The sequence below is a fragment of the Gobio gobio genome (assembly GCF_949357685.1).
Source record: "Gobio gobio genome assembly, chromosome: 22".
Classification (NCBI taxonomy): Eukaryota; Metazoa; Chordata; class Actinopteri; order Cypriniformes; family Gobionidae; genus Gobio; species Gobio gobio.
In genome coordinates this window covers 20,938,503-21,010,591 of record NC_137118.1, presented here as the reverse complement: position 1 = coordinate 21,010,591, position 72,089 = coordinate 20,938,503, and the positions used below count along the sequence as shown (strand labels likewise).

The 72,089-nt window shown below is 40.5% G+C and overlaps 1 protein-coding gene across 1 annotated transcript; it reads right to left on the bottom strand.

Annotated features, from left to right (window-relative positions):
* Positions 1-33,680: 33,680 nt before the first annotated feature.
* On the bottom strand, positions 33,681-39,425 carry spp1 (secreted phosphoprotein 1). The gene is made up of 7 exons (XM_079803980.1): positions 39,255-39,425; positions 38,089-38,158; positions 37,948-38,004; positions 37,790-37,846; positions 36,575-36,625; positions 35,604-35,891; positions 33,681-34,568 (listed from the first exon to the last, which is right to left on the bottom strand). The coding sequence occupies exons 2-7, from the start codon at positions 38,140-38,142 to the stop codon at positions 34,203-34,205; spliced, it is 873 nt and encodes a 290-aa protein (XP_079660106.1). The 5' UTR covers positions 38,143-38,158; positions 39,255-39,425; the 3' UTR covers positions 33,681-34,202.
* Positions 39,426-72,089: the final 32,664 nt, after the last annotated feature.

Below are 72,089 nucleotides of genomic sequence, written 5' to 3'. Positions count from 1 at the left end.
TGCCCCCATCCAGTGCCCTGTGTGAGCCACCTGAGCTCTCTTACCTGATGAGACGGGGCTCACACCGGGAAGTCCATCACTGCTGTTCCGCATGACCCGCTCAGTGATTATTGGATAACACTGGGAAAGCGTGCCCTAGAGAAGGGAACGCTGCGGAGCCCACATCGTACCCCGAAGGAGTTATGTGGAGTACAATGCTGAGCCGTAGCCCGCAAGGAGAAGGGGGCTCAGTCCCACTGCAGGGAAGGCTCTCCCAAGGGAAAGACACGGGCTTCCCGTAGGAGCGACCGTGGAAGAAAATATGGGATCCCCGCAGGGTCACTCATATGGCCCAAGCCCAATACCGGTTCTCAAGGATTCAGCGGCAAGGGGCCTGATGCCAGACGTTCCGCCACGTCCGGCACCGAGGGCGGTGGAGGACTCCCAGAGTTTGCTTCTGGAGAATATAAGCGCCGTAGCGCAGCAAGCCGACAAGAGCCGGGGCCTCTCAGTGCTTCTACCCGTTTGAGGTGAGAACACAGGAGGAGACCGGCTCTACACGTAGGCTATAGAATCTAGCGAACGTGTTGGGTGTCGCCCAGCCCGCAGCTCTACAGATGTCTGACAGCGAGGCGCCACGTGCCAGCGCCCAGGAGGATGCAACACTTCTAGTAGAGTGTGCTCGCACCCTGAGCGGACAGGGCACACCTTGTGCTTGGTAAGCCAAGGTGATGGCATCCACTATCCAGTGGGCCATCCTCTGCTTGGAGACAGCCTTTCCCTTCTGCTGGCCTCCGTGACAGACAAAGAGCTGATCTGAGGTTCTGAAGCTTTGAGTTCTATCCACGTAAACCCGCAGAGCGCGGACGGGACAGAGCAAAGCTAGGGCTGGGTCTGCCTCCTCCGGGGGCAGCGCTTGCAGGTTCACCACCTGGTCCCTGAAGGGAGTGGTAGGAACCTTGGGCACATAGCCAGGCCGGGGTCTCAACACCACGTGGGTATCACCCGGCCCGAACTCTAGGCACGATTCGTCGACCGAAAATGCCTGCAGGTCCCCTACCCTCTTGATGGAGGCCAATGCAGCCAACAGCAAAGTCTTCATTGACAGAATCTTTAGCTCTGCTGACTGCAAAGGCTCAAATGGGGCATTCTGAAGTGCTCGGAGCACCAGAGCAAGATCCCAAGAGGGTATGGAGGGGGGGCGAGGAGGATTTAACCGTCTCGCCCCCCTAAGGAACCTGACGACCAGGTCGTGCTTCCCAACTGTCTTACCTTCTACATGGTCGTGATAGGCGGATATTGCAGCAACATAAACCTTGAGGGTGGAGGGCGACAGCCTACGCTCCAACCCCTGTTGCAGGAAGGAAAGCACAGACGCGATCGAACATCTTCGGGGGTCTTCTCGGCGAGAAGAACACCACTCGACGAACAGGTTCCACTTCAAGGCGTAAGCCTGTCTTGTAGACGGTGCTCGTGCCGAAGTGATGGTGTTAACTACCTCTTGGGGTAAGTCACCTAGAACCTCCGCGTCCCGTCCAGGGGCCAGACATGAAGCTTCCACAGGTCTGGACGCGGGTGCCAAAGGGTGCCCCGTCTCTGAGTCAGAAGGTCTTTCCTCAGAGGAATCGGCCAAGGAGGGGCTGTCGCGAGGAGCATAAGTTCTGGAAACCAGGTCCGGTTGGGCCAGTACGGCGCCACCAGTAGGACCTGCTCCTCGTCCTCCCTGACCTTGCACAGAGTCTGTGCAAGTAGGCTCACTGGGGGAAACGCATATTTGCTCGGCCCCTGGGGCCAGCTGTGTGCCAGGGCATCCGTGCCGAGTGTACCCTCGGTCAGCGAATAGAACCACTGGCAGTGGGACGTTTCTGGGGAGGCAAACAGGTCGACCTGTGCCACCCCGAACTGTCTCCAAATCAGCTGAACCACCTGGGGGTGGAGTCGCGACTCGCCTGGGAGCGCAGCTCGTGAAAGCTCGTCGGCCACACGGTTGTGCACACCAGGGACATGAACGGCCCGAAGCGACCTCAGACACTTCTGACTCCAGAGGAGGAGATGGCGGGCGAGTTGCGACATGCGACGGGAGCGCAGACCACCTTGTCGGTTGATATACGCAACAGTCGCAGTGTTGTCCGTGCGGACCAGTACATCTTTGCCCCGTAACCGCGCTTTGAGGCGGCTCAGAGCAAGATGCACTGCTAGCAACTCGAGGCAATTGATATGCCAATGCAGGTGCGGGCCCGTCCAAACCCCTGACACTGCATGCCCGTTGTACGTGGCTCCCCAGCCCATGGCAGAGGCATCTGTGAAAACCACAGCGTGCCTGGACACCTGTTCCAGGGGCACTCCGGCCCGAAGGAACGAGGGGTCTGACCATGGACTGAAGGACTGGCGGCAGGCCGGTGTGATGCTCACCCGGTGAGTGCCGCGTTGCCACGCCCATCTCGGGACTCGGCCGTGTAGCCAATGCTGAAGCGGTCTCATATGAAGCAGGCCGAGCGGTGTTACTGCCGCAGCGGCCGCCATATGCCCCAGGAGCCTCTGAAATTGTTTCAGTGGAACCGCCATCCTGCCTTGAAACGTGTTCAGGCAGCTCAGCATCGACTGGACACGCTCCTCCGTGAGGCGCGCTGTCTGTTCGACCGAATCCAACTCCATACCGAGAAAAGAGATCCTCTGCACGGGGGCGAGTTTGCTCTTTTCCCAGTTGACCCGAAGACCCAACTGGCTGAGGTGTCTGAGCACCAGGTCCCTGTGTTCGCACAACTGATCCTTGGACTGTGCTAGAATGAGCCAGTCGTCGAGATAGTTGAGGATGCGAACGCCCTGTTCTCTCATGGGCACAAGGGCCCCCTCCGTGACTTTCGTGAAGACACGGGGGGACAGGGACAGCCCGAAGGGCAGGACTCTGTACTGATATGCTCGACCCTCGAACGCAAAGCGCAGAAACGGCCTGTGTCGAGGAAGAATCGAGACATGAAAGTACGCGTCCTTCAGGTCGATCGCTGCAAACCAATCTTGGGGACGGATGCATTCGAAAATGCGTTTCTGCGTGAGCATCTTGAACGGTAGCTTGTGGAGGCTCCGATTCAGGACTCGCAGGTCCAAGATTGGCCGTAACCCACCGGTTTTCTTGGGTACAATGAAGTACGGGCTGTAGAAGCCGGTCTTCATATCGGCTGGAGGGACCGGCTCTATCGCGTCCTTCGCCAGTAGGACAGCGATTTCCGCACGCAGGACATGGGCATCTGCAGCATTCACCGAGGTGAAGCGGACGCCCTTGAACCTGGGGGGGCGCCGGGCGAACTGAATCGCATAGCCGAGCCTGATGGTCCGAATGAGCCAGCGAGACGGACTGGGGAGCTCTAGCCAGGCTCGCAGAGACCGTGCAAGCGGGACCATAGGGACCACCGGCGTACCCACGGTGGGGCAGCGAGGTGGAATGCAGGTACCGGGCTGGGGCGGCTGTCTCGTGGAGGCGGCCCGCAGCGAGGTGAGAGTGTGCTGTGCAACACTTACCTGATTCCACAGGTGGGCAGGAGGAACGTGAGGAGGTCGTCCACTGCTGCCCGCTGGCGAAGGGGGAGGATGAGTGTGGTCCGGCGTTTGACCGGCCACAACTCTCCGAGCCCCCTGAGGACCCAGAGATGGAGGAAATTGCTCTTTTATTGAAAATTTGGGTACCGCTGGGGCTGAGCCCAGCGGCGGAACAGAAACAAAACGGAACACAAAATTCTCCTCCCGGCCCTCCTCCGGGGGATGGAGCGGTGCGGTCACCGTCTCCAGAAGAGCAGTCCTCCCCATCTCCGGGTCGCCCGTCTCAGGGCCGCTTGCCCTTGCCCCTGCCTTTGCCACCTCTCTTGGCAGGAGCCTGGACGGGCTGGGCGGCCTGCTTGCGCCCGGCTCCACGACGTCGCTTGGGTGGAGGCTGCTGCTGCGACGCGGGAGCGGAGGCAGACGCAGGTGGCCGCCCTCGGCGACGAGCAGACTGAGGTGCTGCCGGCGGCGGGGTGGAGACAGCAGCTGACCGCCGTGGCAGGATGTGACTGATGGCCTCAGTCTGCTTCTGTGCGGCCGAGAACTGCTGGGCGAAGTTCTGGACCGTGTCGCCGAAGAGGCCGGTCTGGGAGACGGGGGAGTTAAGGAACCTGATCTTGTCGGTCTCCCTCATGTCTGCCAGACACAGCCAGAGATGGCGTTCCTGGACCACCATAGTGGACATCGCACGACCCACGGCCCGCGCCGTAACCTTCGTCGCACGAAGCGCGAGGTCCGTTGCGGTTCTCAGTTCTTGGAGAACTGCGGGATCGTGACCACCCTCGTGCAGGTTCTTCAGTGCCTGGGCCTGATGAACCTGCAACAACGCCATAGCGTGTAAGGCGGAGCCTGCCTCTCCACAAGCCTGGTAGGCCTTTCCGATCAGATCGGACGAGTACCCACAGGCTCGAGAGGGGAGACACGGGTTCCCCCTGGATGTGGAGTTAGGGCACAGTTGCATAGCAACGGCCCGTTCCACGGGAGGAACCTGCGTGTAACCCTTTGCAGGTCCGCCATCGAGGGTGGTGAGGGAGGAGGATCCACTGGGCCGGTTTCGGGCAGTAAAAGGTGCCGTCCACGACCTAGTGAGCTCCTCGTGCACCTCCGGGAAGAAAGGAACCGGGGTGGGGCGCTGAGAACCAGCACGGGCCACCCCGAGAAACCAATCATCCAACCTTGAAGGTTCGGGACACGGTGGAGGGTTCCACACGAGCCCGATCTTCTCGGCGGCCCGGGAAAGCATGGCCATCATCTCCGGATCCGTATCGGGCACAGCGGATCTTCCCGAAGGAGCCCCCTGCGCCGACACGTCATCTCCAGAGAAGTCTGACCCTCCCTCCGATGCAGCGATGGACATCTGATCATCAAGGGGAGCCCCGAAGGATACGGATGGTGCACATCTCGAGGACGGCCCACCACGTTCCGACGGCAGCTCTACTGGCTGCGGAGTGCGTGAGGGATGAGGGTTCCCCGGGGGTTGGTTCCCTGGGGGAAGCGCGCTCACCGTAACCCTCAAATCACCCGCGCTACTGCCTGAAGTAACCCTCTGTGGAGGGTTAGATCGAGGCAGAGGCACGGGGACTCCACCCCTTGCGAGATGGAGTCTAGACCGCAACTCCGAGATGGTCATGTTCCCGCAGTGAGAACATGAGTCATCCACCAACGCTGCCTCAGCGTGCTGAACGCCCAAACACGAGATACAGCGCTGGTGACCATCCCTTGGTGACAGGTAACCACCGCATCCAGAAACACACAGATAGAATGTCATCTTGAAAAAGACGCAAGCTCTATCTGTGTTTGCTCTTTCAGAAGGACGCTCTCCTTGGTGCTGAAGCACGCAGGGGGCGGGGTCGCGGCGACACAGTCAGGGGGTGGGTGCAGCCTGACGTGCGCGCTCTCTCACACGAAGGCGCTCTCTTACCAGCCGTAAGAACGGCTTTTCAGCGCTCTCCACCTAGCGCACCGAACCAGCTGTGAGAACAGCCTTTGTGATTGCTCTAGACAAACAACACAGAGAGATGATCCGAAAACCACGCGACCGCTGCTGTGCCGTCACACCAACACCGACTGAAGAGATCGCTTCCGAAAGGCGGCTTCCGTCTTCAGTCAGGACTGCGAAGTAGTGAGTGATATCTGGCGTTACCATCTACCACCCGGCTCCGAAGCAAAAGGTTGATTTGATGCAATCACCTGTGTCTCATTTATACCCGCGCGGCGTGGCATGAGCACCTGGTGCAATCATTGCATGCCAATGTGCATTGGCTCGTTTAGTTACACTCGAAGTAGATTGGCTCTCGCGAGCGAGATTCCTATTCGTCGGTACTCCTCGTTTTTTCCAAAGATGGCGCCGCCGTGCTCGGTCGCCGTTCAGGTCGCTCCGCTAAGACTTTGCTTTTATTTATTATTCTACTCTCTTTTACTCTCTATTTTTTCCAACGGATCATCTGCTTTGATCTGTTACGACAGCAAAACACTTCTGGAAATTGGTTACCGCTACACTGACCTGTTTCAGGACACTTTCTCCAATCTTCCATCTGAGATTCGCCGGGACGCCGAGTTGAACAATGGCCACTCGAGTCGACGGCGAAGATTCAAAAAACACCGCGGGAAACGCGCTGGGATCCGCAACAGACTGAGAAAAAGAGCATTCAGTCCTCCTCTCCCGAGCATTTTGCTCGCAAATGTCCAATCCTTGGAGAATAAGATGGACGATCTTAGAGCCAGGATAAGTTTTCAACGGGACATGAGAGACTGCAACATCTATTGTCTGTCCGAAACATGGCTCACGCCAGCGGTCCCGGATACAGCCGTGACGCCGTCCGAGAACTTCTCTGTTTTTCGGATGGACAGAACAGCCGAGGCCGGGAAATCTAAAGGCGGTGGAGTGTGTTTCATGATAAACAAGAAATGGTGCGATCCTAGGAACATCTCCATTCTTTCGCGATCCTGCTCGCCTCACTTGGAACATTTAACTCTCATGTGCCGGCCTTTCTACCTGCCGAGGGAGTTTTCCTCGGTCATCACCACTGCCGTTTATATTCCACCACAAGCAGACACGGGGCTGGCTTTATCTGCCCTCCATGATGTGACCAGCGGCTTCATAAACAAACACCCCGACGCTGCTTTCATCGTCGCGGGTGATTTTAACAAAGCAAACCTAAAGAAAGTATTGCCAAACTTTCACCAGCATGTCTCCTGTCCCACACGAGGAGCAAACACACTGGATCATTGCTACTCTCCGTTTAAGAACGCCTACAAAGCTCGTTCACAGCCAGCTTTTGGAAAATCGGACCATGCCGCCATTTTCCTCACACCGGAATATAAACAAAGGCTCGTTCAAGAGCCCCCGGTGAGGAGGGAAGTCAAACGCTGGTCATCCCATTCAGAGATCACGCTACAGGCAGCTCTTGATGACGTCGACTGGGACATGTTCCGCGCGAGTTCTGAAGACGTCAGCGAGTTCACAGAAGTGGCGCTCTGCTTTATTAACACACTGACAGAGCAAGCCACACAAACATTAACTATAACGTCCTTCCCTAATCAGAAACCGTGGGTGGACAGTTCAATTCGCACTGCAGTAAACTCGCGCACCACCGCTTACAATGCCGGTCTCCTAACGGGGGATATGAGGGAGTACAAAGCTTCATGTTACGCTCTCCGGCGCGCCGTTAAAGCCGCAAAACTCCGCTATAAAGACCGAGTGGAATCTCATTTCCAACTCAACGACTCCCGGCGGATGTGGCAGGGACTGAGAACCATCTGTGCTTTTGGAACTAAATCCTCTGCAGAGGTGAGAGCTGATCCGTTGCTGGTGAACGAGTTAAACTCTTTCTACGCTCGCTTTGATGGTAATCGCGGCAGCGCGACTCCGGCGAGTGACGCGTCAGAGAGAGTCCCTCAGAGCAGCAACGGTCACGTGATCTCTGTCTCGGAGGACGAGGTTCGGAGGGCACTCAAACGTGTGGATGTCAGGAAAGCTGCTGGGCCGGATGGTATTTCAGGTCGTGTTCTGCGGTCCTGTGCTGATCAGCTCGCAGGGCTCTTTACATCCATATTCAACGAGTCCCTTGCTACATCTGTTGTCCCCACCTCCTTCAAACGATCCTCCATCATCCCTGTACCTAAGATCAGTAAACCCTCTTGCCTAAATGACTATCGTCCAGTGGCTCTCACATCTTTAGTCATGAAGGTCTTTGAGAGACTCATTAAAAACAACATTTGCTCCTCCATTCCTGACACTTTGGACCCTCTTCAGTTTGCCTATCGTCCCAATAGATCGACTGAAGATGCCATTTCTCACGTCCTTCACTCCTGCCTCACTCACATCGACAGCAAAAGTGGGAACTATGTCAGGCTGCTATTTATTGACTATAGCTCAGCCTTTAACACCATAGTTCCCATTAAGCTAACACACAAACTCCTGGATCTAGGCCTGAATTCTTCTCTCTGCCTCTGGATTGAAGATTTCCTCACTGGCAGACCCCAGGCGGTGAGAGTAGGCCAGTTCACCTCCACCTCCATCACCCTGAGTGTTGGAGCTCCACAGGGCTGTGTGCTGAGTCCCCTGCTCTACTCTCTCTACACCCATGACTGTTTGTCCACACACAGCTCCACCTCGATCATCAAGTTTGCTGATGATACTGTTGTCCTGGGTCTCATCTCCAACAACAATGAGACGGCATACTTGGACGAAGTGGAGCAACTGACATCATGGTGCCAGGACAACTGTCTCTCTCTGAATGTTAACAAGACCAAAGAACTGATTGTGGACTTCAGGAAGAGACAGCATCGGTCATACTCCCCTCTCATGATCAGCGGGACACCGGTAGAGAGAGTGAGCAGCTTCAAATACCTGGGTGTGAACATCTCCGAGGATCTGACCTGGACTACACACATCCAGACACAGGTGAAAAAAGCCAGGCAAAGACTGTACCACCTGCGCCAGCTGAGGAAATTCAGGGTTTCACCAGCCATCCTGAAAACTTTCTATCGAGGGGCGATAGAAAGTGTCCTGACTCAGTGCATCACAGCGTGGTACGGGAACAGCACCAGTCACGACTGCAAAGCCCTGCAAAGAGTGGTGCGCTTATCCGAGCGCATCTCAGGCTCAGCTCTCCCGTCTCTGCAGGACATCTTCACCAAACGCTGCAGAGGTAGAGCTACTAAAATCATCAGAGACATTAATCACCCTGCAAACTCTCACTTCACCCTGCTGCCATCTGGTAAGCGCTTCCGTAGCCTGATGGCAAAGACTGAAAGACTCAGGAGGAGTTTCTTCCCCCAGGCCATCAGACTCCTGAACTCAGTCACGTGACTCACTTCACCCCGCACACGCATAAACATCCAGTCTTTCAACATTAACATCCACATACTGCAATTGCACTGCACTTTACTTTACGTCCCTATTGTTACTGCGTAACAACCTGTAATAAACCTTGCACATTATACTTCTTTATATATACATATTATATATTTTATGTTAACCACTTATTTTTAAGTCTACAGTTTATCTCACTTATCATCCACATATTTTTTATATTTTTATTTTTATCTTATTTCCTATTTTTATCTTTTACTTGATTTATTTATAATTCTACTTATGTTAATACTTTTTATTCTAACTTTATTCTATTTCTATTTAATTTCTTGTAACTGTTATTTGCACTGTCCATGGAGCGGACCTGTTTACATTTCACTGCCAGTTGTATATTGTGTATATAACTGTGTATGTGACAAATAAAACTCTTGAATCTTGAATCTTGAAAAAACGTGGCGTCGAGAGTGACCGACTGAATGGGAACCGAACGGTTTCCGAAAGCAATCTTTAAGCGCGGAACACACTTCGGCATGACAAGTGTGTTCCCACACCAACATCGATCAACATGTATCACGAAATTCAAACGATAAATGCCGTTTTGACGCTCTTTAATGTGGCATCACTGATCACATCACAGTTCAAGCGGTGGCGTGCGCGCGTGAACGCGATCATCTGTGAGCGTGATCGATCATCTCTTCCTTAAAGCTACACTATGTAACTTTTCCGTCCACTAGAGGTCGCCTGTTCAAAACAAAGGCGTAGTTTGATGACGCCACGTTTGAGCGCAGAATCTCGGGACATGTGGTCTTCACCTCACAGCCGGTGGAAAACAGTCAGGATAGGACTCGGGCAGAAATCATGTTCATGGATGCGATTATTAACATTACTGTAGTATGAAGCAGAGCAGGACCGAGTGTTGTGGAGCTGAGCAAGGCCGCAGGAGCGATTGAAGAGCGGGACTGTTATTATGGCATAGTCGCTGGCAGGACTTTTATTATGACACAGTTGCCGGCGGCACTTCCTCTTCTCCAGTGCTGATGTGAGGTAACGCAGCTCTGTTTATCCTATTAAATATATCTGAGTGTGTTGAAAAGGAAGTTATGACGTTCGCTCGGCGGCTGCTATGACACTTGTTCACAATGCAGTGAGAGTAAAGTGTTTCACTGAATAAAACCGGAGACCGAGGGTGACGCAGATATGACGCAATCGACAGGCGACTCCCTCAAGCGCATAGCTCACACGTCCCGGCTCCTTGGTTAAAATAGCAATTTTCTCACGATTTACAAATTGTTGAAAACATTTGGGATATTCTAAGTACTCTACTGAACAAAATATATAACACTGGCCTAGTGATTTCTGGATGTTTTACTGCAAAAATCCTACATAGTTCACCTTTAAGAATAAACATGAATGAACATGTAAGGTATGTTGAGGATACATTACAACTTACTGTCACGTATCATATGTGGTGTGATCGCTCAATCAGTGTTTCAACGGCGAAAAGACGTCAATATAACTGCTGTAAACTAACTTTAGCATCAAATTTACCTCAGGCAGTCATTCAGTGTCAACAGAATTTTATTCACTAGAGTAAATCAACTCTGTCACTAAATATATGACCTATATTAGCCGTTATATTCATTATATTCTACTGGACCTGTTAATGATATCTTGATTATTTAATCTATGTTAAATAAACCCGTCATGAAAATGTATAAATGATTATATTTCAACAACGAGTTGGATAGAAAACTATTTTATAATTAGATTTAGAAGTTATTTAAAAAACTGCCTTATGTGAAGTTTACATGTTTGCGTACTATGTTATTTAAGTGTTGATTATTATACCTAAAAATAAATAGCAACTGAATTTAGGCTCATAGTTTGGGCTCTGTTGTTAACCTTTAATATTAATGTGCAAGTAAGGGCTCCCTATATAGTTTACAGCAATATCTTCAATAAACTTTTAGTTATAATTTAATTCATTTAAGGACAGATACATTTTTTTTCAGTAAACCAATAAAAATAAATAAAAAGGCATTTTGTAAAACTGCTGTACCGAACCCGTACCGAACCGTCAGTTTTGTGTACCGCTACACCCCTATTCTACAGTTAACATATGGGCTATGGCTTTGTTTTGATACACTTATGTTGAAGGCCTACAGAGAAAATAGTTATATCTTTAAGCATTGCACTTGTTCTGAATGCACTTTCTTGTAGTAGTCCTACAGAGAAAATGTTTAAATGCACGCAGTTTGTTTTTATGAGAACGTTAAATTTTAAAACCTTTCTGTAGGCCTGTACATTATTATTTAATGTACAAATGAGTGGGGTCAAGTTAAACATTTTAGTTTGAATTTTATTTAGTATACTGTGCATTGTTGCAATGTGCTAAATAAATATTGGCATAATTTGTAATTGATTTATTCTTTGAAACTTTAATATTAATTTATACAATTGCAATGCCTTGATTTTAGTAAAGTTAGTATACAGTCATAGCCATAAATGCAATGGTACTAATAATTGGCATAATTTATTTCGGTGTTTCGGTTTTCGGCCTTGGTTTCCTCTTTTTCGGTTTCGGCCAAAAATTTTCATTTCGGTGCATCCCTATCTCAAACTAAAGGATGTCATTTTATTCCACATGGAAATGAGCGGAAATAAGTTAATACAGACTCTTATTTACATGAGGTAAACATAATGCTACTTGGTTATTTTAACCTGGGACTGGGTCTCTTGGTTATTTTTACATATATAATTGCTGCCGTAATAACGGCCCATTTCAAATGTATATGTGCTTTTATTTTTTGAGCGATGATGAAATATATTGCTCTTGTAAATACTTGCCAGCATTTCAGTAATAAAAGTCTAGATCTTTAAAATGCAACCAAATTACAGCGAAGCACTACCATATGGATGTATAAAAAAAGGATATAAACAGTGAATTTTGAAGTGATATACTGTATGTATTCTTGAAAACTCAGAGATGTGGATTCGGACAGCAATTAAAATACCTCACAACCTTGGTGTTTGTCACAACAGTAAGTCGGCTGGGACTTTTATGCGGGTGGAGGGAGAAAAAAACACTGACATTCTGGATTTGGACGGCAATAAAATCACTGACTAGCCCTTGTAAATGATGAAAATACCTTATGTCCCCTCGAGAAACAATTACCAACGCTATCTCATGACCAATTCGTATGTATCATATCCCTAGCAGACGAGGGCATCTTTTGTTAACAGCCACAGCAAGAGTGCTAATTAGAAACCCAGCGTAATTAAAAAATAATGTGTGACAAAATGTAGTTTTAAGACTTTTTCAGGCAATAATATTGTGTAAAGCTCAAATCTGTGGTTTATTTATAAAGAGAGCGCCTATTTGAATATTTTATCTGCCGTTTTCGGAGTTGTGTGATCCAGTCGATCAGCGGGCGCTCGTTAACCCCGCTGAGAGCAGCCTTTCCTCGGCTAGTCCTTCTGACGTCTGCCACTGGCTCTGATGTCTCTGTAGTGGTTAAACATGAGATATAATTCGTCTTGTGTATATGTAACGGGCGATCTTTGGTCTCATGGATCTATAATTTGTTCCCTGGCAAATCGTTTAGGCTGAGGGCAAAGTGAAGTTTCAATACTTTATATTTTTAGGCTATTTAACTTTGCGTTACCGTTGTAGCCTACTAGCGCTAACTTTGTATGTTTGACTGAATTGTTTGATTTATTTCTTGTATAGCTTCTTATACCTTTTACTTATACGTTTATAATGGCTATTATTGATCATACATAAACTTACATTTAACAAAAAGAGACTGGGTTGTGTTTTATGTCATATTTAATTTAATTACAGTGATAATCATCAGTGTTGGGGTAGTTACTCAAAAAAAGTAATTAGTTACTAGTTACTAGTTACATCTGTAAATTGTAATGAGATTACTTTACTAGTTACTGTATTTGAAAAGTAATTACACTACTTATTACTTTACTTTCCCATTTCTTAATTTACCGTGTAGATATATGGACAAGCATCATGGCTCTATGGCAGTTTCCCCAAACAAACAAAAAGGACTACTGTCAAATAAAGATAAAGAAAATAATAAGAACAAATAATTGAAATACAAGCAGCAGCACAAATAAATACTATTGAGCAAAGACACTAATAAAATAAACAATGCTTTTCAGGTTTTTCAGGTACGTCTAACATTAGTTTTCAGGTACAGAAATCAAATGTAAAATAACATTGCATATTTGACTGTATAAATTAAACATTCATCCTATTCAATTTACAAAATCTATTCAATCAAGAGCAGTGAGTGATGCCCTTGTCTTTTGTTGTTTGACATTAAACAGACAGCAGTAAAGGCTACTGCCCCTCTAAGACCTAATAAAACTGCCCCTTTAAGACCTAATAATACTGCCCCTTTAAGACCTAATCTTGGACCTAATGCTCGGATATGCGTCGTTTTAAGGCATACAGACTATGTCTGCTAGGATACTCATCAAGATGGGCATGTTGACATAGTTTTTGTGTGAGTTTGTCCGTTCAAGAGCAAAACTTGAAAGAGAACTCAATATTTGCGCACTGTGAGACGTGTGCGCGCTTTCGGATGAGTGCAGTACAGACACAAAATCTTCTCACAGCGCGCGTGACTTCTCATTTGTGATGACGGCGAAAATGACTGGTATTCGAACATACTGCAGCACTATATGCATTGAACAAAGTTTACAAAGAGAGAATTTGAAGGACTTTTACACGGCACCCCTGCTCTTGTCAGACGGCACCTCGGTTGGGAAACACTGCTCTATGGCAACGGTGCACGCAGCACTTAAACATATCAGATCTTTACACACAGGCAAACGCGGCTTGAGTAACGCAGGAAAGCGCGTTCTATAGTCTAGTAAAGTAGTGTAGTTACCAATATTTTTAGTGTAATGCGTTACTTTACTTCGTTACCCAAAAAAGTAATATCGTTACTGTAATCCGTTATTTTGTAACTCGTTACCCCCAACATTGATAATCATATATGCACACTTGTCTGAACCACATATTAATATGTTTAATATTGTTTTAAATGTAAACGAAAAGAGGCAGGGTTGTGTTTTATGACATGTTTTCTCACTGCTTTCCCGCTTCTTTCCGTAGTCAGGTGTGCTCGGTCCTGCTGGTGTCGTCAATCTGGCAACCTGCGTGTTCTTCCAGTCTGAGCAGGAGGGGGCCACATGCTGCAATATTTTGAATGTGGATTGCAATACCTAGTTCAACCACTGGGTGTCCATCCTACATAAAGCCCCTTTAAGTACACAGAGTAAATTAGGTAATTAACAAGGCACAGGTGAAAGGCATGACTAATTAGACAGACTAGGGAAAACGAGTGCTGCGTCCCAATTCGCCTACTAGTACTACGGCCTAAAAGTAGGTACTCTTTTTGTGAAGTAAAAGTACATACTTTTGAGTGTGTAGCACAAGAATATACAAGTTTTGGGACATACTACTACGTCATCTATAACAGACTCTGTTGCTTAGTTACGTGCAGCCCGTCACCGTTTTAACTGCCCTGTCAATCGTCGTCACAGTTCAAATCATCCACATTCAATTTAATTTCCCACAATGCTGCTGCAGGTGAAATATAATGCAGATAACATTAAATAAGTATATTTCCGTCAGGTTAAATACTGATAATTGATCACCAAAGCCCCTTAATCTAAACCTCTCAACTTAACTGTCGGACTCGCACATCCGTCATGTTTGTAGTTTTTTAACACTTTTTATCTGTGTTTGTAGTTCTAATCGAATCCTAGTCCAACTCGCAATGGGTTGTGGGCAATATCAGCCGTTAGAGTGCGCATCGATCTGCACTTCGAATTCTGACCAGAAATAGTTGACCATCCGGGAATCTTTGGAATACTCTTTTCAACATAATACGATTTGGGACATACTAATTCTATTTTCGAATACTATTTAGGACGGATAATACTATTTAGGACGGATAATAATAGGATGAATTGGGATGCAAGATATTGCATATGTGTCACAAAGGGAAAAAAATGCCCAAAGCCAGGTACTGTAGTTCAAGGTAAGGGACGAGCTAGGAAGGCATGGTACGACAAGATGTATTCTGGTGCAAAACAAAATCATTTATTAACAATAGTAGTGCAATCTGTGCAAAGAACAACAACAAAAAATAAAAAATAAAGCAAGAAAAAAAAATTAATAACTTGTACACACACAGTGCTTAAGAGACAGCACATTTACTTTGCTGGCTAAACTCAAAGGAAAATAGCTAGAGCAGCCAAAACCTACAGTAGCGCTAAATACTTTTGGACTCTTGTAATAGAGCAGCCTCGCCACCTCCCTTAACCAAATGAACACTCTGGTTAAATAAGTCATTTCCCCACCAAACAGATATTGGGGGCAACCATTTTAGCAGGGTAACCTTATTCCAACAATACACATTTATATAACATTAAAACAATCACCTTTTTTTACCTAGCCAAATAAATACACTAATACACAGTATTAAACAAGTAAAATATTACAATAATAAAGATACATTAAACAAACAAACATCAAAACTACAAAATGTGAAGCACCAGGGTAATGTAAAATGGTTTGACCGTTGCTATCATAAGCGTGTTCCGGGTTAAGCGCACTGAAACGGCTCTCTGGTGATGACTTTATTACAAAGGTTCAACCCTTCCTCAAGAATAGCCTCACAAAAAGTCGCAATAATGTTCATAGACCCATCCCTTAATTTTAAGGGTTGGAGGGAAAGATACCAACAGGTATTCCTTGCATTACCTTCTCTCATTTTGTTAAAGGGTTAGTTGAAGTGTTAGTTCACCCAAAAATGAAAATTAGCCCATAATTTACTAACCCTCAAGTCATGATAAAATCAGAGTCGGCCGATAGCCTTCCGTATTCAATTTATGGAAAAAGTCCTTAAAGTGCCTCTGCAGTTCTGCAGAAATTGCAGAAAGTTTTATGGACTTCAAAAACAGAGCAACAAATACTGCCATTATAAAGCTTGGATTAGCCAGGACTTTTTTTTTAATATAACTCCGATTTTATTCGTCTGAAAGAAGAATGTCATATACACCTAGGAAGACTTGCGGGTGAGTAAATCATGGGGTAATTTTCATTTTTGGGTGAACTATCCCTTTAAGCCATTGTAAAGCTCAATGGTCAGTTTCTACTACAAAGTCTTTGCTGACCAAGTACAGTTTAAGAGTCTCCAATGCTCACCTAATGGCCAGCGCCTATTTCTCAACCGTAGAGTACTTTGTCTCTCCAGCAAACAATTTTCTAGTTATGTACTGCACGGGGTGACAAGTTTACCCATCTCCCTGTAACAATACAGCACCCAAACAGACTTCTGAAGCATCAGTTTGCACTGTAAATGGCAGGTTTAAATCTGGGCTCTGTAAGACTGGAGCACTACACAAACAGTCCTGAAATGCTTGTTCACATTCTGGAGTCCATGTCACTTTTGGGGGGCACATTTTTCTTTGTCAGGCCGGTAAGTATAACAGATCTACTGGATAAGTGGGTAATAAATCTCCTGTACCATCCAACCATGCCCAGGAATGTACAAACCCTTTTATTGGTTGACGGTGGTGGACACGACAGGATGGCTTCAACCTTGTCTATCTGTGGTCTGATGGAACCTTCTCCCAGTAGCCCAGGTAAGAGACTTCTGACTTGGCAATGTGACACTTTTAGCATTAGCAACAAAACCAGCACCTTGAAGTCCACTTGGTCCAAATGTTCTTTCCAGGTTGTACTGAAGAAAACACTGTCATCAATGGTAAACCCACTAGGCTTTAACTGTCTCAGCCAAGGGAACTTGCCAATAACCATTGCACCAAAGTTATCAGGTATTTGGCTTTTCCCAGAAATTCAATTCATTTTTGGCATCAGGTATGGGTCAAATGCAGATACAGAGTTGAGTCTTGACAAGTCCATGCAAATTCTAGGTGTTACATCTTTCTTTGGAACCAGTACCACTGGACTGCACCATTCACTCAACATAGGCTCAATGACTCCTGAATCCAACATCCTCTTTACCTCGTTCTTTAATGCCGGAATCCAATGAGCTGGAACTCTGCAGTGAGTTTGCCTAATTGGGTCTGACTCCAAAAGACAGGTATTGTGTTGTATCAGATTTGTCCTTTCTGGCTTGTCCCTAAAGAGCCCTACTGGTATACATTTATTTTAATTTTTTTGCTCTTTCTGTTGCTTGAATGTGAGATGATCTACGGCTGGATAAGTTGGTGAATTTAGATCAGTGGGGAAGTACTGCTCATCAAGTTTTTCCTCCTCTACAGTTTTGCCCATAGCTGGTCAGACAAAGACCCCTTTCTCTCTTGCTATGGCCTTAAGAGGTTGATGTGGAAGACTTGCTACATTTTACAATGATCAGGCAAAGTCATCTCATGGTTGTTTGGACCCATCTTCTGTAGCACCTATTACGGCCCTTGCCACTTGGCTAGTAACCTGTTGTCAAATGTTGCGAGAAGTAGCTAAACTTTCTGGCCCAGGATTAAAATGTATTTCTTGAGGACAGGTCATACCAGGCTTTTTGTTGCTGTTGTGCATCAGACATGTTAACACGTACCATCTCCGCCAGCAAGTACATTTTTTCTCATCTTGATTACATTGGACAAGATGTTTGTTTACTCCAAAGGATTGTCTCCTTCTCAGGCCTCCTTCAAGATATCCAATGGCCCTTGTATTTGCCGTCCATAAAGCAACTTGAAGGGTGAACGGCCTGTTGATGACTGGGGAACCTCTCGGTAGGCGAAGAGAATGTAAGGTAACTAATTGTCCCAATCTGTCCCCGTTTCTATCACAAACTTGCGAAGCATGGCTGTCAGTGTTTGATTAAACCTTTTAACCATTCTGTCGGTCTGTGGATGGTAAGGTGTGGTCCGTGTGTAGTGTATGTCCATACAAACTTTATTTTGGCATTTCTCACATCTCGATTTCTCAGCCATGGGAACCTTTGCAAAATGTAGGCTCTGCAAAGAATGTCTAGCACTCTCTTTCTGCTTAGCTTAGGTTCTTGTGACTACCCTAGCTTCAGCTAGCTCCATGTCACATAGATCTACTAATATTGGTACATCTCTGCCTAAAAATAACTGGGGAGCTTGTTCCACAATGCCAACTGACAGGACATATAATTGGTTGTCAATTTCAATCACAAAAATCGGTTTTGGGGTATTCTCTCACGTCCCCGTGAATACAACAAACTCTCACTTTGCCCCACACTGCATCTGTTCATCTAAACATTCACCTCTGACCAGGGTTTGACTTGAGCCAGAATCAACCAGAGCTTTGAACCATTACTACCTATTTTTACAACAGTCACTGTATCCCTGTTCAGTCTTGCTTTATTTAAGCTATGGGAAGGTGTAGGCACATAACAAAGTCTGGTTTTAGTAACATTTTGCAAAGGGCAATCTATTTTTTGTGTGTGTGTATTGTGGCAGGGTGAAGAATCACACAACACAGAATTCAGTGAAAAGCCCCCGGAGGGTGGGTTTATTGTGAAACAGTGAACAAATGTTGAGATGTGTCAGGTGTTGGTGCGCTGTGCTTCCTTTCTTCCTCTGGTGCAGGGCAGGGGCGTAGCCATCTTTTCAGAAGTGAGGGGGACAGAAATGTCAGGTGTAATACCAGTTTTTTTCTGACCTTTGTCTAATTGACAGATTTTCAGTAAGATATCAAATACACTGCTGAACAATAACCACTAATATATAATGTTTTCCCTATATGTTATGCCAATTTTATGATTGGTTTATGTACTACAAACACTTGTGTTAAGTCCCCATGTATTTTATGCTTTGTAAAATAAAAAATATCACTGAATAAGGCAGAAAATATACAGTACCTATCAAAAGTTTGGAAACATTACAATTGTTAAATGTTTTTGAAAGAAGTCTTCTTCTCACCAAGGCTGCATTAATTTAATAAAAAATGCAGTAAAAAAGTAATACAGTGACATATTATCCCAATGTAAAGCAGCTGTGTGAATATATAGTAAAAAAGAAAAAAATCTTTGTAATTTATTCCTGTGATCAAAGCTGAATTTATCATCATTACTCCAGTCTTCAGTGTCACATGATCTTTCAGAAATCATTCTAATATGTTCATTTGATGCTTAAGAAACATTTATGATTATTATTAATGTTGAAAACAGTTGTGCTGCTTCATTTTTGTGGAAATCATGAAACTATTCAAACATTTGTGGTAAGATAAAAAAGAGAGAAATTAACACTTTTATTCATCAAACATGCTTTAAATTGATCAAGTGGCATTTATAATATAACAAACGATTTATACATGCTTTATTCAATGCAAATAAATGCTGTTCATTTAACTTTCTATTCATTAAAAAATCCTGAAAAATAAAATGCATCATGGTTTCCACAGCTGTTTTCAACAATGATTATAATCCTAAATGTTTCCTTTTCATCAAATGATCATATTAGAATGATTTCAGAAGGATCATGTGATACTGAAGACTGGAGTAGGCTAATGATGCTGAAAATTCAACTTTGATCACAGGAATAAATTACACTTTACTATATCATTACAAATTAAAACATCTGTGTGTATATATATATATATATATATATATATATATATATATATATATATATATATATATATATATATATATATATATATATATATATATATATATATATGTGAATATATTTCGCAATATTAATGTTTTAACTGTATTTTTTATTAAATAAATGCAGCCTTGGCAAGCAGAAGATACTAAACATTAAAAAGGCTGTCAGTTAGCACTGCATTAATCATATTCTTTATTGTCAATAAATACCCTGAGATGGCTGGAAAAGCAAACCATATTGTCGCAATCGTGTTTGTTGTCACGTTTCATCCGCCATAGCGATTATTTTTATTCAGCTGCTGCTACAGCGCTGAATGCCTTTGGGACGTGACAGGGTTTTACTTCTACGAATCAGTTTAGTTTTTTCTTTGAGAGCGCGCCCTATGGCTTCGAATGTGTTAGCACTCCATAGTGTTCAAATCGCCTCATTTTTGGATACGAATAAAATGACAGGTCGTGTATAGATTATTTTGTGTCTTTGAATTTAAATCTAGATTTATTTACGTTGGCTTCTACGTAAACGAACTTGCTTGAGTAACAGAAGTAGGCCAGTAAGAGCGGTGCGACTAGACGTCGGTTCGAATCCAGCCCGGAGCGAGTCGACTAGGACCGGTGTGACCTGGTAAAAGTGCGGGGGACGAATGTACGTTTTATTAAAAGTGCGGGGGACATGTCCCCCCCATCCCCCGCGTAATCTACGCCATTGGTGCAGGGTAACTTATGGTGACGTCAGTGAGACGGTGTGGCCGGAGTGTCAAGGGTTAGCTCGTCGCTTCATGGAGTGTAGTCCCGTGGTGCTGTGCTTCATGCTGTGTGTTGATCGCATGCAGCTGTGACGGTCTGGCCCGTGCTGAGTGCTTGCAGGTGATCCATGTTTGTTTCCACGGCGACGCTGACGAGAGCTCGGGACACTTGTCACAGTATGTGTTCTTGCTGTCCACATCTGTGACATGGTGGAATAGGTCTGGTTTTAAGTTGTTTAAAGGTCCCATGGCATGAAATTTTCATTTTATGAGGTTTTTCAACATTAATATGAGTTCCCCTAGCCTGAATATTGTTCCCAAGTGGATAGAAATGTTGCTCGGTGTAAACCCGAGTTCTGGCTGTCTCTCTCTGCCTTTGAGAAAATGACAGGCCAGACGAGCCAATCCTGAAGTCTCCTGGTTTGACGTTCAAGCAGGAATGGTTACCTCCCTTTCCTCCGCCCAGAGAATCTGGCACGCCCATGCAAACGCTCGCCAGATCATGGGTTGTGAACGAGTGAATGCTGGCAGTTTCTCAGTGTTTGGATGTACAAATGAAAACAGAAGTCTTTTTTCAGTTCCTTCTGATCTGTGATCAGTAATTTCTGATGTGTAGCTAATTATTTATTATTCGTGCACACAATGCGGCTTCTCTCTCTCCAGACAGAACGGTGTTTTCGTGTTTTCTATCTTGTGAGTCAGTGTTTTTGTACGTCCTCGTCGCGTCTATCGGTTCTAAAATGTGCATACAGTCATGAGTTTCTGCTCAACATCGGCCTCACACACGCCGAAGCTCGGGCTGCACTGGCCGTTGGCCTTCAACATCCCCGACCCCCAGTACTGCATCTGGCCCACAGCGGAGGCACCAAACGCGGCACGAGATTAAGCAGCGTGTCACTGACGCTTTTATTTTATTTTAAAAATAATGCTATTATCAACACTTACTTTTAACTCGTTCATCTCGACAGCTGTAATGGTACTTTGCATGTGTTACAAAGTTGGTAATAATGATGAAGACGGACTCGGTGTGACTGGGACTCGTGTTTATTCAGAACTCTCAGATACAAACACAATAAACTCGCGCTGACTGACAGCGCTCTCATAACTCAGTAGTTACTATAAATAACTTTGTTAGCAATCGCTGATCTCCGTCTCTAGTACGTTAGTGATGTCCAGTTCACGAACGATCTTTCTTTTGAACCAGTTCTATTTAGTGAACCGAATCAGTTCACCAAATCGGACTGAATCGTTCTAAACGGTTCGCGTCTCCAGTCAGCGCTGATCCATAATTTACTAAAGTTACTAACTTTCTGACATGAGTGACAGTCCCTCTGACTAGAAATAGACTAATAACCTGAAGTATATGCTGTAACTACAACAGTTCAGACATGCTGAGAACTGATGTGAAGTGAACTCAGGTCCATCCGTCTCTCTGGCAGCAGCTCAATCTTTGACCATTCTTCTAGAAGCGCATTTGTGAGGTCAGGCACTGATATTGGATGGGAAGGCCTTGCTCACAGTCTCCACTCTTATTCATCCCAAAGGTGTTCTATCTGAGGTCAGGACTCTGTGCAGGCCAGTCAAGTTCCTCCACACCAAACTAACTCATCCATATCTTTATGTACCTTGCTTTGTTCACTGGTGCACAGTCATGTTGGAACAGGAAGCTCTCTACGTACTGATCTTGAGCTAATTTGAAGGCCACACAAAGTTTGGCGGTCTGTAGCTATGACTCTGCAGAAAGTTGGCGAGTTCTGCACACTGTGCGCCTCAGCATGTGCTGACCCCGCTCTGTGATTTTACGTGGCCTACCACTTCGTGGCTGAGTTGCTGTTGTTCCCAATTGCTTCCACTTTGTTATAATACCACTAACAGTTGGCCATGGAATATTTAGTAGTGAGGATTTCACGAATGGACTTATTTCACAGGTTCACAGGTTCTGCCCTGGCAGCCTTGTCTGTGTTGTCCTGGTTTAAAGTTTCTATGTTTGTATTGTGTCTAAGCACATGGCTCTGTCTTTGTTTGTGTTTGCCATGTGTTCCTCTTGTCCCGCCTCCTTGTTTCCTGTTACCACGCCCCCTTGTTTAGTCCTTGTCTAGTCCTCGTTTCACTAATTGTGCTCACCTGATCCTCATGTGCTAATCCCTTTATATTGAGCTCCTTTCCCTCTTGTCTTTGCTTATTCAGTGTTTGCTCACATATCTTGTCAAGTCCTTTTATGATTTGCCTTTTCTAGCTTCAGTTTCTTTTGCTCTTTATTTTATTTATTCTCATTTGCTAGCTACTCTTTTATGATTTCCCTTTTCTAGCTTCACTTATTTCGTTTCTCATTTATTTGCTGGTTTTCTAGTTTTGCCAGTGTTTTGGTTTTCTCTCTTTGTCTTGAGAGTAGTCTCGTGTTGGTTCCTGCCTACTCCCTGGGATTCTCTGTCTGCTGGTTTTATCTGCCTGGCATCTAGACTGGGCCTGAGTCTATGAGTTACGGATAGGGAAATGAAGCCTCATGAAGCAGTGAGGCTTTCCCCTGACTGTTCTGGGAAAAGATTTGAAGCTTCAAGAGTGGCGAGAACCGCGCCATCTGGTGCTTATTTAAAATAAAGCAGCAGAAGCCTGTGGAAGAAGCTCTGTCAGATGAAGCAACCACAACACACTCCCATTGTTTCAATGTTATGTGTACAAATAAAAACCTTACACGTTTGTGTTTAATTTGTCCATTAAATAAATTAATTCACTCATTAAAGTGTGACAATAAAATATAATATGAGCTTATATGATTCAATAAGATCTAATATAGGCCTACTCTCTATCTCAACACACACATAGTGAATAAGGACATTGTGTGATAGGATCATTAAATGTGCTTATGAAACTTGGCAGTGATGGTGCTTGTGTAACTGTAGGAATGACAGAAAAGTGATAAAGTTTTAAATTATTTTTATTAAGGAAAAAGAACACAGTGTTTCACAGTGTTGGGGCTGAGTCTATTTCTCCTCTTAGACAGTAGAAAAGCATACATACATTGGAAGCTATAAACTCAAAATATTCCAAGATAGGGGAAGTCTTTCTTTTTTTGCCTGTTGCCATTGCTCTAAATGCAAAGCCTTCACCAAACACCAACACCCTATCCATAATCCCACCCTAACCCCAAATACTAACACCAAATTACCTAGAAAACAACAAAAGTGCTAAGATTTTACCAGAATAAAAAGACACAACAACAAAAATAGTGACAAATACATTTTGGTTATCTAAATGTAATGTATTGATTAACTTTCAAAGTAAAGCACTCTCCTCACAAACCCATCAACCAGACTGACTGAGCCAACAAGGACTCTGGGGTTCGAACCTTCTGACACGCAAAACGAAACGTGCACGTGATTGGACAGAAAGTGAGGCTTCATTTGTCATCGATCACGTGACTCTGGGAAACCAATACACACCCCGATACGGAGCTTCACTAGAAATTGTCTCGCATGCGCGATACGCGCATCGAAGCTTCAGTGTCATACGTAACATCATTACTATGAGCCGTAAGTTCCTGACCTCTGCTTCAGTGCGCCCTGCCTGTGTTCACCACTACCATCTGCCTGGCCTGGTCAAGTCCTCAGCGGTTCTTCGCCCTGAAGTTTCCTAGAGCTGGTTCCAGCAGTAACCCTCATCTGTCCTGTTGTTGTTCCCCGTTGGCCCTTCCGTTTGGACTGTCACTCCTCCACTAGCTCCTTGTGCCTTGTTAACTGTCCTGTCAATAAAACTGTCTTGTTCACCTTGCACCTGGGTCATCCGTTTCAGAAGTCCTGACAGGTGGCAACCTATCACAGTACCACGCTTGAATTCACTGAGCTCCTGAAAGCAACCCATTTTTTTTCCACAAATGTTTTTAAAAGCGGTCTGCATGCGTAGGTGCTTAATTTTAAACACCTGTGGCCATGGAAGTGATTGGGGTGTCCCAATACTTTTGGCAATATAGTGTATTTTGAACTAGACTTCAAAAAGATTTTTCCTTTTTTTGATCAAGGACACACACCATACTTTAACGATTTATAGGCTTATTTACACATAAGGTTGTATACTGTATTTATGTTACACAACATTAGTTCATAATGTCAGGCATTACAAATTATTTAAAATTGAAATTAAAATAATTTGACAAGATTGCATTTCGGTTGTGAGTTTGAAGTGTATACACAGTATTAAAACCAGTGATCCATCGAGTTTCCTCAAGCTGTTTTTGGAGCACTGGAGCGTGTCCAAAGTCACAGGCCATAATTTCAAATGTGTAGATTTGAGATGCACTGTACATACGTATGCATAGAGTACTCTTAAGTTCTTTCACAAGCTGAACACGTAGCAGGCAATGTGGTTTGTCTAAACAATGCATTGGGGGCAGCGGCGTTGCGTGATTTACACTCTTGTTTGGATTACTACACACTGATTGTAGAAGGGATTTTGCAAGGCATTTTGAAAGTTTTGGTAGAGACACGGAAGTTGCGCAAATGTTGACTTATTGTCACGTCATCTGCATGGGAATTCACTGGACCAAGCCCTGGTTTACTCACATCCATCCAGTATTTAAGCCACAGTATCACAGATGCCAGAGTAATGCAGACTGTGACATTACAATAACTGGACAAGAGCATCTGCACAAGGTAACTCACTCATCTATTGAGTTATGCTACATTTATGGCTTTTGAATCTATCTTTATTATAGGTAACTGAATAAACACTGAATACGAACAAGCAAAATATGTTATAAATAAAAAGTATTATTCAGTGGTAAACAATATTTAGAGAATAAAGGTTTCACACTAATCTCTTTTGGCACTTTTGTTTTGTAGGATGAAGTCAATACAGGCACTGTTACTGATGCTTTTTTTTGCATCAGTCTTTTCAAAACCAGTAAGTGTATTTATTTATTTATTTATTTGTTTATTTATAGTTTATTTGATAGGGACAGATACAGTAAACAGAGATCATCTTTAAGCAATCCCATGACAGTATCATAGTGTTTATAGCCAAAAGTTAATTTGCAACAACAAAAATATTACACTAGATGGAAAAAAGAAAAAGAAAGAAGAGAAGAAGAGAAAAACAATACATTGAATACAATCAAAGGTCCAAAAAATCTAATTAACACGTTTTGACATGTGATCACACATGGTCACACGGTTGTTGCTGTACAAGCCAGTCACTTTTTGAGATAGTTTAGTTAGAGTCTTTATCTCAGCAGGGAGAGAGTTCCATTGGATAGCTCCTTTCACAGAAAAAACAGTCTGAGCAAAAGATGTTCTACAAAATGGAACTTTACTGTCTCCACGTGTAGTTGCTCTCGTAGATCTAAGAGTTTGCAGTCTGTTTACAAAAGTGGCTCTGGGGCAAGTCTATTCAAACATTTAAACACAAGCTTTATATGGCCAAAAAAAATTCATAAAGTTTAAGATTTAGTTTAATTAAAATAGAACAGTGATGAAATCTTATGGGCTTTTTATCTTAAAAGCATGATTATAAAGCCATTCAAGAAGCTTTTGGGTAGTTTGGTTTGTCTGAGACCTTACAGTATTAAAAAAAATTATATAAGCGTTAAACAATTCCTGATCGGCCTGAAAGTATTTATACAGGCCTTCATTTTTAATGATAGCATTTTAATGTGACTTTTAAAATTTAACTGAGAGTCTAATATAATTCCTAAATATTTATCTTGTTCAACTTATTCAATGATTTCATTTCACCTTTCATTTCAATGTTTAATTTGTTTATGCTGTTGGTGTCTTTTTTATAGAAAAGCATAATTATTTAGTTTTATTTGCATTCAGTGTCAAACAGGATCTGTTTAGCCAAATTTACACTTTTTCAAGACTTTGTGTTAATTTACTGCCAATTACAGCGGGGTTCTTGCCAGCCACATAAACCATCGGCATACATCTGAAGGCTAATCTCAGGACATACTTCAGGAAGTTCATTCATGTACAGGCTAAAAAGAATATGCCCCAATATAGTTCCCTGAGGGATTCCTGTCATAATTTGACATGGGACAGATTTTACATTATCAATAACTACACATTGCTCGTTACCCTGTAGATATGACTCAAACCATAAAAGTGCCCGCTTTGACAAGTTAAAAGAAGATCATTTTGACATAAGAAGGCTTTCCGTATCAGGATTTACGGTATCAAAAGCCTTCCTTAAGTCCAGAAACACTGCGCCCACCATATTTCCTTTGTCAAGTGACTTCACAATGTTTTCCAGCAATGCACAGATGGCAGATTCAGTTGAATAATTATGTCTGAAACCGTACTGTTGTGGGTGCAAATAGCAATGTATTTCTAAATATTTAATTAGTTGTTCTGAAACTGTTTTTTATTTTTATTTTAGAAAAGTATCAGTTATATGTTTTCCTTTACATTTTTTTTTTGTTATGGTTTTTTAACATATATAAAAGTTACTTGTATAGCTTTCTTTCAAAAGCCTACAGTACTATTAATAATTAAAATAAAATAACAATTCAACTCTTTGAATTCTCAGTTTCCTTTGCGCAGAGGATTTGATTCATCAGATTCGAGATCCAGTTCAGAGGAAAATGATTCATCCAGGGAGGATTCACATTCGAAGTCATCTGAGAAATCTGAATCATGCGAGTCTAAATCAAGTGAATCTGAATCTTCTGAGGAAGTTATTGTGCCAAGCATATTCCCTCCAACTAGAAGAACAACAAATCCGCCGACCACTGACAAGACAACAAAACCCTCAATCACCATGACAGAAGACACCACAGACTGTATAAGGGGTGATAATAATTGCTAATAACTTGCAATATTGCTGTGTAATCGTATTTTCATGCAAAACGAAAGTACAAATAACAGTGTACAACTGATTAGTTTACAGTATAACATAATGTTTACATTGATAATGAAGGTCTTAATAAATAATGAATAATGTAGCTAATTAAGATTAAAACTGCATCCTAATATGGTTTTAAAGTGCCCCTATTATGGCTTTTCGAATATATCCTTTCACGCAGTGTGTAATATAGCTTTATGTGAATGTAAATGTTCTGCAAAGTTGTAAAGTCTAAAGTGCACAATAAATACAGTTATTGTCTCCCAAAAGAAAGAATCGACTCAGAACCACCTATAGGAGTCGTTTGTATTTAGAATCCTAATGCGTCCTAATTCTCAAATCTTGGAGTTCTATGTGGGATTCGCAAAATGCTTGTTCTTGAAAAATGGGTCGGTACCAAGTTTATTTGGACCAGCTTGCCTTATGTATGTATTTTCTATCGGGTGTTCAAAATACGTAGTTTTGTGTTTTATTTTTGTAAGTTTCAGCTAACCGGCTAACTCATTATTACTGTCTTACTGTTAATGCTAATCAGCTGTGGGCCACAATTAACTAAAACTGTGTATATTAATGCCGATTGTCTGTTGTTCTTACTACTTTGAGTAAAGATAAAGGATGGAGCAAGATTTGTTCTACAAATGCGTGACCAGAAATGAGCAGAACCAGAAAATATGACCATATCACACCAGTTCTCAAGTCTTTACACTGGCTTCCAGTTACATTTAGGATCGATTTTAAAGTATTATTACTGGTATTTAAATCACTTAATGGCCTAGGACCTCAATACATTGCAGATATGCTCACTGAATATAAACCTAACAGATCACTCAGATCATCAGGATCAAGTCAGTTAGAAATGCCAAGGGTTCACTCAAAGCAAGGAGAGTCTGCTTTTAGCTATTATGCCAGCCACAACTGGAACCAGCGCCCTGAAGAGATCAGATGTGCTCCAGCGTTATTTTTTACTCTTTTAATTGTTTTATACCTGTAACGTGTTTTTATTTATTTTAATTATTATCATAACTGTTTTAATTATCCTTTCTTTATTTTTATTTTATTATTTTGTTAAGGCTGTCTGGGTGGAAGAGGTTGAGAGACAGGAGAGCGATCTTGTAAGAGTAAAATTGTAAACCTGACCCCGAATTTAGAGAATCAGGCAGTTAGGGATTACATTATATATATATATATATATATATATATATTCTATTTTATTCTCTTATGAATCTTTTAATTCCATTTCTCTGTAAAGCACTTTGAATTGCCTCTGTGTATGAAATGTGCTATATAAATAAACTTGCCTTGCCTTGCCTTGCCTTGCCAAATGTTTTATGTTATAAAACAGTCATTCACGTTAGTGCTGGGCTAACGTATGCTCTGCTATTGATACAGTTCGTATGTGCACCACAATATATTTTTAATATACACATCTGTTTATGGATGGACATACACTTTGTAATGCTGATGGTGAGGAAGTAAAGTTGCAACATCTCATAATGTACGTCAAACTGAGTAGTGTATAACTGAGAAACGTCCTGCTCAATTCATCCTTGCAAATCCGATTTTTGTGCATATCCGATTGAAATCAGATCAGATTTACCAAGTCCAAAAATTACATCACATCACATTTTTACAAATCCGTTTCGAGAAAACATTCATATGTAGTTTGAAATCCTATTCAAATCGTCGCATTTCAGTCTGACTGCTCTGATCGTATTTTGCGTGGTTTATGTGACTTTCTCACGCCATGTAAAATGTAAACACCAGATGTTGTTATAGGAAACATGCTGAAATTTGCTTCAGAAACAAGGTTGTGTTGTTGCAAAGATGCTGGTCGAGCACAAAATGACAATATAATGGAGACATGTTTTGGAACCGGCGGAAACGACAGCGCGGAATAAAGCCACACATACCAGCCTCAGAAGATGCAGTAGTCTTGCGCGCGGCGGCTACACAATGTCATGTTGTAAATAAGATAACATCTGTATTGCAAACCCCTCAATGGGGCGGTTGTTGTTGCTGTTTTTGGCTAATGCCTACCAATGCAACGTCATAGAAATGCCATCAAATGCCATAGAAACCAATGCAGATATTCCGGAAAATTAAAGAGCGGCATGACACACAAATTGGATCTGAATAGTTGCGATACACAGTGTGGAGAGTCAAACAGTAGATCGGATTTGCATAAAAATCGGATTTGGACTGACAGTCTGAATGAGGCTATTGTGTATCAGAACTGTTCAGATCCAAATTATGTGAATGAAAATGGTGATGTGCAATGTATATTATGAGAAAATGACCACAAACTAACAGACCCCAAAACAAAATTAAGAGGCTTTAAAGGTCCTGTTCTTCGTGATCCCATTTTTCAAACTTTAGTTAGTGTGTAATGTTGCTGTTAGAGCATAGATAATACCTGTAAAATGATAAAGCTCAAAGTTCAATGCCAAGCAAGGTATTTTATTTAGCAGAAGTTCCCTTTCAAAGCCTACAGCGAACGGCCGGTTTGGACTACATCCCTGTACATCCTGCTTTAATGACGTCAGTAGAACAGTTTGTTGACTAACCTCCGCCCACAAGAATACGCAAAAAAAGGGCCGTGGTCTTGTTGCTCTCCCACGTGGAGAAGAGGAAGTGTTGCGCTCGTAGAGTGTTTGTCGTCATGTCGTCGAGACCGGTCCAGACGCTGTTATTTTCATCCCAGAGTCAAATCACCTTTGTTTGGCCTTCAGGGACGCTGTACTTTGAGCGTGTTCATCTCCCCGTTATGGTAAGAGGCGTGACCTTTCCGGGCAACGTGCGCTAAGCTGCTGTCGAATCACAACACGGGAACCGCTGGCACAATCAGAACTCGTTACGTATTTCTGAAGGAGGGACTTCATAGAATAAGGAAATCCTCAAGCCGTTTTTAGGATAGTGAAAACAGCGGTATACAGATAAGTAAATTGTGTGAAAAATACTGTGTTTTTTTACACGCAAAACATGAACACATGTTATATTGCACACTGTAAACACAATCAAAGCCTCAAAAAAACAGGAAAAACGGGACCTTTAAAACAGCATAATGGGGCACTTTAAGTGAAAAAAAATCATTGTTTTTAAATGGGGTTTATTATTGGTAGTACTTTGTCTGATGTAAGAAAATATGATTTCATATCATATTAAAGCATCATAGAATATAAATATGTGAGTTCTGTAACTTTTCTTGTACCTTTTTCAGTAACCAAATTAAATAATAATAATAGTCAAAATGATTATTATTTCTACAACTATCAGTAGTTGTAGTAGTATTACCATAGCATTAGTATAAATGACATGGAACCTTCTATATACGATTTTTTTCTTATTCAGTAATGCACAATTCAGATTTTTTGTGAGGTTAAAAATGGGAAAAGTTACTTTTAAAGTAATGGGTTACAATTTTGCTTTATTTCCAAAAAAGTAACTAATTGTGTTACTTAGTTGGAAAGTACTGTGTTAGGTTACTTTTGTGTTACTTTTTCTCACCTGGTCTTGGATTGCTTGTTTGTTTTTTAATATAAACATGTGGACAGGAGGTCATTACATGCGAAAACAAAGTAACTTGAGTGACTTATTTTTGTTAAAGAAGCTCAAATATTTTGTTGTAAAAGTAAAAGTTATGTGTTACTTTACTATTTACTTAAAAAAGTTATATGATTATGTTACTCCCAATATTCCATCCTATGGTATTAAAGAACTTCAATTAATCTCAACAATTTACATCATATGCTACATTGCATTTGTTTAGCATGATTACAGGTTAAGCTGAAAGTCAAAAGATGCATTTGCTGAGTGATCATGAAAAGGCCTTTTGGGATCGGAAGCACATTGCGTGTTACAACATGCAAATCCAACTTCGTTATGACCTCATTGTATTGGTCAGATTACCATGTGAGCGGGGGACCAGGAATTATATTGATATCCATTTATCATTGTTACAATGGAATGGAAGGTCAAGTTTAGTGCATTGCAATTTAGGACACAATATTTTTGTAGTCAGCACATTCGCACATCTCAGAAGTTGCATAAGGTCAGCCAAAATCAGCCAGTGCTTGCCAGATATTGAACGATCCAGTTTTGTTTGCAATGTGCAATAGTTAGTTAAGTTAGTTTTTGAATACACCAGCATTGAACAAATTATAGAGTGCATTATTTTATATCTAAGCCTCATATCAAAATGTGTGGTTCTGCTGGTAGGTTAATTATATTATGGAAAGCGTCTGCAAACATAACCAGACGGTGAGGGATTAGATATGACAGCTCAGTGATTTGAGACGTAATTAAACTTACTGTTCATTGAGAAGAACGTCACATTAGTGGAGCAGAACCTATGTGCACCAGGCTGTTACTTTGTCAACACCAATGTCAATTGTGGTAAAGAATTAGACATTTTATTTAGTATAGTGTTTATTTTTGTAAGAAGCGGCTCAGACTATCTGTGCGCACAGAGCAGGCTAATTACAGAGCACTAGAGACTCACTCAAACTTCAAAGTTTGACAAATATTTGTCTGAAGCCTACACATCAAGACATTGGCACAAGAAAGGCGCAGCTGAGTGATGCATTTTTAGAAGTAAAGAAAGTTTGACATCTCTCCAGGTAAGACTTGTAATTTAGACACAGTACATCACAGCATTCAAAACAGTCATTGCTGTAACTGTAGTAGTTATTTCTTTTTTTTCTTCTGTTGTTTATCAAAGGAAATGTTACAAAAGTGGCTGCAGTTTATATGTGGTTTATAAAGTGTCCAGGGTGGTTGCTAGAAAGTCAGGCCAAAGTCAGGCCATGCTTGAATGTTTTTAGATGCTAGGTTATTGCTTGGGTGTTACTGGACCAAGTCATAAGTTTCTCTTAATAAACAAAATTATGTAAACTGTCATAATTACTGCAGAAATTCCAGAGTAAATATCTTAAGGGACCTTCAAGTCAAAAAAAGGACAGTTCTTATTTTTTCACTCTTTCCCCACCATTGACAAAAATTACGAGATGGTCCTCACTGCAGAACATGAGATCCAGGGGGTGGGGTTGGATCCCGATCCAACTCCTCCCACTTTATGTACTTTGCTATATTACTGCAACAATAGAGCAGCAAACTTCACATACTTTTAAAAATCCAGCATTTAGTTGATCCTGGTAAGCGCTCATAGTCAAACACGACGCCACCTTTCTTCTTCTATAAGGGAATTTGGCGTCAACATTTGTTTCCAGGCGGACCGTTAAAGAAAGCGGCACACATGTCTCCCAGACATCCTGTAGAATTCACACAACCAGATGACAACTTAAAAAATCTTGAAGTGTTTCCAGTTAAGTGTGGCATCAGACATTCAGACAACGGTCTGACGCTGAGACTACAGTAACCTACCCCAACCTTAAACCTACCCCAACTCCACCCCTGGATCTCGATCCAATTTGATATATTGCACGTTCAAATACAACAAAATATTCTGGGGAATGTTCGGAAAATTTTGTGAAAATGATCAAAAAAGCTGTAGGTTGCTGGCAACTTTTTTCAAAAACGCTGGCGGGGAAAGAGTTAATAGAATATTGCAGAATATTACCGGTGCGAGGACAGGACAATAACCTGTGAGATCCACCAATAACAAACCACAACCATCTAATCAATTCCTCATGGACAAAATCATGTCCCGCCCTACATTTTTCCTTGTTTGAGAAGCCGTTCCACTCGGATATATACTATATTGCCAAAAGTTTTGGGACTTCTGCCTTTATATGCACATGAACTTTAATGACATCCTATTCATTAAAAGGGTTTAATATGGAGTTGGCCCACCCTTTGCAGCTATAACAGCTTCAACTCTTCTGGGAATGCTTTCCACAAGGTTCAGGAGTGTGTTTATGTTTTTGGCCATTCTTCTAAAAGTACATTTGTTAGGTCAGGCACTGATGTTGGACAAGAAGGCCTGGCTCGCAGTCTTTTCTCTAATTCATCCCAAAGGTGTTCTATCAAGTTGAGGTCAGGACTCTGTCCAGGCCAGTCAAGTTCCTCCACACCAAACTCGCTCATCTTTATGGATCTTGCTTTGTGCACTGGTGCGCAGTCATGTTGGAACAGGAAGGGGCCATCCCCAAACTGTTCCCACAAAGTTGGGAGCATGAAATTGTCCAAAATGTCTTGGTATGCTGAAACATTAAGAGTTCCTTTCACTGGAACTAAGGGGCCAAGCCCAACCCCTGAATAACAACCCCACACCATGGAAACCAATTCCATGTCTCAGCATGCGCTGACCCCACTCTGTGATTTTACATGGCCTACCACTTCATGGCTGAGTTGCTGTTGTTCCCAATTGCTTCCACTTTGTTATAATACCACTAACAGTTGACCATGGAATATTTAGTAGTGAGGATATTTCACGAATAGACTTATTGTACAGGTGGCAACCTATCACAGTACCACGCTTGAATTCACTGAGCTCCTGAGAGCGACCCATTCTTCCACAAATGTTTGTAGAAGCAGTCTGCATGCCTAGGTGCTTGATTATATACACCTTTGGCCATAGAAGTGATTGAAACACATGAATTCCATGATCTGGAGGGGTGTCCCAAAACTTTTATACTTCTAACTTCTATCTTCAATAGGGAAGAAAAGACACAACTTCTGTATCAGGTTGACTTTTCTGGCTGGTTTAAATATTTTATTTGGCTTAAATCTATGGGATTTTTTGCCTCAACTAGCACCACCAAAAATTGTGCTGTATAAAATTGAACCAAAGGCAAACTCTGTCCATGTTGAATGGTTTACTAGATTTTTATCTGTAATTCTTTAAGGTAGCTTTGGTAATATTTAGACATGACTTTATCTTGTGTATTCTCTGTGCATGAAGAAACACTGCATAACTGATATAGGACAAAATTTATTCATAAATGATCATTCCTTGCATAGAGCAGTATAAAATTACATTTACATTAAGTTTGTAAATAATTGTGCAATGAACAGGAAGACATTGTTGAGATGAAACTGCATAGCAGCAGTTCAAGAACTCGTATGAACCGTGTCTTTGTGCTCTGCCTTTTGTTGTCTAACTCACACTAACATCAGGTGGAGTGAGTCACCAAGCACCATACAATTAATACATTTGCATTCGTTTGTGTCGACAGCCCGTTGAGGGTTTGTGCTTGACAATGTTTACTTTGCGATTATGATGGACGCATCGGTGGTCTGGGTGGTCTCCTCATCCGAATCGCTCTCCTGGCTTTCTGTGCTCTGAGAGGACTCATCATTGTTGTCTGCAGCTCCAGGCGTGGCTGTGGTCTCCTCACTGCTCGGGCTGCTATCTGACTCCTTTTCATTTTCCTCCTGGCTGGCACTGGCGCTTGCGCTGTCGGCGGTAGTAACGCCAGCACTTGCTCCCTCGCTGTCTGTCTCTTGGTTCCCAGCGGGAACGATCTCGTGGCTTCCTAGAGCAGAATGGCGATCGTTTGGCTCCATGTTCTCCACCTCTGGGGTGCTGGTGTCCTCCCCCTCCAGAAGAGTATCATGCACCTGTAGAGCCTGAGAAACCAAAGTGATTCTCATTTGGTTATATTATTCAGTTGTTAATTTGAGGTATCATGCATGTCTGTTGCATAAATGAATATCAATATCAATTCTTATTTTTTTGGAACATTGCAGTATTCATTATAAAAGTTTTTGCGTTCACATAATATTGCCTTCACAGCTCATCTCTTCTCTGATTATACACACTGCTGGCGCGAGGGTGAGATCTCACTCACATGAGATCGACCAATAGCAAACCACAACCATCCAATCAATTCATCATGGACAAAATCAAGTCTCCCCGTACATTTTGTCTTGTTCCAGAGGCCGTTTCCCTTGGATATAAGTCACAACAGGGAAGACACAACTTCAGTTTCATGCCGACTTTAATCAGCATTGGGGAAGCTACTTTGAAAGTCATAATTTAAAGGGTAAGTTCACCCAAAAATGAAAATTCTGTCATTAATTAATTACCCTCATGTCGTTGGACACCCGTAAGACCTCCCATAAGTCGTTATTTAGGTTTTTTTTGCGCACAAAAACTATTCTCGTCACTTCATAAAGTTATTGTAGAACCACTGTAGTGAAATGGACTTTGTAACGTCATCTTTAGTACCTTTTACGGGTCTTGAGAGTGTACAGTGCCAATGGAGGCCTTTCTGAGCCATCGGATTTCAACCAAAATACCTTCATTTGTGTTCCGAAGATGAACGGAGGTCTTACGGGTGTCGAACAACATGCGGGTAAGTAATTAATGACAGAATTTTCGTTTTTGGGTGAACTAACCCTTTAAAGCTGATAAACTAGTCTAGTTGTACCTGACTATCCAATAATTTATCATTTAATTAGAGCTGTATTTTTGCTCATTCAAAGAATAAACCATCCCAATTAGGACGACAAAGTATCAAACGTTAAAACTGCACTATGTAACTTTTTTGTATATATATAGCGATTCCTTCATGAATCCATTTACATGTACATTTTCCTTTTCTACTATCCACCCTGCATATGGGCACATTTTTACAAACAAAAAGTAACCTTTCTATTTACCTTGTGTAGCTGAATCTCTTTCTCCACATCATTGATGTGCTGATCATCATAAGCAGAAGTCTTCTTGCTCACAAATGTCAAGCCGCCCAACTTGTCACTGCTGTAGGACTTGTATGGGGAAGGTAGTTTATCAAAGTCGTTTGCGTCCACATAGACGATGGATTTTTTGTAGTCGCTAGGGTAGCCCATGCTGTCTCCCCGGCCTGTGTTGATGATGGGGCCCAGCGAGGGCTCTACTGTGGATGGGACTGCGGTGGTCTCAGTTTCCGCAGATTCACTGGAGTCAGTCTAAATGGACAATATATGTTAATGGACTATATAATTGACAGTATAAAATTACTGCTAGCATGGTGGATTATATTTTTTGCAGCATCATGCTGGGTAGCACATTGTGAAATGTCATTGTTCAAAAATCCTGCTTCTTATAATTATAAATGTCAGCTCCTTTCTTGGCTACTGTTTAGTCCAGTGGCTCTCAAAGGGTGAGTTGAGACCCCAAAATGGGTCACAGGTCTAGATTTAAAGACCTTTTTGTTTACTTTTCTATGATTACCAATTTTGATACTAAGTTTTCCTTGACAAACACTTTTATCCATAGCAAATCGCATTGCATTTAAAGCATACATTTGATCAGTTATTTCTTTCTCTGGGAATTGAACCAGAACCTTGGCGTTGCTAGTAACATGCTCTCCTGTTTGAGCTCCAGGAAGGTTGCCATTGTTTATCAACTGTGAGCAATGGTTCGTTCTTTCAATGGTTCATGAAAGAAAATGTTCTCCTCTTTCTTCTCATCTGTTTCAAATTCCTCATCTGCCTCCAGCAAATGCAAGAAACAGTACTGAGACTCGCAGCAAGGTCACTTACAATGCGTCTAGACCAACAGAGTGGTATTTTTAGTGCCTGATGTCTTTTATTGGCTATTGTGGGTGTGATGGGTATGTGATGTGGTCAGAGGATGAGTCTTCATTTACCTCAGTTTCATCGTCACTGTCTGTGCTTTCATTGGACTCTGCTGGTGTGGTCTGAAACACAACCAAATGCCTTGCCGTTAATAAAACAATACTGTATTGCTCATGTACATGCTTATTACAACATCCTTAAATAGCACAAAGGTGCTAGTCGATATCAGTACTTTGACATTAAAGTAATAGTTCACTCAAATTACTCTAGTTCATCTATCATTTATTCACCCTTACAAACCTGTGTGCCTTTTCTTTCTTCAGTGGATCATTTTAAACTATTTAGGCTATTAGTCCATGCATTGAAAATGCAATAGCACCAAAAAAAGTATCAATAAAAGTGGTCCAAACGACTCAATTTCAAGTGTTCTAAAGCGATATTGTTGTTTTTTGAGGAACAATGAGCTGTTAAAGGGATAGTTCACCCAAAAATGAAAATCATGTTATTAATTACTCACCCTCATGTCGTTCCAAACCCGTGAGACTTTCATCACTTTCTTCAGAACACAAATGAAGATCTTTTTGATCAAATCTAGGAGCTTTCTGTTGTCCCTGCATTGACAGCCAACCACTTCAACCACTTTCAAGCCCCAGAAAGAATGGTTTAACCTCAGTTTTATGAATTGACGAGTGCTTTGTTTGCACAAAAAATAGTCCAAAATATTAATCTACAACACGTGTTCACAGGAACAACGTCTGCTCTCGTGTCAACAACACACATGCGTCGTAGTGCTCTCGTGAACGTGCGTTGGAGATGAATATTTAGTCAATTAAAAAAATATCTTTATTGTGTTTTTCTGCGCAAACAAAGCACTCACGTCGCTTCATAAAACTGAGTTTAAACCACTGGAGTCACATTAATTACTTTTATGATTTTTTTACTACCTTTCTGGGACTTACATAAGCTGTCAATGGAGGGACAGAAAACTCTCAGATTTTATCTAAAAGATCTTCATTTGTGTTCTCAAAATGAATGAAAGTCTTATGAGGGTGAGTAATTAATGACAGAATTTAAATTCTTGGGTGGAACTAACCCTTTAACCACTCCAAACGAATCAGTGAGTCAGCGACTCGAGAACAGTTTGATTTTGAGAACGAGTCATACAGGCCATATTGAGTCAACCGAGAGAAATGGCACAAGGGTGATTAAATAACAGAATTTAAGGGGTTAACTTTTCTCTTATAGACAAAATGATGCTTTTAGAGGCTATAGAGGATGTGTTTTACCTGCGTAGGTTCTACCTCGAGCATATCAGCAGCATCTTTTCGTAGAATAGGAGGTGGCTGTATAGGACAGATGTTTTGTTAAAATAACAGTTTAGTTTTCTGCACATTATTCATTTCAACACTGTGTTCATTTTGCCCATATCAAATGAGAAACTTGCCTGTTGAACAGCAACAAGTTCTTCTGAGCTCTCTGAACTGCTAGCTGAGCGCTTGACCTGGGAAAAAATATGTGCATTATAATACAAAAATCATAGTGTAAAACTTTGAAGTCAAGATTTCACAGTTAATTATGAACTTACAGGAAGGCAGACGACTGTGGCGATGAGGAGCGTTAACACAATAAGAGTCTTCATTTTTGTGCAAAATACTCTAAAAAGGGAGAAAAACAAAGAGATGCACTGTTACAAAGAACATCAATTTCGACATTATAAATGTAAATATGTTAAAAGTCATTCAAATTTACGCCAACTACTGCACGGTAATAAGAAATGTATTACACAGAGGATTGCCTGTGTTTTACTTTAACGTTCTAACCATAAAATGCCTCAAGAGTGGCTATTTTTGGTATTTACGCATTTACTCGGAAGGAAGCATGCCTTTTAAGGGCACTCAGAATCACGTTGGTAAATGCCAAAGAACTTCCTGCAAGTCCTCACCATGAAACATTTGTTTTCAGCTACAACTACATCGCATAAAGTATAAGTTGAGGTAGCGTGTGTTTAGCGATACCTATAATGATCTCCTCTGGTGTATAATTCCAGAAGTTATATGTAGACTGTAGCAGCCACAATCCCAAGAAATAGCACGCCTCTGGCTCCAGACTAAGTTTCTCATTAGAATCTTCGTTGCTGTGAGCCAAGGCCTAAAATTTGTGGCGTCAAATGTGAAATGCAGCACAGAACACTAAGCGTGGAAGCGTTTTGTTGAGGCTGCCGGCAGAAGTAATGGTGGCAACTGTCAGTCAGCCAGTATTATTATTCTTTTGCATGGAACTTTAATTTAGTGGTTGTGTCGCTGGAATAAATGAGTCAGTTGACAAATTAGTAAGGCCTTTATGTGCCATTGCCGCAACTTCCTCTTTCGTCTGTCAAGTTCATGTTAATCATCTCTGCCTATAATAAACTGTGGTTGGAATCATTAAAAGTCTTCATAACTTCAGTCTTGTACTTGCATTGAGGCTGAACAAGAACTGCATGTTGATGCTTACTTTGCAAGAATTGCATCTGCTCTGTGAATTTAAAATGAGCTACATGATTAAAATTAAAATAGGCTACATGATCCCAATCTGTTCTATGAAAAGTCCTTCATGTGCTAGAACAGATAAACGCCAGACTACAAGCAAGTAAATACATTCCAAGTGAGTACTCAAGCTTCTCTAAACATCTGCATACTGAAACCTTTGATGACAATCGGATTTTAACCTCAACATCCTAAAAAACAAATGAATTGTTTAATTGTGACTTACCTCTTTCTCTTTGAGCAATGTGAAGTCCTTTGGCTGTCAGAGGATAGACTGAGGGCCCGTTTATCAGATGAGATCTTGCAATGTTTTGATGCTAGTGAGAGATGGCTGCTGGTTGGCTTTTAAACCCTGTTCCCTCTGGAAACAGCCAATGGCTGTGAAGCTTGTGATGTCATGAGGTTTACCGCTGCTGTCCCACCTTTTTGCTCCCACTCTTCCTGTGGTTTATATGGCCAGGCAATGCAAACATTCACCGCCAGGCATGACAAGCAGAAAAAAATAAAACCAACATCCTCTATTGCTCTTAGGATCCTAGATATAATGTTGTCATGCTTATTAGTACTATTAACATATTATTCATATACCATGGAAAGACTCAATGTCCACTATAATTGTTATTGTATAATAAAACAGGGCAAATAAATATTTAATAGCTTCAATTAAGGGGGTTTAATGCCTCTGGCTGTAAAGCAGAATGAAGTGTTAAGTGTGTAATCAGTTCAAATTTTGGTAGGGAACAGTGTGTCACAGAAAATCACAAAATGTGTTAAAAGTTTATATTTGGTAGTGTTTTCTAGGCACTATTACTATTAATTTTGCTCATACTTATGGTTAGGGATTCAAATGTGCTTTGTGCTATGAAAATGATTGATATCTCAAATTCTGTGGCTTGTTGAGGAAAAGATTTTTTAAATCAATAAACAAATTAGAAATCAAATCAATAACTGAATTACTCATACATATGCAATGAAGGACAGCATGCAAATAAACAATGGAATGAATAGTACTGAATATATGACTATTATCATGTTATAAGCCAATAATATTATAATTACAATGTATATTATTGTGTGTGTGTGTGTGTGTGTGTGTGTGTGTGTGTGTGTGTGTGTGTGTGTGTGTGTGTGTGTGTGTGTGTGTGTGTGTGTGTGTGTGTGTGTGTGTGTGTGTGTGTGTGTGTGTGTGTGTGTGTGTGTGTGTGTGTGTGTGTGTGTGTGTGTGTGTGTGTGCGTGTGTGTGCGTGTGTGTGCGTGCGTGTGTGTGTGCGTGTTCCTTGTAAACCATGCGTTATTGGAACAAAATGTCCCCAAAAAGATATCCGAAATCCTTGTCCTTGTTGGGAAATGTTTTGGTCTCCATGAGGAAAACCACTTATAAATCATACTGTGGTGTGTTTTGAAAATGTAAAAATGCAGAAAGTGGTAGTTTATTATGATGGGTAGGTTTAAGAGATAGAATGCACAGTTTGTACAGTATATAATGTCTATGAAAGTCCCAATAAAACATGGAAACCCAACGTGTGTGCATGCATGCGTGCGTTCGTGTGTGTGAGTGAGCGTGCGTGCATGTGTGCGTGTGTGTGTTTGTGTGAGAGAGAGAGAGAGAGAGAGAGAGAGAGAGAGAGAGAGAGAGAGTTTTGGGAGATAAAACATACACCACTGAGCTACTTGGATTTTTTAGGTTCTTCTTATTTCAGTTTTTGTAGTAACTATATGTTACCATAGGTTCTAGGTTTAACATAGTTCATTACATTGATATTAGGTGAGATTTATGTATACTGCACAAATGTGTTTCACATAAAACGATAGAAAAACATTTTACAGTTTATTTTGGGTAGGATGATGGTGTGTCATACCAAAATCACATGAATTTCCCATCAGTCTGTATCATTCCTATGATTCACAGTCAGTTTGTAGGAATGAAGTCAGATGCTCAAAATCCCTCCTTCTGTTTGCCTGTATTGTATGGGGAGTGGGGGTTTCAGGAGACCAGACAATTTTTGCATTCCCTTACTTTTACTACACAATTATTCACCATTGACGAGCAGCACATGAACATAAATAAACCTCTGAAAGTGATAGTTAGTGTTCATGATTCATGATTTGCTAAGATATTGAGGTGTACCTCAGGGCAGCAATTAAAGAGACTGAATATCAGTGCTAATGATTGACAGGGTGCTTATAAAACATCATACTTGAAACATCATACATCATTGTATACAAGAATCCTTCTACCAACTTATGGAAGTGAAGACAAAAAAAATTCAAAGCGATTTTAAAAGTGCAAGTAAATGGGGAAATAAAGTACATCAGACATACTAATCGTAGGTTGTCATCTAGAAACATCATCTTGAGAACACGTGTTAAGACATGCAGCATTGAACCGCCATTCATAGTGAAATGTTTTTCATTTCTTCACTCAGGCTAATGTTGTAAGGGGAAAGAAGTCTATAGTTTGTGTCTGGAATTTTTTTTTATGTTAAAATAAGCGTCTTGCTGTCATGCATGGCGGCCAAACCGCCTGTGGCTCACGGATGGATTAACAAAAAAAACTCAGACATCACCACAACTACAGAAACATTCCCAATTCTGTTAGAAATAATCACACAGACTGGTGTGTTTTCACACCATATAGCTTACATATTTCCAAATATAAATATCAGTCAAATTTAAAGCTGCCATATGTAACATTTTTGCAGTAAAATATCCAAAAAACACTAGGCCAGTGTTATCTATTTTGTTCAGTTGAGTAGGCCTACTTACAATGTCCCAAATGTTTCTAACTATTTGTAGATCGTGAGAAAGTTGCTATTTTACCCAAGGACCCGGGACGTGTGAGGGAGTCGCTTGTCAATTGCATCATATCTGCGTTACCCTCGGTTTCCGGTTTTATTTTGCAGAAACGCTTTACTCTTACTGCAGTGTGCAAAAAGTGTCATAGAAGCCGCCGAGCGAATGCACAGAGTAACGTCATAACACCATTTTCAACACACTCAAATGTATCTTATATGATAAACATAGCGGAAACCTCATGACTGGAAAACCGGAAATGGCACCGGCGACTGTGGCATAATACAAGTCCCGCTGCTCCCATTTTTTTCCACTGGCTGTGAGGTGAAGACCACATGTCCCAAGATTCTGCACTCAAACTTGGCGTCATCAAGCTATGCCTTTGTTTTAAAAAAGGCGACCTCTAGTGGGCGAAAAAGTTACATAGTGCACCTTTAATGACTCAAAAAGTTAATTCACAGTCAATTTTGAAGCAGATCCAGATGCAGATCCAGTGACTGTTCTGAGTATCAGCATCTTATACCCGGTACACATTACCGTAAAACTTCAAATAATAGCCGAGTCCCAAATAGACGCCTGTCTCTTTTAAACGCATGGTGTGACGACAGGTTTGGGTAAATAAAGGCCGGTCTCAAATAGAGGCCTGGTCTGTTTTTTAGTATCGGGCTGTATTTGATCTTCTCAAAGCCGTCAGATCGTCTGTTCTATGTTTTGATTAGATTTCACGTGACAGACGGAACCGTTCATGAACGACTCATCCCTATGGCAACATAACAAAGAGGTTAACGAACTTTCAGTCTTCAGTTTTTCTTAATTCTCTCAATACCACCATGGAGAAAAGTATAATTTGACATTTAAGCTGACAGTTGTCAAATTTCAAGCGTGGGTAAAGCTGGATACGGAGCGGCTGAAAAATTCCTTTAATGCTTGCGCGCAGACGTGCGCGTGTGTTTGTGTGTGCGAGGGAGAAGGAGGAGATATATTTCATTAACTTCGGGATGTTATCCTTAGGTATGTGGCCTGACAAGTAGCTTCTGATGGAAGCGAGGATCACCTTATCCATTGTTTCAAAGAGGGAGAGCATTGCGCATCTGGGCGGGATCTGTTAGTGCGAGCAAGGCAGGCAGAGTTAGCGGAGGCTGGAAAAAAAAAGGAGGAATTCGCCCATGAACTTGTAATTGAGAATCGCGGGGATGATGATAGTGATGAATAGAGTAATTTTCTATCACATGATTGCAGTTGTTTTACAGGGTAGCCTTCATTCTTTCTTGTTGATGTGTTTCGGGCAACAAGTTCATATGCTCGATGGATTTTAGCGGTAACTTATATTGTTCTGCCCATTGCTGTCACATCGTTTCGTTTTTTGTGCTGCCAATAATCTAAGACATTTCTTACATTAAATGATTTGTTTAACATATTGGAATTAATTATAAATAAAACGTAATATAATGTGGTAACCTCCTACCGTCATGCTTGAACATCTCAACACTAAATTAAAGGCCTGTCTCTTATAGACGCCTGTTTCAAATACAAGACGGTGCAGTTCGGTGATTTGGGTAAATAAAAGCCCGGGCTATTATTTGAAGTTTTAAGGTATACGATTTTGGGCTGTCCCAGATGAACGATGACCAATCGCTGTGATTTCTGTGGTCGTGGCTCCTAAACGGTGGTCCTGTGTCGTACAGTGAGAGAGGTTCAAAGATGGCCATTGTCGCGGTCTTGCGTCCAAAGATAGCCTACGATAATTTTCTGACAGTGTCAGAAAATTAGCATCATCATCTCACAGTGTGTTGAAATGGCGTATTGACATGACATGGCGCTAAAACTTAAAACTACTTACCTCAAGCTCCATTTGTAAAATTGGCATGCTAAGTTGGCCTCTTTTCCCTAGCCATTACAGCGTCAATATTCTCCTCTTTCACTTCCTCCTCTTTTTTTTCAGCGCACAAAAAAAAACACAATTGCCAAAGTGCGATTCATCTTGCTCTATTTGTTTACCACTATCGCTTACTGATTATATTTTATTCTTCTATACTAACTTGCATAGCCTATGATTCAATAAGTGTCATCATCGTACAGTCTACATACATGTCGTACCCAAGTTTATTAGATCAATGTCGTACAGTGGGATTTGTAATGATCTTATAGGTTTGTCGAAATTGCGCAGTAGTAGGCATTAAAATTCATGCAGGCGATGACCGGCGGCCAGTGAAGTGAGATGAAGACAGGCGTAATATGTGAACTCTTGGATTCATTAAAGACCATTGCCGTATTTTCCATCAATAAATGACAGTAGTCTAGTTTTGAAGTTTAGATTTTCGTCAAACACTTCTTCCAAGCTCTGGCCTTACCTGGATGCCATTATTGATGTTGTGATGAATTGCTAAGCTGGGTGGGAAAGCAAGTTAAAGGTGGTGTTCTGGCGATCCATGTAGCCACAATGCAATCATCTGGCTGGAATAAGATGTTGAGCTGCTTATAGACTAGTCTGTGTATCAGAGGTGGGAACATTTCAAGTGCTGGATGAGAGGACCTAGTCACGTTGTGTACATTGAGAAAAGAAGGGGGCCGAGTATAGATCCCTGAGGTACCCCATTGACTGAAGTGACTTAGACACCTCTTCCATCCACAAAACCTTGAAAGATCTACCTGTGAGGTGAGACTCAATCCAGCCGAGTGCTGTGATAATTGTATAGATGGCAGACAAGAAGATCTGATGATTTAAAGTGTTGAAAAAAGTCCAGTGGAATGGGAACTTATGAACTGCAAGGATCTCTCGCCAAACACAAAGGGGTCTCATCTGAATTTTTCTTTTTGAAAAGTTTCATAATTGAAAACAAGTCATTCAAGTGTTTTCGCTGAACCATAACAAATAATTTTTATGATGTAATGTTTTGTGTACGTTTTCTTAAACAGTTTTGAATTTGCATGTTTGACTTTTAAAGGGATAGGTCACCCCAAAAATAAAATTACCCTAATTTACTCACCCTCAAGCCATCCTAGGTGTATATGACATTCTTCTTTCAGACGAACACAATCAGAGTTATATTAAAAAATGTCCTGGCTCTTCCAAGCATTATAATGTCAATGAATATAATGAATGGATACACTTTTTTGGGCTTCAAATTTTGGGCTGCCATTCACTGCCATTTATAATGCTTGGAAGAGCCGCACATTTTTTAATATAACTCTGATTAGTCTGAAAGAAGAATGTCATATACACCTAGGATGACTTAAACATTTTTTATAAAATATGGGATAATTCAATTTTTTTTGTGATCTATCCCTTTAAGTTTCTTAACTAAACTTTGTTGAATCCCAAATGGTTAGTGTCAAGTTGGTGTGAATGTCCGGATCAAGGCTAACATTAGAAAAAATGTAAGTATTAAACTTTTCCTTGCTTTAAATGATGAAGCCATCACAGACACAAGACGGAATCGTGACTGTCCAATGACATTTAAATCAATGTTAAGTCTGTGTGTGGTGATCTTTTGCCACAATGTCTGTTTCATGCAGTGATGGACTTTATGAACTCAGTGAAGCATGCACCAGGACTGCATTCTAATCAGCCTAGTCTTTGCTTCTGTACTGCGGTTTGGTGGCTTTGGAAATTAAGTAAAAAAAATTTTTTTAAAAAGACCACATGGCTTCAATTCAGCCCTGATCCACAACATTAGTTTATGAAGTTGATGTCACCCTTTACAAGACATAAACCAATGAAGTTCCAAGTCGTGTGCCATTAAATAGGCCCCAAACTATTAATCTTTGAGGTCAATTTGTTTGGAAACATACTGTAGGAACACATTACCTATAGGGATTATACATTCCCAACCATGCTTTTAAAGGACCGTTGAATTAAACTATCAGCTTCTGAATTGTTAAAACTATATTAGGCCATTAATATCAGATGTGGTCTAGATTACACTGTTTTATAACTGGGGAATAACATGACAAAGACCTACAAACCATTGAGGCACTTTTATGGTTATGGCAATGGAAAATCTGCATAAGTCAGTCAATAAGGGAAAATCTGTCATGCAAACAGATATAGTCATCAACTATATACAGTGTCAGGAAATGTATACTATATCCATATGTGAAAGTCAAAAAAATGGCAGCGTATGTTAACCACTAAGCGTGTAGGTTTAAGTATAGGTTCTTAACCCCAAAGGGTCAGCAGACATGTCAAATGTCGGCTTCCTGTCAGGGAACTCAGACGTAAATTCTATCTGGATCAATTTAGGCATGAAAAATTTTGGGAATTCTTGGGAAGAAGGTGATGTGAAAACACAAACAGGAAGTTATACAACAGCTTTCTGAAACTGGAGGATAGCATAATGTGGAAGAGCTTACTGACTCACAATTTGTCTGAAGCTGAACCACATACACTTGGTACATCAAAACCAATAGCGCTGCCATCCATAGTCTGCAAACAGAATAACCCTAATGTGTGTAAACATATACAAAGCTTTTGAAAAAACCTTTCTGTTTGTTCTGTATGTTATGTAATGTTATATGGGGCATGGAAAGGGAAAAAGTGCCTTTCCCACTTTAGATGCAGTTTGAACATAAAACACCCAAACGTTTTTACTGTCTAGATCCAACAGTAACACAATAAGAATAATAAAATTAATCTTGTGGAAACCTCTTAAAACAAAGAACTTCTTCCATCAACAAAACAATGTTTGACGACAAAAACTGGGGCAGGCAGAACAACAACGATTTTGTGTGTGTGTGTGTGTGTGTGTGTGTGTGCGTGTGCGTGTGCGTGTGCGTGTGTGTGTGTGTGTGTTTGTGTGTGTGTGTGTCCTTTGGATTGTACATTTAAAGGTGCTGTAGGAGATCTAGGGTAATGCTAACTTTAGCCTGATAGCACTGAAAGCGTACGATCCCACCCTCCATGCAAAGCTCCTGAAAACAAAGAACGCGTACAGCCCAGAAGACCAGAGAAAACGTACTACTGCAATACATCAGGTGTCGTTCACTGGTGAGAAAACTATATTGTACAGTTAGTAACAGTACAACATACCAAACTTAAAAAAACTTTTTTTTAATGGAATTAGATGCAGCCAGTTTTCGGTTTGTTTAGCTAGCAAAACTTGTCAGAGTGTAATAATATTACTTGCATGCCAGGGGTTGCACGATGAGAGTCTGCTTCGCTCTGATGATGTCTCTATGGAGACAAACACCTCGTCCGACTTGAGCGGACACAGGCCGGCGGGTCACACGTAACGTTAGGTGCTGCAGAGGACGTGGCGGCCGCGGTCGGAGTACCATATAAGGAGCGTTAGGATTCCTAACTGCTCCTTGTCTGCAATTCTTGCTCTGTCTGCACAGCGTACATGAACACGCTGATGACGTATAATGTCTGTGTGAACTGACTGCGCAATGGTATGCAAACACACATTGACCAACAGGGAACACATTCTATAGTATTGTTCGGACTGAACACAAGGATTGAATGAACATTTTATGGTCTTACGCCTTCCACAGATGACATATATTTATAAAAATAATTTTTTTGATTGCTATCAGGATATGAGGAGACTTTCAACCAGCATAACAAAAAATGTTTCTGTAGAGAATCACCTACAGCACCTGTAAAAATAATATTCTTAGATGTAATGCTTTTTTGGTTGATTTATTATAACTACTTTAAATTTTCAGGAACAAAATTTGCCACAAATAATGTGATGTTAGTTGCTGACACTTAATCTTATCTAAAAACATCTTAATTTACATAGGTAGGCCTAATTGATACAAATATATTTTGTACAGTTCATATTTTAAGTTATTTACTTTTAGAAGAATTTTTACCCCAAAAAAGTAATGGAATTCTACAGTTGAGCTTGTACATAAAAACATTCATGTTCAATTTCACATTCTTGCCTTTTCCGGATTTACTACGGTATTATATTTCTATTTTGAGCTGTCGGGTCACATTTTGTGGGAAAATACTGTACCAGGCTTACTGCATTTGTTCTTGCGTGTTTACATCATGTCCAGAAATAATGAAAACAAAGTCTGGCTCGTGTGTGGCTTGTTGTTACAATAATGAGTGTAAACTCTGAAATAGTGTGCAACAGTTGAATCAAAGAAGTAAAAAAAATGCTTCTCATTTTCTCCACAGGGCAATTTATTTTTAACAATAACTCATAAACCTTTAGACAGACCTGCTGTGAGCTACGAGGTTGTTATTTGATGGTTTTGTTGAAGTCTGCATTATTTCAACTTATTTTTAAATAAATGTGTTCACCTGCAGAATTCTTTGTGAAACACTATTTTACCCATGATTCTGCCAAGAAATCGCCCCAAATCAGAAAATCCTGACAAGCAAATTGCAGCAAAAGAACAGTCTCCCTATCCTCTCAAACTACTTAAAGGGATGGTTCACCCAAAAATGAAAATTACCCTATGATTTACTCATCCTCAGGCCATCCTAGGGGAATATGACTTTCTTCTTTCAGACAAACACAGTCAGAGTTATATTAAAAATATTATTGCGATAATTGGCGGTCCCGATTTTCAAGTCCCAAAAATGCATCCATCCATCATAAAAGTAATCCATACGAGCAAAACAAAACACCGGTCACAAATTAAAAGTCTAAAACGAGAATTTTTAAAGAGAAATGTCGGAGGAGCTTGAGTTCGTTGGCCAGCCCTTTTTGTTTGAGCGGCGAGAAAAAGAGCTTACGATATTCCTACATCTTACGTCATACATTGCATCAGGGGTTACTCTTTTATCGGAAGTCGACTTGCGTAGAACGTCTGCCAGAAGCTAGTTATTTAGTTTCATGAGTTTGTGTGCCCATATAATCTTTGAGAAAGTGGTAAACAGATTTGGCTTGCTGTCTGCTATAGAGGGGCTCGGAGAGGATATTCTACCCGAGCTCCGATTGCCCCCCTATAACAGGAAAAATTTTATCAAAATGGAGGAGCAGGGGAGGAAGAGGGATGCTGCAGGAACGAACAATGGGAAGAGGTAAGCTGCTGGTTTTATACCTTGGTATTAATTAGAAGATTAGATGGGCGTACTACTCCCAAAATTAAGTTTAATAACTTCACTTATAAAGTTTTAAATATGGATATTTTTCTTACAAAAACCCATAAAGCTTGGTAGAGCAATGACATTTTTTATATCATTTTGATTGTGTTCATCTAAAAGAAGACAGTGATATACACTTAGAATGTCTTGAGGGTGAGTAAATCATGGGATCATTCTCATTTTTGGGTGAACTATCCCTTTAAATATTTATATATGTATATTCCAAAGTTGTTTTCATAAATCAACACTTTTAAATCAATAGTTTTATATTTATCCATTATTGACATTCAAAATATCATTCACAGTGCTTAATTGTAGTTCTTTCCCTCATTAAAACTAAAGTACACTTCTGTTTTGACACGAATACTTAGACTATGCGTGCAAATGTTGCGTTCAAAGCGAGGTTGGAAGCGGGAATAGTGGTTTCCAGTCACATCACGTTCACATGATGTCGTCATGATACAATGAAAGCATTTTTTTGTTTTGTGACAATTATGGCCAAAAGATGGGGGGGGGGGGGTTACATTTTAGGACTAGATGGTAATATCCCTTACTATTATTGCACCTTCCTGAGATGAGTGTGGAACTAAAATGGAGGTGATAGGAATAGGTAGAGGAAAGTATGAAGCTTCCTTGGGGTCGTCAGGTGGGCATCCTCTTTCCTTGGTGTTTCGAAGATATATGCCTATAGGGCTCATTGGTGATCATCTGGGGTCCCAGGTGTGCCCCCTCTGCTTTTACCCCCACTCTGTGCCACTGTTGTTGCGGGGCCAACCACATTTACATTTACATTTACATTTAGTCATTTAGCAGACGCTTTTATCCAAAGCGACTTACAAATGAGAGCAATAGAAGCAACTAGAACAGTCAAGGGCAACAATATGCAAGTGCTATAACAAGTCTCAGTTAATCTAGCACAAAACAGATTTTTTGTTTTGTTTTTGTTTTTATAAATTAGACAGACAGAAAATTAATATAATGATAAGTGCTTTTCTTGATTGGTAAGGTGCTGCTGGAAGAGATCTGTCTTTAGATGTTTTTTGAAAATGGCTACAGACTCTGCCGCACGAATTGAGATAGGCAGGTCATTCCACCAAGTGGGGTCCAGGAAAAGGTCTGTGAGGGGGGGCGGTCCAACCAATGTCCCTTCTCTTAATCTAGATCCATCGACTCGCTTGTTCAGCGGCACTGAAGTGTCCTACATCATACACTGGAAAGCCATTCTCTCGTGAACTTGCGCGTACAACAGTTAGCAGAAGTTAGAGATTTCAGTTTGTAAAGTTTTTTTATTTTTTATGATGGATAGATGCACTTTTATGGACTTCAAAACAGAAACAGCCATTCACTGCCATTATAAAGCTTGGAAGAGCCAGGACATTTTTTAATATAACTCTGATTGTATTCGTCTGAAAGAAGAATGTCATATACACCTAGGATGGCTTGAGGGTGAGTAAATCATGGGGTAATTTTCATTTTTGGGTGAACTATCCCTTTAACAGCTTTCCAATGGGCTTGGTCTTGGATTTATAAGTCTTTAAGAATTTTGATGACAGTTCTACCGCCAATCCAGCAATCCAAAATTGCAGCACAGCTGAAATTAATAAGCATCCTTCAGACTGATGCTTATGAATTTTACTTTTGGTGTAAAAGGACCTTTACATTTGCCAAAAAAATACCTTTTTTGATAATAAAAAAAACAAAAAAACAAGCAAGCCCAGCCCAAATGACAAAAAGTAACGTAAAAGTAACGTAACGCTAGACTGGGTAAACCCAGCCTGATCTGCCGGCGATTTGATTTCTCCCTGCAACTCAGTCTGGAAACCTGTACATTCATTTCTACTGCTTCTGTTACACTTTTGAGGGAACCAATCACAGGCTGGCTCATCCACCTAGCGCGCTATTGGCAGGTTTAACACGATGACGGACAGAGAAGTGATGGGTCGTTGCCCATTGATCACGCCTCTTGTGGTATGATTGGTTGAAGGACTATCCAATTGCGTACAGAGTCATTTGAATTATGCCCATTGATCACGCCTCTTGTGGTCTGATTGGTTGAAGGACTATCCAATTGCGTACAGAGTCATTTAATTTATGCCCGTTGATCACGCCGCTTGTGGGCTGATTGGTTGAAGGACTATCCAATTGCGTACAGAGTCATTTAATTTATGCCCGTTGATCACGCCTCTTGTGGTCTGATTGGTTGGAGGACTATCCAATTGCGTAAAGAGTCATTTAATTTATGCCCGTTGATCACGCCTCTTGTGGTCTGATTGGTTGGAGGACTATCCAATTGCGTAAAGAGTCATTTAATTTATGCCCGTTGATCACGCCTCTTGTGGTCTGATTGGTTGAGGGACTATCCAATTGTGTACAGAGTCATTTAATTTATGCCCGTTGATCACGCCTCTTGTGGTCTGATTGGTTGAAGGACTATCCAATTGCGTACAGAGTCATTTAATTTATGCCCGTTGATCATGCCGCTTGTGGTCTGATTGGCAAACGTAACGCATTACTTTGCGGGAAAGAAAAAAAAAACAAGTAAAACTTTTTGTTAAGGAATAACACAGTATTCTAAAGCATTACTTTTAAAAGTAAATTATGGGAAAAATGAAAGGGAAATTTATGGCACTGTTGCTCTTAGCGATTACAGATAACCATAGTGAATCCTCAAACCATGTATTTCAAAAATGTAATTCGAAAAACAAGAAGTGCCAAAAAGAGCCACATTGCGAGTAACAATTACCATCAAGTTCCATAATGCAGCTTTAATGAACTCAACAGAAATTACACTTTATTTATTTCTATTTATTAAATGCAAACAACCACAGACAGAATATTTTCGAATTAATGTCTGAACTTATTTTTTTCAGTGTTTCTTTTGAATATGCGATATTAAATATGGAAATGCTCAGTATGATTCTGTAAACAATCTGCAAAAGTACTGTATTTTTATCATATCTTTGCTTAGTCAGTTGTTTCTAAGACTACTGCAATTTGAGAGCCACAACTTTTCAAAAAACAAATCTTTTACAGTAAATCGTTGTGTTTTGGTCAGAAAGACATGACATCGCACATGTCTTTCATGAAGTCTTTGTTTTTTCTCATCCCACATGTCTCTACCCAGGTTGTGTGTGCTCGGATGTTATACAGTCTACTGTATTTTGATTTCCACCCCCATTTTCCACCATGACTATACGGAACCATACTTCCTGTTTCAATGAACTGCCCTGACTTCTTCAAAAGCAACGGATCCACATGTCACTGCTTTGTTTGACTGCAACAAATCTAAACAATCACAAGAGACAGGACACAAGAAATTTAGCAATACATATAGACAATTTATTCACATTTAGAAACTAAGAATGCAGAGCACCGTTGAACGCGTTAAGCTACTGGCAGTTAGTAATAGTGTATCGCCTACGCAGTCTGTAGCGTTTCATACCCAGGATGGAAATAGTCTATAATAGAAGGTACATTTCCTGTCTGGCATGATGGTTTTCAATGGTGTCTCAAGTGCTTAGTTCATAATTAGACTTTGTGAGTAACCATGAATAAGCTGTTGTAAGGGAGTCATTTTTGGCAGCCCAAAAAAACTCTTTTGTGAAGCCAATTCATGCATCATTCTTAAAAAAAAAAAACTAAATTGTCTAATTGTCTTCTGCTGTAATGGAAAACTTAATATTACGTAATGGATGTGCAATAAGAAGCATGTTCTAAATGGTGAAAAACATTCATAATCATGTGGTCAACTGTTATCATACGGTTATTGACACAACATTCTTTGCAGACTTGTTCAAACTAGTACAGCAATGTCACTTGCAACTAAATTCATTTTGCTATGATTATATAAAAACAAGCTAGTGTTCGAGTTGTGTTTAATGTTACAGCTCAAAATGCATGAAACATTTCCTCTAGACTTGTCTCTATTGTTATTAGTTTATATTTTTTGCAAATGGGGCGAACAGGGGTGTGACTAGGTCCTGCATTTTGGGCTACAGCTCCAAATGTTTCTTCTGCAGCACCAGATCTTATTTTCTGCTTTTTTAAAGCTCCAGAAAAAATACTTTATTATGTTTATATGTGCACTGCAGCAATTTAATTGAAGGAAACTAAATAAATGAAAAAGACAAAGCGAATAAAAACTAAACAAAACAATCCCCCTCCACTCATGTGACTAGTCCAGATTTGAGGCGCCTCCACACATGGCTAAGCATCAGTATGGGCCAGACATGTTTGAACAATTTACACATCCTCTTAGTTGAAAAGAATGTGTGTTAAAACCATTGAAGAAGATGCTGTTCTGAACTGTCTCACAAATCTTCATATAAGAAGTTATTTGCCTCAGGCACAAAAACATGAAGTATCTCTATTCTGTATAATGTGCTAGTCAAAAGAGAAATAATGACCAAATGTAGGATATTTATCTAGTTTGTATATACCACTATACAGTCAATCCCATCATTCATTCATATTTTATTTCCCTCATAAAGACCCTTTTGTCTTTTACAAACCAGCTATTGTTATTAATTGGCATTAATGGAATAAGGTTACACTCTTCGTTGGCATTGATTGTTCCATGAAGAAACTTACCTTAAGTATGTACATAGAAAATTTCTGTTGCACAAAAGGTTATTTATAATGGAAAGGGATTTTTAAAATGTTCTTTTAATCTAGAACACTAGGGTTCTTTTAAGAACGGTTCACTGAAAGGTTCTTTGGGGAACCCAAAATGGTTCTTTAATGGCATCACTGCAAATCAACCCTATTGGAACCTGTAGAGTGTAGTGCACTGTTAAACATTGTATAACATTGTATAATTTGTTATTATAGTTACTTACACTCACCTAAAGGATTATTAGGAACACCATACTAATACTGTGTTTGACCCGCTTTCGCCTTCAGAACTGCCTTAATTCTACGTGGCATTGATTCAACAAGGTGCTGAAAGCATTCTTTAGAAATGTTGGCCCATATTGATAGGATAGCATCTTGCAGTTGATGGAGATTTGTGGGATGCACATCCAGGGCCGGTTGAGGTTGAGATTTGGTTGAGATCTGGTGACTGTGAGGGCCATTTTAGTACAGTGAACTCATCGTTATGTTCAAGAAACCAATTTGAAATGATTCGAGCTAAGTGACATGGTGCATTATCCTGCTGGAAGTAGCCATCAGAGGATGGGTACATGGTGGTCATAAAGGGATGGACATGGTCAGAAACAATGCTCAGGTAGGCCGTGGCATTTAAACGATGCCCAATTAGCACTAAGGGGCCTAAAGTGTGCCAAGAAAACATCCCCCACACCATTACACCACCACCACCAGCCTGCACAGTGGTAACAAGACATGATGGATCCATGTTCTCATTCTGTTTACGCCAAATTCTGACTCTACCATCTGAATGTTTCAACAGAAATCGAGACTCATCAGATCAGGCAACATTTTTCCAGTCTTCAACTGTCCAATTTTGGTGAGCTTGTGCAAATTGTAGCCTCTTTTTCCTATTTGTAGTGGAGATGAGTGGTACCCGGTGGGGTCTTCTGCTGTTGTAGCCCATCCGCCTCAAGGTTGTGCGTGTTGTGGCTTCACAAATGCTTTGCTGCATTCTTGAGCAATTTGAGCTACAGTAGCTCGTCTGTTTGATCAGACCACACGGGCCAGCCTTCGCTCCCCACGTGCTTCAATGAGCCCTGTCGCCGGTTGTAACGAGTGGTTATTTCAGTCAAAGTTGCTCTTCTATCAGCTTGAATCAGTCGGCCCATTCTCCTCTGACCTCCAGCATCAACAAGGCATTTTCAATCACAGGACTGCCGCATACTGGATGTTTTTCCCTTTTCACACCATTCTTTCTTCTGAAAATCCCAGTAACTGAGCAGATTGTGGAATACTCAGACCGGCCCGCCTGGCACCAATAACCATTCCACGCTCAAAATTGCTTAAATCACCTTTTCTGACATTCAGTTTGGAGTTCAGGAGATTGTCTTGACCAGGACCACACCCCTAAATGCATTGAAGCAACTGCCATGTGATTGGTTGATTAGATAATTGCATTAATGAGAAATGAGAACAGGTGTTCCTAATAATCCTTTAGGTGAGTGTATATAGGTGTTATTACCACAAAAGTGCCCCTATTATGCCATTTTAAAAGCGCCTAATTATAATTTTTGGTCTCCTACAACATGTCCTACATCAAAGGTCCAAAAACACTTTAATTTTCTCATAATATACATTGCACATCACCACATTTTTCAATGATCCTCCAACGACTCGACAGATGAATCAGTCTCTCCAAATCCCTCCTTTCCGTGAGCTACTCTGCTCTGATTGATCAAATGGTCCAGTCTGTTGTGATTAGTCTACCGCATGCAGCGCGTGTTTCGGAAACTAAACAGCCATTACCATAACTGGACTTCAGCTCCACCCGGAGGCTCCCATCACTCCTTCGTGAGACACGAGTCCCGCTCTCACAGTCCCTCAGCCTCGCTGCTCGCCACATACCCCCATCGCCCCTCGCAGGCCAGGGGTTGGTAATAGTGGCCCACAGCCGATTAGCAGAAGTATTTCAGTAAGACAGTAATAACGTGAGTGTAACAGATTCCACTCAAGGCGACTGTAGATGAACCCAAGTGCAGTTTATTCCAAAACAAGAAACGATACAAAAATATACAAGGACTTGACTTTACCAGACTTGACTTGAACTGACTTGACTTGACCACATGAAGACACTCACCATAGTGGATTACACAAACCATACTTGACCAGGAACAAGGCCAACATAAGGGCTTAAATACACAAGGACTGAAGACTGAACAAGACACACCTGAGAACAATCAAGACAATGAACCAATGACAGAACTGAACTGAGAACCCACATGACTAAATCAACCAACAACATGACACAAGAGACTAGAGGTGCATCGACTGCAGCCGGATCGGTGAGAGTAGCCGCGTGCAGGCAGGGAGGAGCTGCAAATGGAGACGTGAAGTCGAATAATTTCTGCTTCCCATAATGCTGTGTTTGCATACTTTATCACAGCTGAAGGGAAATAAATGTATTTGACAATATTTTGTCATTGTTTCAGAGACATTGTTTTCATTTATGTATACTTCTTAATACAGCGTATGTATTTTTCTTTATTCTGTTTGTACAAGAATAAAGTGCAACATATAAACCTACACCTTCAATGAAGTGGGGCCTATATTTTTTATCAGTTTTATTTTGATAAACATGATAATATAACATTGCAACTACATGAAAAGAGGTTTTACCGTCATTAAAAAAACTGGTTTGTGAGCATTAGTGGAACTGAAGGTTTTAGAATAAACACGAAACACATGTGATCGCTGTCATGCGGTAAATCCGACCAAACGTGGAACAGCTGTGTCATCATCAGAGCTTGTGCAGCCGCACTGGAGAAGCTGCTCAAAATGCACCAGCCGGCTGCTCTCGAATCTGTCTCGCGGCACTTTGTTGACATACGTAACGTCACAGTCATGTGGTGTCGGCGCTTCCTCAAGTCGGACAAAATTTCTAACCGGCATGCACTGCTTCAAGTCAGCTGACGATCGGTCTGCGCATCGCTATATGAAGTCGAACAAGCCTTAGGTAAGCACATGACATGATCACATGAGGGCACAATGGAATAACATGACAACAGGAAACATGACATTGAACATAAAATAAGAACGTGAAACAAAACCCCAACCAAACCGTGACAGTGAGTTAGGCGGTTAGCTGAAACTTACACAATATAAAACACAAAACTACTTATTTTAAACACACTTTAGAAAATATATACATTATTTGTTCATACTTACAGGTTGTGATTCTGTGGAGCAAGTTGGTCCAAATAAACTGGCTACCAACCCATCTTTCATGAGCAAGAGTTTTGCGAATCCTGTGTTGAACTTTTGAGAAGCAGTCATCAATAAAATGACTTTTGAGGGCTGGTCAAGTTATTTACGGGCAGACAACATACAACATAGGCGGGTTTTATGCAAATGTCTTTTCTAGTGATGTAGAAACGTCGCACATTAGGATTCAAAATACAAACGACTCATATAGGCGTTCAGAGTCAATTCTTTCTTTTGAGAGACAATAACTTTATTTATTGTGCACTTTCGACTTCACAACTTTGCAGATCATTTACATTCACAAACAGCTATATTACACACTGCATTAAAGGGAATATTCAAAAAACCATAGGGGCAATTTTTCAAATGGAACTGGATTTTGTAAACAAACAGTGATTTTTGCGAGAAACCGAACAGTATTTATGTTTTTTTTTACCTCTTATCAGACGAATGTTATCTAGTATTCCCAGCGCCATAACTTCTGGCGAATAAGGTCAAAATACTGGCGCGATCAAAGATGTATATACGTAGATGCCTCATTCGACCGATCCGTGCAGGCACTACTGAGGAATCTATGTATATATCTATGATCGCACCGGTATTTTTGCATGTATTTTGACTTTATTTGCCGGAAGTGATGGCGCGGGGACGGCTGATGCAGAGACATCGAAAAAAATTAAATACATTTTTAAATATGGATATTTTTCTTACACAAACACATCGATTAGCTTCAGAAGGCCTTTATTAACAGCCCGGAGCCGCGTGGAGCACGTTATTTGATGGACAGATGCATTTTTTATGGACTTCAAAAACAGAGCAACTATTACTACTATGCTTGGATTAGCCAGAACATTTTTTATATAACTCCGAAGAATGAATGTCATATACACCTCGGATGACTTGAGGGTGAGTAAATCATGGGCTAGTTTTCATTTTTGCGTGAACTATCCCTTTAAAATGCTTATGATTCATTATTTAAGATTTGTACCAAGTACCCCTGGGAAATATTAGTGTATTTGTAGACATGTTTCCTTAACATTTGGAGATAAAGGCATTAATGAAGGCATTCAAACACTAATCAGAGTCTACTATGCTTATAGTAGCCTACTTTCTAACTGACAATTGCAAATATAAGCATTGGACTATTATAGGTGCCATTGCTGTGGTCATCTAAAAGTAATTGTTCAGTTTAATGACTTGTGAAATGTGAGTTTGTCCATCCAGGCCAACATTAAGTCAACACTATCATTAAAAACAAACTCATTAGTTTTACTGCAAAAGAACCCTAAAATGTACTTGTTAAAAAAAGCAATTGAATGCTGCATTGATGTATAGGTGCAATGTGAAGAATTTTCAAATGTTAAAATAATTATTTTCAAACCGAAAATACAGCAGAACATGGTAATTAGTGCATGATAACTTACATTATAGCATTATAGCTGTAATTTATTAACGTATGACATTCATGAGCTTACAACAGAGGTCACAAAAGATAATTGGGTAGTAAATTGTGTGCTGCTCTTCACAAAGTATTTCAAAGTCTTGAAAATAAAAAGTATTTCAAAGTCTTGAAAATAAAAATAATACAAATTTAGTTTAAAAAATTGAATTTACAGTGTCACATTATTTATTGGACATAGTATTCAGACTGTATGGGGCCAGGCCATTACTATATTATAACAGCATTGCACTGTGTCATGAATGCATTTTCTTTATTATTTGCTGGTTTATTTTGCTGTCTCTCTAAATTGCAATTAAGATAAAACTTTTACACAAACAGCCTTATTTCCATCTGACAATGCAACTAAATGTGCTCTGTACCACTATTACACTGGTTCAAAGACAATTCATTGAAGATAAAAAACGTTCATGTTCCCAGTTGAAAGAAAACACTAATCACCATAATGGTAACTTCACACAAAACACACTATTACTATTAGGTTGAATTTATTTGAAAGTAACATTCAGAATACATCTGGAAAATCTAAATATAGAATTTTGTTGTAAGAAATTATTGTTAAATCCGGTAAAATACTTTTGTTTTTAAAGTGTTGGTTGAGTTTGGTCAACAATTAAGAAATAGCACATGTTATGGCTTACTGCCAGTTTTATGAGACGCTTTATTGGAATGTAGTTGCCCATGCAGTGTAAAAAATATAAACATGAATACAAACATCTGAAGAACTTACTGGAGAGGATAAACATATAGGGAACGGGTTAAATGGGTGGGATATGGAAGGGCCCTACAAAACATTTAAATGTATACTAAAATGTACTGTTAAAACTCTCTTAAGGTTTCACTGATAATTTTTTACTTTGGTGAAAACAGAGTTTATGGGTGGCATTAAAACCATTTTTGCCTTGCTCGTGGACAAAAACATCTTTGCTCATTATGTAATACTGTCTGTCCCTATCCATGTCTAGTGTTACTTGGTTTCAAAACCAGCTCCACAAAATATCAATCATTCTAAACTTTACTGTTGTATTACTTCTCAGTTCCCTTAAGGTCATTAAGACCACATATGTAGATCCAGAATCAGGATCCAGCTTGTCAGGCTAAGTATGTACGCAATTTTATCATATACATGTCAACACATACATCAAACATGCATACACCATTAAAACTCTGCCAAAGGCAACACACCATGTATAATGGTGTATGTAGTAAATGTAGATATAAATTTTTTTCCAGGTCACCCCTGTTTATCATAGTTTATCATAGCCTATTTACTTCACTTATATTAAGATTTTACTAAGGACACATTTCAATGTGTTTCAATGTTTAACGTTTTCTGCCAAAGACACGCTTTTTTAATTTGCACGCTTCAAATGGGTTTTAAGAAGGGTTGTGATGAAGTCTAACTTTATTCTTGGTTCCATAAACACTTTAACAACCAGAAAAGTTCCTCCATCATTCCAAATCTATTCATTTTTATCTTAAAAAAGCATTTACTGCATCATTTACATTTCAGGCATCTGGCATGTTTTTATCCGGAGTACAAAAATTATCAAGCTCAGCATACGGCAAGCATCCTCAAGCATAACCGATTAAGCATAATATTATGAAGTGAAGTGAATAACAATGATTATCTCTTCATCACGGCACCTTTTAGTGGGTGGGATATATTAGGCAGCAAGTTAATATTTTGTTCTCAAAGTTGATGTGTTAGAAGCGGGAAAAATGGGCAAGCATAAGGATTTGAGCGAGTTTGACAAGGGCCAAATTGTGATGTCTAGACGACTGGGTCAGAGTATCTTCAAAACTGCATCTCTTGTGCGGTGTTCCCAATCTGCATTGGTCAGTATTTATCACAAGTGGTCGAAGGAAGGAACAGTGGTGAACCGGCGACAGGGTCACGGAAGGCTCATTGAAGCACGTGGGGAGCGAAGGCTGGCCTGTGTGGTCCGATCAAACAGACGAGCTACTGTAGCTCAAAGAAGTTAATGCTGGTTCTGATAGAAAGGTGTCAGAATACACAGCGCATCGCAGTTTGTTGCGTATGGGGCTGCATAGACGCAGACCAGTCAGGGTGCCCATGCTGACCCCTGTCCACCGCCGAAAGCACCAACAGTGGGCATGTTAGCATCAGAACTGGACCACGGAGCAATGAAAGAAGGTTGTCTGGTCTGTTGAATCACGTTTTCTTTTTACGTGGATGGCCGGGTGTGTGTGCGCATTGCTTACATGGGGAACACATGGCACCAGGATGCACTATGGGAAGAAGGCAAGCCGGCGGAGGCAGTGTGATGCTTTGGGCAATGTTCTGCTTGGAAACCATGGGTCCTGCCATGTGGATGTTACTTTGACATGTACCAACTACCTAAGCATCGTTGCAGACCATGTTCACCCTTTCATGGAAACGGTATTCCCTGGTGGCTGTGGTCTCTTTCAGCAGGATAATGCGCCCTGCCACAAAGCAAAAATGGTTCAGGAATGGTTTGAGGAGCATAACAATGAATTTGAGGTGTTGACTTGGCCTCCAAATTTCCCAGATCTTAATCCAATCTAGTGGACGGGTCAGGGCTGTTTTGGCAGCAAAAGGGGGACAAACACAATATTAGGTCATAATGTTATGTTTGTGTATGACCTACCTCAGTAATAAATATATAACATTTGCATATACTAAATGCTATTAGATTATCAGGACATTTTTCAACAGATGATAGGAAATATCTCACTCAATATCAAACCTTGGACATGCAAAAAGTATAAATATGTACACATCGTCACTGAGTATTTATTTTGCACAAAATTAAAATACAAATAATGTTTTTCAGGTTAAAAAATACATATATTATGTTCATCATAATTATGCTTGGATGAGTCATTCTTTTTTCCAACAGAATCAAATGTACCATACGCTAAATATGGAACTGCCTGGGGCTCGGAGTTTAGTGTGGGTTTTCTTCAGGCACAAGAAGTCTCAATATTTAATTGAGCTATAACAAGGTGTACAAAGTGTACAGCCAACATTTTATCCACAAACTAGCATTTCAGTTACAAGTTGAGAAATCCATGAATATATTTAAAACGATGGGTTCCTTTACCAAATGAGGAATTTCCCTATGGAGGGGTATAAATGTCTCTTAGATGCTGGGAATGAATGTGAGCGTGACTGGTAGCAACTGGAAAAATCCATTTAGAAAGTATATATTCATGTATTTTTTCAGGTAAGGAAATGTATAGCAAGATGTCATAAGATAATTGTTTTTGAAAAATGTTGCTGTTTTAAACATGTCAAGTTCTCCACTGGCCTATTCACTGGCCTATTATAGGCTCTATAGCAGAATGAACAAATGTTTAAATAGATGTGGTCATACCAGTACATGCAATAAAAGTCCAATTAAACCAAACTGTAAATGTTCATTTTTGCAAGAGGAAAATGATTATCAGTAAAAGTCCTAGTTAATGAATTTACCACCAGATAGACAACGTATTAAGAATAGAAGTCATAAATTTCATATCAGAATGCCAATGGAACAACTGAGAAAAATGGAAATTCCCAAGAGAATGAGACCTCAGAGAGCTTTAAAAAGTTATGATCTCCTGTTGAACACAAATGTGCACTATTACTTCATAGCTTCGTAATTTTATGACTTATTATATAGTATGCTGACCTCCAATTTAAATGGTTTATAGACTATGATTATCCCACCGGTCACAATAGTGACCGTAAAAAATCTTTTCATTTCTAAGGCTATAAAAATGTTACTGAATGATCTATCAATGCATTTCCAGCAGATATTAAAATAATAAAGGGTCTCAATGAAATATGTGCAGTGTCGCATGTTTACTGTAAATTGTCACATGACCAGAGCTGTTTACTTCCTGTTTGTGCCAAGAGAAGAGGATGGCAGCAGGAAAGCTCCCAAAGAAAAGGGTGGTAAAGTATGTTAACATAAAGATAGGACATAGATTTTTGGTACACATCATGTTTAAGGTGTCTAGTATTGATATATGCATTTGCAATTACTCAACTTTGTTTAATGTGGTCATAGAACTCACAAACATGTCATCGGCAACAATAGTGACCGGTGGGATAACCCATTGTATCTACATACTAATACACATAGGCTAACTGTTCTACCTTACTTTCTACCTAATTTTACACACACACACACACACACACACGGTCATGTCTCCTCTGATGTCTGATCTCCACACACACACTCACTCTCACACACACACACACACGTTTGTTTTTGTGAAATGTGAGGACATTCCATAGGCGTAATGGGTTTTTATACAGTACAAACCGTATTTTCTATCCCCTTACACTGCACCTGCCCCTAAACCTAGCCCTCACACACACACACACACACACACACACACACACACACTGCCCCTACCCCTAAACCTAACCCTCACAGGAGACTGTGCAGTTCACTTTCTGTGAAAAAAACCTCATTCTGTGTGATTTATAAGCATTTTGAAAAGTGAGGACATGGGGAACGTCCTCATATTTCACCCTCTTTTTGTAATACCTATGTCATACCCATGTCATTATACACATTTGTGTCCTGATATTTCACAAAAACATGCCCACACACACACACACACACACACACACACACACACGGTCACATCTCCTCTGATGTCTGATCTCCACACACTCACACACTCACACACACGCACACACACAAACTCACACACACACACACACACACACACACACACATGGTCACGTCTCCTCTGATGTCTGATCTCCACACACACACACTCTCACACACACACACACACACACACGGTCACATCTCCTCTGATGTCTGATCTCCACACACACACACACTCACACACACACACACACACACACACACACACACGGTCACGTCTCCTCTGATGTCTGATCTCCACACACTCACACGCACACACACACACACACACACACACACACACACGCGGTCACGTCTCCTCTGATGTCTGATCTCCACACACACACACACTCACACACACACACACACACACACACACGGTCACGTCTCCTCTGATGTCTGATCTCCACACACTCACACACTCACACACACGCACACACAGAAACTCACACACACACACACACACACGGTCACGTCTCCTCTGATGTCTGATCTCCACACACACACACGCACACACACACACACACGGTCACACATGTTTGATTTTGTGAAATGTGAGGACATTCCATAGGCGTAATGGTTTTTATACCGTACAAACCGTATTTTCTATCCCCTTACACTGCCCCTGCCCCTAAACCTAGCCCTCACAGGAGACTGTGCAGTTCACTTTCTGTGAAAAAAAACTTGTTCTGTGTGATTTATAAGCATTTTGAAAAGTGAGGACATGGGGAACGTCCTCATATTTCACCCTCTTTTTGTAATACCTATGTCATACCCATGTCATTATACACATTTGTGTCCTGATATTTCACGAAAACATGCCCACACACACATGGTCACGTCTCCTCTGATGTCTGATCTCCACACACACACAGACACACACAAACACACACACGGTCACGGTCACGTCTTCTCTGATGTCTGATCTCCACACACACACACACTCACACACACACACACACACACACACACACACACACACACACACACACACACACACACACACACACAGAAACTCACACACACACACACACATGGTCATGTCTCCTCTGATGTCTGATCACACACACACTCACACACACACACACACACTCACACACACAGAAACTCACACACACACACATGGTCACGTCTCCTCTGATGTCTGATCTCCACACACACACAGACACACACACACACGGTCACGGTCATGTCTTCTCTGATGTCTGATCTCCACACACACACAGACACACACAAACACACACACGGTCACAGTCACGTCTTCTCTGATGTCTGATCTCCACACACACACCCACCCACACACACACAGACACACAAAAACAAAAAAAAACATACACACACAAAAACACACACAAACACACTGCACAGGTCAAATAGACCTATATTAAATCAATACAATGGTTGATACAACACAGTATCCCACCGGTCACAATTGTGACCGATCATAAAACACACTTTTTCACACACTTTTCCATGAAAATTTAAAAAAATTATGATTGATTGTTTCAAAGGGATACTAATGACACATGATTTGGATATTTTTGTGTCTGGGAAAAATTTGGGATTAAATGGGTTAAAGCTCAAATAGCACATGCTTGTTTTGAACAAGAAAAATGTTGTGCAGATTTTATTGGAGGAAAAATATAAATTTTGTAATAAGTAAATAAATCATGCTTTTAGACAATTCATTTTATATTATTTGCAAATTATGTATGCGAAAAAAAATGTGTCAACCACTGTTATGTTTATGACTTATGAGTTCAAAAACAATATTCATGTTTATAATTTATTATATTTATAATTTGCACAGCTTCTGTACATTTTAAAGTCAATTAAAATCATGCTCCGTGCACATTGCCCAAGGAATAGGCTTCAAATAGCATTTCTGTATCCAATAATATCTCTAGATGTGCCAGGGAAAGCTTTAAACAAGTAAACACCAAAAGGGAACATACTAAAAAGTTCTGCCCTTATAAATTATGTTTTTCGAACCATGTTTGTCGCCTAAAGAGCCTCAAAGACTTGACAAAACAAATGAGCAAATATATAAAAACGTGTTCGTGACCATTATGTGGAAATATTTCACCATTTTTTCTAGGAATTTAAAAAAAGATGTAAACAAACTGAAATTCCTCCCACGTAAATCTTGTTTTACTGTGACTAACAGGAGAGGTTAGGCATGCAGAAACTAACTGTGGCTGTGCATTAGTAATGTTTACTAAGTCAAGTGTCATTGAAGAGTCACAGCTTATTGAGGAAAAGTGTGCTTTTACTTTAAGGTCTGTTGTATGATAAAACAGACAACAACAACAACAAAATCCCACAGACATACATTGAAAAGGCCTAAGCTTAGAGACCACTATGTGTATGAGTGTGTTATAAGGTTGTCTGTATTCAGGAATAACATGGGAAAAGGCCAGCAATAAGCTTCTTTGCCGGGGCAGTGTGTGGGAGAAGGGTGTTCATCGAGAGAAGTCTGTTGTGGTCGACAGTAAATCCTCCACAACTAGCTGCTGGAGCCCCACACCACACAAACCAGTTCCATGGGCTCTCTAAACCTCTGGCGCAGCAGTCTGTTTACTTTGGGAGCAGTTTTCTGTCTGTGAGAATACTTGTTTCACAATGCTGGAACTTTAAAGACAACTGGCACACCGAATGGAATTTTGTGTATGTGCGACATACACTTTGGCAGCTTGTTACATATTTTTGAATGTTTAGTTGATTTATGCTGCTTAAAATGTGTTGCCTATGGCAAGATAAGATGTTCTCTGTCTATCTATTTTTATTTTATATCTATATACCCTTACGAAAAAGATTATTTAAGTGTGCTATTAGTATACTAAAAGTAATAAAGTATACTTTCAGTCTACTTTTTATGTACTTATGTACTCAGAAATATACTTTACATACTTCTCAGAAATATAATTAAAATTGTTAAGTATATTTGACTTATACTGACAGAAAAGTTTACAGAAAAGTATATTTAGACTATACTTGTACTCAATCTTTTGATCAAGATATACTTAAAAGTATATTTAAGTATTCTAAGTATACTTGTAGTTGCTTACTCTTTTGATTGAGTAGCCTATTAATACTTTTTTCCACAGTTTTACAAATAAATAGTAAACTAAGTACAATGCTAAGTTCTTTAAGTTCGCTTAAAGAAAACTTACAAGTATACTTGCAGTTTAAAACTACTTAACTAGTAGTTTACTGAGAGTATACTTCAAAGTGCACTTTCATAAACAAAACAAAAAAAATACTACAAGTATTAAAGTACAGTACTTGTACAGATGCAGTACAAATGAGAAACTTGTTGTGAACTTAAAGTTTACTGTTACACTTAAACGTATACTTTTACACTAAACAGTGGCCCAATTTAGTCCCAAGCAGTATTGAAATAGTACACTTAAAAGTTTACTATTAGTACTTTGATATTAGTATACTTACATACTAAAATATACTTGAACTTTCTACTTCATAAAATGAACTTTTTCATAACGGTAGTAGTGGCCAAAAGTGATGAAAATTGTCTTCTTTAATCTTTATTTGAATATGATTTAAAAAAATTGATAAAGATTTTGTAAGCACATTGGTTGTAGTTGTCCTTGGAGTCTAAACTGTGCAGACATATTTTTTGTCCAGGCTCATACAAAGAAATGATGTACACATACAAAAACAAGAGAGAACCAGCAAAATAATAATAACTGATTATACTGTAGTCATTGTTTACATTTTCCTGTGAGCTTTTTGTTTTTCTATGCAGAATATATTTTTCTCCTAGCAAAATAAAACCTGCAGCTGTAATTTTGCCAAATAAAGTGAGATAAATACCGTCACGAAGTTCAGTATTTCGTTCTTTCCTCATATTTAAAATATTTAAAATATAATCAACATTTAAAAATATAATTTCCTCATATTTTGATGGTTTAATCGATCTTCATTCATTAAAAACAAATATCTGATAAAATTTGATAAAAGTATAGCTTAATTAATTAAAATGACACAAAATATCACTGTTCAAAGAATGTTTTTTTTTTTTTCATTTCTTATTTACATAAGCTTTATTACAAGCTGCCACACGCAAATATGCTTGTTGTGGGGAAAATTATAGAATTGGGACAACTAAAGATTTTGGAAGAATGTATATAAAAAAAATTCACACAATATTGAAATAAAAATGATCTATATGCACATTTAGATCATTATATATATACACACACACACACACACACAATAAAATCTGTAAAAGGCATTTGAACATGAATGTTGGTTTAAAAGAAAATTGTCCCCTGAACATAAAATGTATTAAATTAAAATAATAACACTTTGTCTGAATAATGCATGAACTGCAAAAAAAAAAAGTATTTTGTTCCCCACCGTTAATACATATCACAAATTTGAACAGAATACAACATATTATTTAAGAATCATAATGGATGAGCTTGAAACGGTTGTTTTTGCTAGCTGTTTTTCTAGTCATGTTTAAAAGTCATAACACGCATAGGCGTACACCCAGAAATCTATTCCATATAGACATGAAAAATCCCATGGTACTGTTAAACTTGCTTTGAAAAATAAAGTCTGTCCTCTGTGGGACAAACATCTCTAAAAAGAAATGAACAAACAATAGCAGACCACAGAAATGTCAATAATTGTGGGAAGACGTTTGTTTTAAGTCCATTTGGTCATCTAATGTAATCTCAATTTGGTCATCTCAATTATATGTCCAATCAAAACATTTATGTCACACTTAGCCCAAAGAGCTTGAATAGTAAACCATAGTAAAAATATATGATCTATAGGCATCACCATGACCCAAAGAGTACCCATCATTCCTGCATCCTGTCCTTTCTCTAAACACTGCAAGTGGGTAAATCTGTAGCATAAGCTTCCTAGAAGCTGCATGTGGTGTTGGTTTGTTGCCGCCAACGCTCACCCATTACTGTGCCTCTTCAAAGGTAATTACAGAGTCACACGGAGGCTGCGAGATCGGCATAAGTTCAGCCTTCTCTGAGGAGGAAGTAGACTTACATGGTCACGATTGGGGAGACGCCCATTGCGTTGACCTGTTCAGACACGGCCCACTGTGCCAAACATCACAGCCACATGCTGGTGATGTTTTAAGAAAGGTCAGGAAAGTGTGGCGTTTTCAAGGAGTGTGGTCTGTCTATGCGTTTGTCTATTTTTGGTAGCAAGTCCTCCTCTGCACTCTTTTTTCCTAAAACACCATGTAACATGTTTTTCATGGGTCTGTATTTCATTTTCATAAGGATACTTGAGTATAAGAGAGTATCAACGCAAAACTGAACATGTCTTCATGTTTAGTTCTTTGCTTACAGTAAGTCCTGGTTTTAAACTAAGATTGAAAAGTCTTTTTTTTTCTTTAATCAAACGCCAAACATAATGTTTACTCTCATTGTTGAGTCTTATGATGGCAGGCGTCTTTAAAACACAAAGATGTGATCAGAATTCTTTGTTAAATGAACCGTTTGGTTCAGTTTTTTTTCCGTCATTGATGTTATTAAGTGTAGGTTTGTAGTGCTATTCTCCGTTGATTCTCCTGTGCTACCGAGTGTTTTTGTTTCGTTTTATTATTTTAAATAAACTGCTGCAAACCGATCCTTATCTCCTCTTCTTCTTTATGGAATACATACATGACAATAACAGTTAATGTTGCAAAATTCATCATAATGAAACATTCAAATTCTGCTGTAAAGCAGCTCAGAATAGTGTCGTTATTCAGCTTAATTTAGTTCAATTGTAAAATGTGAATAATTGTGTGAATAAAAGCTAAAATTAAATGTGTTTATCATCCAAAGTGTTGTTGTCTCTATAAAAGACTAGAGTTATATGGTTTACTTTTGCCATGTCTTTATGAACTTTGAATTTTGGGTTTGTGAATCTTTTGGTTATGTGAAGTTTCAATGGAAGGACAGAAAGGTTTTTATAAAAAAAAAAATCTCAGATGTTTCAAAGCTGAATGAAAGTTTTATGGGTTTGGAACAAAATGAAGGTGAGTAATTAATAGAAGTTTTTTTTGTAAACTAAAATTAATCAGCCATCTGGTTTATATATAAGGAAAAATAGATATATTTTGTTGTCATTTGTGAGGAAAATGGTTAGTATAGATTTGCTGGAACAAATTTTAACAAAGTATAATAAAGTACAAATCAATGCAACGACTCACTCATAACACATAAAAGAAGCTTATTCGTCACCTTCAGGAGTAAATATGTAAATCACTGTGATACGTGTTGCTGGGATGAATCAAAATTTCCTCCACAAAATGTTTTATTTCTCATCTACTTCCAATGCAAGGCGTTTAGAATCTCAAACAGCCTATTTTGAATTGTCTAAGCAGATTTTGTGGGGAATACCAGGCTTAATACAGAAAACATCTGAGGTTACGACTGTAGCCATGGTTCCCTGAGAAGGGGAACGAGACACTGCATCGGGATCTATGCTTTGGGGAAACGGCATCCGTGTGACCGGCGTCTGAAGCACATGCATACACACAGTTTCATTGAATGTCCCTACCAGAGCGTCCATGAGTATAAGAGGGCGCCTGGGATAGATGTCATATCCTCCGTTGGGGGTGGGGGTGGGGTTTAAGGGAAAGGGATATTACTTCTCCTGTTTACCAAATTACTTTCTTTAGATCACTTCCCTGAGATCACATCCCGCCTCTTCTTTGCTCTACTCTTTGAAGGAGAAGGAGCGCGAGTGGCCACGCTCTCCCTCTGGCCCTGCATCCAGTCCTCAGATTGTGATGGCCCAGGACTCCCAGAGGTCTTAGATGAAGATTTAGATCAGCAATGTACTCGGGAATGTACTTCCTCACTAAACTTCCTGACTACAATCTCTACAGACATGCCAAAAAGCTCTGAGGGTGAGACCCGTGCATCAAGGAGAAAGTTTCTCATCTTCTCCTTGACGTCTGCCAAAATCAACCATTGTACGACCAATGGCAGCATCTGTTTGTTTGGTGCCCCTGATCCAAATCTTTAAGCAGGTCTGCCTGGTATGCCTTTAACACGGCCATTGTGTGTAGGGCACCACTGGCCTGACCTGCTGCCGCATACACCCTGCCATTGAAACCCGAACTCGAAGTCTGTAACAGCTTAGATGGCAGGGTCGGAGCCTTCAAAGTGGATGCATCACCCTGAGAGAGATAGCCCGCAATAAGAGGCATACTCACATATCCCGCTTAGGCAATCCCCCCACAATGTTGAAAGGTATAGATGCGAGCTGAATATGGCTTCTTCCATGACTTCTCCACCTCAGTGTCAGACTCGCATCCACCTTATCCTGGCTGGTAGCTGCCAGCAACATGCTATCTGCTGGATCTGAAGACTCAAGAGAAAGCACATCCTGATCCAGCAGATTGCTCAAGCCAGTGACTGAGGGACATACCTTTCTCAAAGTCCTCGAACAGCTCGACCTGCGATCCCAACGACTTAAGTCTCCACTGTACCTCAGCAACCACAGGGCCAAGCTGATGGCACCCTCTTATACTCATGGGCGCGCCGGTACACTGTAAAAAAAAAAAAAGTTGAGAAAACTTAAAAGTTTAAGGCAACCAGCTGCAGAACATTTTTCAGTTTTCTCAACTTAGGGTCAATTAGTTTTACAAACTTTTTTCATGTTAAATAGTTGAATAAACTTTAAAAGCTGAACTTGTCATACAAAACATCAGTTGGATTTTTTACAGTGAGTTGAATAAACTTTAAAAGCTGAATTTGTCATACAAAACATAAGTTGGATTTTTTACAGTGTAGTAATGTCATGGACTGTCGTCGGCCAATTAAATTGTTGTGTATATACCAACCCGATCTCACGGCAATTCGTACATATTTTACGAGGTGGCTAATTCGTACGAATTTGTACTACCTCACTCGTACGAATGTGTACGATTTTTGCTAATTCGTACGTATTTGACGAGTTGACAAATTCGTATGAATTCTTACCTCGTATGACCTACCTCAAACCCCGCCCCTAAACCTACCCGTCACTGGGGTTTAGACAAAACGTACAAATTCGTACGAGTGAGGTTGTACAAATTCGTACGAATTAGCCACCTCGTAAAATATGTACGAATTGGTCGTGAGAGAGCGTTGGTATATACACATGCTTCAGACACTCATAAAACTGATGTCGTTCCCCATAGTGTCAATCCAGATGCAGTGTTGAGTTCCACTTCGAAAGGGAACAATGTCTGATTACTATATGGCGTGTGGATTAGTAAACTAGCTAACATTTAACATGGACAATTCTAAATGGCAACCCTTGTTAACTTATGGCGAACCACCTATAAAAACATAGAAACTTCGAACTGTGGAGAGAAAGTGACAGAGCCCATGGCAAAACAAAATTTGAACCGCAGAGGCAGATATGATAGGCCTACTTGCTTAATTGACAATTTTTTTAACTGATATAAGCTTTGTTGGAAATGCTTACTATCGGTGGAGCGTAGAACAAGCGTCACAGATCTGCTTCACAGTTAAGCATAACGATTCCTCAAACCATGTGATCCATTCATGCAGATCAGCAGCACAATTCATGTAAACGAGATACTCCACAAGTAACGTGTCATTTTATTGTCTAAAGTTCTGTAGTGCGCCTTTAACAAAGTCAATAGGGTCAGAAATAATTTCATGCTGACTTACTATACACGTCGAACCTTACTTTAAAAACATTTCGTTAAAAAAAATGTTATTTGTTCCACAAGATTAATATTAAAGGAACACTCCACTTTTTTTGAAAATAGGCTCATTTTACAAGTCCCCTAGAGTTAAATAGTTGAGTTTTACCGTTTTTGAATCCATTCAGCCGATCTTTGTATCTGGCGGTAGCACTTTTAGCATTGCTTAGCATACATCATGGATTCTGATCAGTCCATTAGCATCTCATTTAAAAAATGACCAAAGACACTTTCAATATTTTTCCTATTTAAAACTTGACTAGATCTACAGTTACATCGTGTGCTAAGACCAACTGAAAATGAAAAGTTGCGATTTTCTACACCTATATGGCTAGGAACTACATTCTCATTCCTGCGTAATAGTCGCAGATCTTTGCTGCTGTACCATTCCTTTAAAAGAGTATTAACAATTCATAAATATGATAAAATTATATAATTATAATTATTTTAATAATTAAAATAAAAAATAACTTTTTAAAAGAGATTTAGGCTCGTCCCTTGACATAATATTTTGTTAAAAATAGACATCAACAGATGTTTTGGTGTGCTCTTAAGAAAAAGTAGTTAATTGGTGT

Coding starts and splice junctions, on each gene's coding strand:
- spp1 (XM_079803980.1), bottom strand. CDS start 38,142: ATGAAGACTCTTATTGTGTTAACGCTCCTCATCGCCACAGTCGTCTGC. Junction 35,892..36,574: donor ACAGTGACGATGAAACTGAG/GTAAATGAAGAC, acceptor TTGTCCATTTAG/ACTGACTCCAGTGAATCTGC. Junction 34,569..35,603: donor AAGAGATTCAGCTACACAAG/GTAAATAGAAAG, acceptor TTGGTTTCTCAG/GCTCTACAGGTGCATGATAC.